This window comes from Diadema antillarum, unplaced genomic scaffold (genome assembly GCF_040938485.1).
Source record: "Diadema antillarum isolate AM-2024a unplaced genomic scaffold, OU_Dant_1.0 seq00000634_RagTag, whole genome shotgun sequence".
NCBI classification, from domain to species: domain Eukaryota; kingdom Metazoa; phylum Echinodermata; class Echinoidea; order Diadematoida; family Diadematidae; genus Diadema; species Diadema antillarum.
The window spans coordinates 848,649-919,071 of NW_027271551.1; the positions used below are offsets into that span (position 1 = coordinate 848,649).

The window sequence follows — 70,423 nt, forward strand, 5'->3', positions numbered from 1 at the left end:
CTTCAGAGAGCTGGTACTGCACGCAGCTGTGCAAAGATTGTGATTGCTACTTAATTACATGATAATGAATTCAGTGATCGATTGATTGGTGGATGGATGATGAACCCTGAAGTTGGTGAGAACTAACTAATAAGATCTTTAAAAAAATATCAGAGAGGATTTAACAGAAATAATTTCAACTTGCACTTAAAAGAATGCAAAGATGGGGAATTTTTTATTTCACAGCTTAATGAATTCCAAAATCTGGGACCGGTGTATATAAATGTATTCTGAGCTAATAAAGTTCTCAGGAAGGGTAAATGAAACTCATTAGATTGCCTAGTGGGACGGATGCTCAAGGATCTACACGGTGATCTGGGGAGATCCGGGGAGATCCGGGATAGTTTCGACCTCGATGGAGTGTCAACGAGTGTTAGTATGACAGTACACACGGAATCAACACGGCAGCTACACGGATAAGGTCGGAAGAGCGCGGCGTCTACACTGACAAACGCGGCATCTGCACAGATCAACACGGCAGCTACACGGCAGCCACAATGACCACCCGCATTGCTCTGCCAACACGACAATCCCCGGATGACGCGGATGTTTTTGACCTTCAAAAGTTGCCGTGTTGGCCTTCTGGATGTCCCCGGATCTACACGGACATACACGGATGTCCAAGGATGTCCAAGGCGTCTACACGGATCTCTCCCCGGATCGTCCGGGGTGATCCGGGATGTCTATGTGACTGGTTCATTAGGGACTAAGGCCCCAGTCACATAAATCATGGATCCTCAAGGATCTACAAGGTGATCCGGCGAGATCCGGGGAGATCCGGGATAGTTTCGTCCTCGATGAAATGTCGACGAGCGTTGATATGACTGTACACACGGTATCAACACGGCAGCTACACGGATAAGGCCGGAAGAGTGCGGCGTCCACACGGACAAACACGGCATCTACACGGATCAACACGACAGCTACACGGCAGCCACACGGACCATCACGGATTGCTCTGCCAACACGGCAATCCCTGGATGACGACGGATGTTTTTGACTTGATCTCACGAATGTCCCCGGATCTACACGGACATACACGGATGCCAAAGGATGTCCAAGGCGTCAACACGGATCTCTCCCCGGATCATCCCGGATCAGATCCGGGGTGGTCCGGGGTGATCCGGGATGTCTATGTGACTGGGGCATAACTGCAAAACTTTACGTCTGTCACTGGGTGTCAAGTTCAACCCACAAATTATGCAGCCAATGAGTTCGACACTATAAAGGGACCCTTGAGTCCGACACCGGGCAAACAGAGCCAGGAACTCGACACTAAGCAATCAAGGCCCACGAGACGGACACATTAAGCCCCGTGTTGAACGGGTGGGTCTCGTTTTGCTTATGGTCGGACTCGCTGGGCTTGTTTTGCCTAGTAGTGTTGGACTCGTGGGCTATGTTTGCCTAATGTCGAACTCACGGGCTGCATGACTTGTGGGTTGTATGACACATAGACCTTTTTTCAATGTCGAACCCGTGAGCCGTATGACTCATGGGTGTCGGTCTCGTGGGATGACCCAGGTCAGTCGATATTAAGGTTGTCCTTACACAAATCCCGTCGTCCTCATAGGCACGGCGTTTCACTGTATACTTCAGTATACCGCGTTGCTGCTGCTAGCCTCATTTAGTTTACGACTTACAATAGACGCTACGATGTAATTACACAAAAAAAAAAAACCAAAGTGGAAAACAAAATCATTTGTGACATTCAAAAAGTATGGGAGATGGTCAATTTCAGGCATGCCCACATCGATTTTAGTCCGACCAGAATATTATCCTCTCTTTCCTCGCCGTAATTAGCTTTCTCTGACCATCACAGGTAACGATGTGAAGGTCTCAAGTATAAGTGTACAAAAGAAAATCACGTTGGTCGTTTCATGTAAAGATCTCCAATTCTTAGCGGAATAAGGATACGTTTTTATTAGTCACATTGAAAAAAAAAAATCTATTTTATGAAGAGCCAGGACAACTTCTTTTCTTTTTAGCGAACGGGTATTTCAGAGGAACATAAGTTTCCTAGTGCATGTATAGACAGTGCAACACACATTTTATCGTTTCACTTTATTCATTTCATTTCATATTGGCACTGCAAAGTCATTATGCTTTGCGCTGTTTTTTTAAACTCGTTTGCTTATTTACATGTGAAATTCAAGACAATAGGCGTATTGGTTAAAGACTCTTCTGTAATTTGCTTGATGTTTCCTGACTATTCTTTTAAAGAACAAATCAGTATCTATGTTTTCAATTTTTATGTTCTCATTTTATCGGTTATCCAGGCTGCAACAATGAATTTCGGAGGGTGCAATTGCGGGGCATATCTCCTGTTGCTCTTGAGTAAGCGCCCGTTCAAAATTTCGTTCAATCTTTAATTTTTCAATTAGTATAGCAGTAAAAGAAGAAGATCTTGTTTAAAGCCCCGTTTTAACAGAACCTTTCAAACCAGAGTTACCGCGACAACTTAAGGGCAATCTTAGATTTCGTTTTGTTTTATTTGTTTTTCACCTGCCTGTTAAAACGGTCAAAAAATGTTGCTCGGACGTTGCCGCGGTAACTTTTGCCAAATTTTACCCTATAGGGCAATCACCTCGACATTATCCCGACAGTACTCCGACATTACCACTACATTACCCCGACAACCCTTCTGTTTAAACGTTCTCGCAGTAACATTTCTTTGATACACACAACACATGCGCAATAGTCCAAACAGAATGACACACCGCTTGCCGATGATATGAATGTATCGTTACCACACCCCCTTCGAGCATGAACGGGTAGGTTGCTATGGAAATCTTCCCGGAGGTTTTATAGGAGTGTGTCTGTCCATGTCTGTTAAAACGGTGACAATCACTGTCTCCTGAAGTTTCAATGCCCGAGGTGAGGAATTTTGTTCTCCGGACGTTGTCTCGATGTTTTTGTAACGTTGTCGCGGTAAGGTCTGTTAAAACAGGGCTTTAGTAATGCATGGTTAAAGCCGAGAACTGTTTAAACAACGCTGTGTATATCTTCATTATGACTTATTTACAATTAATCCCTGTCCTTCTTTTTCAAGCCTTGCCCCAATCCCATTTTGTTGATCCAATTTCGCTAAATTTCGACTGGAAACGACAAAACAGCCCACTTGCGTGCCTTGTCCAATAAGAAAAATCACGACATACAGCTAGAAATACTAATGGTACAGGCGTTTTCTATTTACCATTTACTATTTACTAAGTAACAAACCTTAAATCCATCTTGTCTTTGTTTCCCCATGGCCATCTTTAACGAGTTTGAATTGAAATCTACCTTGTTGCTGTCACGTGCAACTGCACTGAGTTACAGTTGCTGCCAGAGACATATTTTTGTTGCCGATGATGTTTTCGCTTTTCCTTTATCTTAAATGTTTCTCCTACATCTAGCATATAATTATTTAGCCTCGGATTTACTTTCGTCATTTCAGAGTTTCTTCTCTTTTCTTCATTGGATTTTTCTCCTCCAGCTTCCTCTCTTTTCCGTAAATACACACACACACATACAAACAAACACGCACACACATAAATAATATATATACGTATATACATCAATATATATATATATATATATATATATATATATATATATATATACTGTATATATATATATATAATATATTTGTTCCCTATGGCCTGAAGCTCAAAAAGGGTAATATTGATTATGCATGCTATTAAACGTTTGACCACGCCCCATCCAAAGCCTAGCATACATAAGATAACACATTTTTTGTCTTTCTTTCCCTTTATTCTCTCTCTCTCTCTCTTTCCACCTGAAAAACAAAAATCACTTCCCGGAGCATCCGGGGTACTTCGAGGTGGATCGTGCTCCGCCGTCAGCCTGCGGTGCAGCACGGCATGGGACCGGCACTTGGGACGCGAGGTTCACCTTGAACCCCGTATCGTCGATCCGTCCTCCTCGACCCTGGCCGCCTTGGTGGCGAAATACACCCATCCACGAGTCGCCGTCTGGACGTGCCTTTTACCCAGTGAGTAAAAGGTCAATGCTGAAAAAGGATCCATAAATTATTTCTTTTCCTTCGGCGAACCGTGTGCATCGTGAAAAATATGCCAATTTTCCATAACGGCCGTACATTGCCCTGATTACCGCTTGACCGCCCTCCAGACACCTTGATTACCAAACTATTCCAGTTACCAAGTCTAGAACCGACAACACTACAGTAAACCAATGCCCGTATGCACACAAAGACCTTTTCTGTTTGTTTATCTGAAATCTTTATTTGATTTTCTTCAAATCATAAAACAAATCAAACATAAAGCCAAATACACTACTTGCATTTTCTACAGGTTTTTTCATTTTCTACATTTTGTAAACAAACAGTAAATAGTTGGTATGTATTGGTCTATTTTCATGAATAAGTTCACCTTCATAGACATGTGGGTTGAGTGAATGCAGCAATATTAGTAGGACACATCAGTGAGAGTTTGAGCAAAATCGGACAATCCGTTAAAAGGTTATGAATTTTTGAAGTTTCTGCTCAGTCACGGCTGGATGAAAAGACTACTATAGCTTGTGATGTCAGATGAGTACAACGATATAAAGAAAGAATAAAGAAAATTCAACATATTTCCATGCTTCTCGCGTAACAAAAGAACACTCGACTTCTCTCTTTCAGAAGGCAGGGGAATAACATTACCCTTAACATACGTCAGTAGCAAGTCGAAGAAACGTGCATTTTATTCAAAAAGTAAAGTTTTGTGAAATTTTCTTTTTATTTTCCTTATATAGTTGTACGCATGTGACATCATACACTGTAGTAGTCTTGTCTTCCAGCAGTGACTGTGCAGATACTTAAAATATTCGTAACTTTTGAACGGATTGTCCAATTTTCCTCAAACTTTCACTGATGTGTTCTACTAATATTGCTGTATTCTCTCAATACTTATGTATATGAAGGTGGACTTGTCCTTTAACTTTCTTAAACAGCATTATGCAGATGTGAATCATGGATGATAATGCGATATTATACACGCACTAGTTGAATAAGTCACAATAAAACGAGGTATCTTAAAGGGAAATTCGCTCAAATGGGAAATTTATATTCCCCTTAAGGTTTTGACAATGTATTTCAATGCCTTATCAGTGATATTGGGCCTATGGGACTACTCCACTGTAGGAAACAGATGGCGTAGAGTGTGTAGACTGAGGACTGTACCATCAATACAATTTAGGGGAGATTGTGCGTAGAAAACGGGTCATTGGGGAAAATGTAGGCTTTTTCTAAAAAAAAGTTGTATTTTCTCATTAGCATGCAGAATTTAGTGGTATAGGATGCATTTTGTGCTCTTTTCAATTCAATGCTTCACTGAGACCATATTAAGGCATAATTCTTCAAAGAGGGAAATATTTGCACTTTTTCTGAATACTATTATGCTTTTAATCAAAATGCCCCCAAAATATCATTTATTCCGTATTTACCCTTATGGCTGGAAATAGCGTGTTGTATACATATATATATATATATATATATATATATATATATATATATATATATATATATAGATATATATACAATATTATATATATATATATATATATATATATATATATATATATATACAATATATATATATATATATATATATATATATATATATAAACTCAAAAAAAGTTCTGCAAGTCCAATTTGACGTATCATATTTCTCTCAAAACTATATCATTTCATTTAAATGTGACATCATAAGAAAGCCTGATTACTTATCTTTAAAATGACTCCTCCCTTGCTATGATTGGATATTCCTGGAATGCGCAGTATGATTGAGTATGAGGAAAGGCCAAATGTGAAATGTTGCAAAATAGAGCAAACAAGTTATGTCAAACAGTGTAATTCCCATTTGCTTTGTCGTGTCAGGGAAGGAACTTGGATGAAAAGAATGCACTGTGAGATTATCATTAGATTCCAGGCTTCATCCATGAATTAAAAAATGCAGTAGTATCTGCAGATTAGAATTAAACATAAAGATTGACCAAACAGTCATCTAATGTCTAGGAAATGGGAGTTTTTGAAAGTGCTGTCATTTCAGCATTGCTTATTCAAGTGGCCTTTTTTCATCAAAACTGTACATTATCAATAGCAGAATTGTTGCGATTTTTCACTTTTGATCTGTCCCCATACTCAGCTGTTTTGCACATTCCAAGAACACCCAATCATAGCAAGTGAGGTGTCATTTTAAAGATAAGTAATCAGGCTTTCTTATGATGTCACATTTGAATAAAATGATATAGTTTTGAGAGAAATATGATACGTCAAATTGGACTTGCAGAACTTTTTTGAGGAGTTTATATATGCATACACATACGCACTAATTTCATGAGAAGTCATATTCACGTGATCACAGTAAACTCCCTTTGTTGTTTCATATCTTTGTCAGATGTTGACGAATGCGAGAGCAATCCATGTCTACACGGTGGCACCTGTGTCGATCAGATTAATGGATACACCTGCATGTGCCAGTCAAACTTTATCGGCGACATCTGCGAACGTTGGGGTAAAGTATACATTGTCACTTTACATCATTCTACTGAATCCTGATTCCATCCCCATAATAATCGGTTCCGATTTCAATTCAATTAAGTTTAATTCAATTCAATTCAATTCAATTCAATTCAATTCAATTCATTTATTTACATTCTCTTTTTTTTCAACAAAATATGCAACACAGAGTAAATCAGGAATTATGTCATAGGCATATAAAAATTACACTGTGCGGAAGATAATATATGATGGTTAACAAATAGAATTATACATACTCGAAAATCAGAAAATCGAGAAGACGGAAAATCTGACGATCTGTGTTTTTCTACGATATATTGTTATATACTCTAAGTCATTCTTGTTCTCTTTCTTTTTTCCTGCATTTATGATTGCTTATATATACTACATTTAAATCATAATCAACAATAAGTAACAATAAGAAAAAAATACACTTACACTCAGACACATGCCCTGCAGTCTGTGCGCGTCTGTAATGTTGTGTGTGTCAAGCGTTGTGGCGGTTTATGGCGAGCAAATTACTTTTTTCTAGTTGGAACTAGTCTGGCTTCCAGACCCTCTGTTCGTACTATTTTGCTATACAGTATATTGACGCCCTCAACGTCGAAAATTGGGGCAGGTTTAGGTGAATAATACTGCGGAGGGCGCATTTTGTAAAAAAAAAAAAAAGAGAGTCCAGTTGGCAAAGGGTCTTGAAACCAGACTAAGTTTGAACAGAATGGGCCACATACTGCATGTACTATATGAGATTTGCAAAATCTAGAAAGACAGCACCAGATACAGAAGAGTTCAATTACATTCTGAAATGTCCAGGAGCAGAACGACACGTGTCTACAGTGCATGAGAACGAAATGATGAGTCTCGGCTGCCCATCGATGGCGATCCATGTCGTGTTCGCGCGATACGGACGACTCGCTCCAACCTGCACTGCGTCCACCTCCTCGTCCGTGGTGACCGAGTTATGTGAGGGACAAGCTGCCTGCTCCATTGGGGCCAACAGCGGCGTTTTCGGGGATCCATGCCCGGAGTTTTCAAAGCTTCTTGAAGTTCACTACGAATGCCGTAAGCGCGGAAAATTAAAGGAGACTTCCGGATGATTTTCAGACTTTTACAATTGAACAACTATAAATTAGTTACACTGAGTACAGAGTTTCAGAATTTATATTGATTGGGATGAGGAATAAAATATTTTAAAATTCATAATAACTTGCTATGAACAAAAATGATGACATGGCAGGATCATCGTAAGAATGCACAAAACTGTAATGATGATAATGATGGACCCAAATTTTTTATTTTGTCAGTGTTTATTGTAGCGAAATTTCGTTTGTTGTAACGTGAGTTCACTTTTCGCGCCTCCCATCAAAATGCAGAAGTTGACAACTTTTTTTTTTTTTTGGCTTTAGCACTTGGTTTTGTTTGGTTTCGTCATTTTTTTGTTTTGTTTACGTATATCTGTTTTGCCCCCTCTGATTTCCCCACAGTGTGTTATTACCACACAAGAGACAGAGGGAATTTTGCAGCACCCATTTTTGACTGGATCATTCCACTTGGGAAAGACGACATTAGAGTGGACTTCTTCGTTCGGGCAGAGAGAGATCCGCAAATTGCCTTTACAGATGGCCACTCGGGAGAAATCTTGTTTCGTATTGGTATACACTGGAAACTCCCCTCTTCTCATATTTTTGTGTTATTTGCTTATCTTTAATCTTTATTCTTTTTTCTATCCTATATTTGTTTGCTTTTTGGAGCTTTGCTTTGTAAATTATGCATTTCATTCGTTCATTGATTTTGATTATCTTTTGATTATTATCATACATTCTTTGTGAATTAGAATAAATTCGCCTTTGGTTTTTTTTTTCAATGATCTTTACATTTTACACAATATTAGTGATCCCTTTTATTATTTCGCGTTATCATCGTAGTCCTTGATACCTTAACGACCAGTTTCAGCTATATTACGTACAGCAAGTTTGAATGTTTGTATATCGAATCGAATCTGAAAACTGCAACCGATGACACAGAGAGCGAAAATTGGCAAATACAAAAAGATGAAACGCTGGAAAGTATTTCTTTTTCTTTTTCATTTACTCTGTCTATATGTTGTCACAATTACAAGTATAGTCACACTATTTGATCTATTCCGAGATCTATTCACATTATGTGATTTATTCAGAGATCTATTTACATTATGTGATCTATTCAGAGATCTATTCACATTATGTGATATATTCCCAGATCTATTCACTATTTGGTCTATTCAGAGATCTATTCACACTATATGTGATCTATTCAGAAATCTATTCACCCTCTGTGATCTATTCAGAGATCGATTTACACTGTGATCTATTCAAAGATCGATTCACACTATGCCTTACTGTTTTGCCTTACATAAATGAATCTGTATCATTCGTGCAATGTACACACATAAGATATCATTTTCATTAATGCCCTTGTTGCAGTACTGTGTGGCTGGTCCAATACAAGATCTGTGATGAGAGCCTGCGTAGTCAGCGGATGTTTTGAAGAAACATTGCCGTATCTCCACAATATCTGCGACCCCGACCGTTTCGTAGGTCTCTGGATCTCGCTGATCGACAGGAACTACCAGATAGGCTTAGCCAATGAATCAACGCCCTTCTTGCGCCTACCGAGTCATATTCCGTTCACTTTACGAACGATGGGCGTGTCATCTGTGCATGGCTCCGACGCGGATTGGATGTTCTACACAAACTGCAGTGCCATGACATAGACATTTTGCCTTTGCACATCAGAGCAGGCGATAAGTATACTTGAATGGGACATCAAGATTGAGAACTTTTAATTATCTATTTCGGCTTCAGAAAGAAAGTAAAAGAAATGTAAACTCAGACCAATAAACTACCTAAAGCATGACTAGGAATTCTGACAAGAAAAAAATGACCTCATTTGAAGTCATCTTGTACATCAATTCTGTGCACTCTTTTCTCCTGGTTATGCATGTTCATGATAAGCGTATAGGCACATGCGGTCGATGCGTATTGCTTCTTAATTAGTGGGTTCATACAGCAGTACAGAATCAACACTGTTTAAAGAGTTGCTAAACTAGTTGTGGAGCATCTATACATGAAATGTCTATTATGGGTTATGATTTCCCACTTATAAAAAAATTTTCAATTCCTTATGAAACTGTGTAATCCTCTTGATCATCCCAACCCAGTCTGCAAGAATCTTCAGTCTATTGAAGGAGGCAGACTTAATCAGAAGAAGAAGAAGAAGAACCTTCAGAACAACACTCGTATTATGACGTCACTCTCCTATCACAATCATGCATTGTGGAATGAGCCTCGTGTCAACAGCACTATTCCCATAAATACTGCTAAATAATTTGCTCTCGTTTTTAGACTTACCTTAATAATATTCTGTAGACATGGTAAATGTTTCCGATCTTTTCAGGATGATATAGTTAATCATCTACGAAGTGAGTAATGTGATCAGATATATAGACATGCTTTGAATTCGGATTTCCAAAATAATGGTGTTGACCTTCATGCTGTGCAGGGGATTTGGACAATAGTATTTGTTTAGTTATCATCGTTTTCGATACACAGATTTTGCAAAAGGTTTTTTTTTCCCTACTCAGACAATCTCAACCTTTGTTCCCTTCATCATAAGATGTAAAAGAAAATAAAAAATCGAATTCATGGAGTAGTGATTAAAAAAAAGCTACATCAATGTACATTTTAAAATGTATGTATGTACACGAATATATGTCTGAATATGAACATAATAATGTATGTATGCTGAGATGTATCATAATGTACACATGAATATGTAAATTAAGTTATAAACAGCATTTATCATTTGCGAACTTGTTTGTCTTCTTCTGTTGAAGCCCACCAAATTGAAAATACCGTTCACCCAACACACCACACCACACACCAACACACACAAACACAAAACACACTATACCATTTATCATTCAAGACCGGAATGTATTAGGTCACTCTCGCCTAGAAAATAGCGGTTACTTTTTTGACAACGGATTACACTATTATCATAACACGCATACGTATTATGTTTATTCTATGTTTGTGAATTTTACATAATCGTATCGTCATGACGACTACTCCGACTGGTATGTGCAGTGGAGTTGTTACTTCCGATATATAACCCTTAATGATCATAAATTTGTCATTAAATTTGTGCATTATCACAATCGCATCTGTTGTTGCTGTTATTGGTATTGTTTTGACTTCTTTGACTGGTGTATCTTCCAAGGTACCTATCATGTGAAATTCAGTGAATAGCGTCGGGTCACGTTTCAGTGAGCACGCCTTGAAAGCAAAATGGTCACTTTTTGAAGTTCACTAGCCGTATTTCGTAATTTTGATTCAATGATATCGGAACAAATTTCAATTTTCCAGCATAAGAAGACATGCAACGCACAATTTATGTGTCATCCGTTATACCATATAACTTGTGGGCAAAATTTCACAGTTGAGTGATCACGGGGTAAAAAATTGCCAAAATGGCAGTTTGGGCATGTTTCCCATGGTACTTGTTCCAACAGATGGAATTTATGTTTTGGAAAGCTAACAACGACTTTTGCACACAATGTTGGTCAATTCACGGTTGAATGAACACATTATAAAACAAACAAAAAATCATATTATTGAAATTATGCGGTAGGTAGTACTTTGATTTTGTACACTTGAATCAACTGAATTACCTTTTTTTTTTCATTGTGCTTAAGACCGATGTGCATGTACAGTGATCCTGTGGCATTTTCCTTGAAGGTGCCACGCTTCAATGAGCACGTGTGTGGCTGGAAAACCTCTTTACCCTATAAATGAACTAAATTCAGTTCCTGTGTTGTGTAGACTTCAAAATTGTTTGTGGGGAATTAGCGTAATTTTATTTTGATAAATATTCCACTATGTTACGCTTCAGTGAGCACAAGAAATATGCTTATCAAAAGAATTTGTAAGGATTTGAAACTGCTCCTAGGAACGGTTTTGGTGATAAATTCTTGCTTCTTGGTGGCCTCAATTCATGTAGGCCTACCCAGCAACTTACTGTAGCATGGACACAGGCTGACAAGCGTCACCCCACGATATACGACTGCACACTGAATCCCTGATTCAGACATTACAGCGATTTGTTTTAGGGTGAACTTATTTTTTTGTTTTAGTGTATGATTATTCTAGCGAATTGCTTCAGTCAAATAAGTTTCAGGGAAGACCATTTTCATGTATTGCAAGAAAATTCCAAATGGCGAACGATGAACTTTGAGCCCTTCTGAGAATTATACGATTTGGCTTAACACACAAAAAAAGGGAAGAAGAATAAGAAGAATGAAATAAAAAACGGAAGTTTCAAACAGTCTAGCTGTGGTATAGAAGCGCTATACACTATGACCTTACAGGAAGGATATTCTGCTATCAAACACAACTTCTTTTTTTTTTAGCTGTAATCCTTTTCCATTACACTCGAATTTATTTTTAGTGGAAATAACGTCAAATTAACGGGGACATTCATGACAGTTCTTCTTGTACTGCATGGTAGTTGGTCTGATACTATTGATGTTGAATCCCATTCGGCTTTCATGATTAATTATATACGCTGTAATTGGCAGCTCGGTGTACATGATGTGTGCTGTAAACAAGGAGATACCATCGTCAACGATGATCGTACAGTTATTGTGACGAAGCATAATAATCATAATATGTGGATAGACATGGTACAATGTGCTCTCAGAACGTTTTTTTTTTTTTCGTACAATCCATTTTCAGTGCCGGATTACCTTGCACCCTAAAGTTAATGTAAAATTGATTGCTTCGTGTAAGTTGATGCACTCACACTATAATCGCGACTCAATGGACACGGCATTACATCACCAGACAATGCTCGAATGAGGACACTGATCATGGGCTCATCGGGTCCGGGCTTCTAAATCAGAGGTAAGTAACGTCTGGCAAAAAAAGCAATTATCCTGAACGGAACCAGGCCATACACGAGAAGCGTGATAGAAGGAGAGAAAGAAAGAAAGAATGAAAGAAAAAAAAAGAAATGAACCATATTGATCCTATCAACTAATGTTCCTCTGATAAAGCCACACAAAGACTCTGTAATGAGTATTTTAAGATAAAATAAAACGCGCATATCCTAGTTTCGACAAAATGGGACCTAAAATAAAAAAGTTTTTTTTTTACTTGTTTCCATACACCAGTGACAGTAATTGCATCCAATTTCTAATATATTTGTTGGAAAGGTACCGATTCCAATTCTTCACATGGTCCCATCGATCTACACACACTCATCCCTACCAACTCAATTTTCTGTGATAATATACGGGCAGCAAACTTGAACAGACTTCAAGCAGTACTGAATGCAGTGGCACTGTTTGCTCACTGGACTGAGGAAGTATGATCACATCACCCCTGTCCTGGCAGAGCTGCATTGGCTTCCAGTCAAGAACAGAATTTATTTCAAGATCTTACTGCTCACTTTTAAGGCCATTCATGGTCTGGCCCCAGGATACCTGTCTTCCCTAATCGAGCGACGGCAGCCTCGCCCTGGCCTTCGTTCATCTGGGCTTACTCTCCAGGTGCCCATCACACATCTCAAGGGGTACGGAGACCGGGCACTTTTCCTCTATTGCTCCTCACCTATGGAACTCCCTCCCATCTTTCCTCCGTGAAATTGACAAACTGGATCACTTCAAAGTCTCACTCAAAACTCACATTTTTCACCCGGCATTCAGTTGCTAACTCTCTTGGAGGAGTCTGCGCCTTTGAATGTTTCTATAACAGATTTATGGCGCCATACAAATGCTGTGGATCATCATCATCATCATATGAAATTGAAAAATGTGTGTGTATAATATATACCTATATGTATAATTCATTTTTATCGTATGTCTCCCTAATGTGTAATCCATATATATATATATATATATATATATATATATACAATATATATATATATATATATATATATATATATATATATATATATATATAAAGGGCTCGAGAGCAACGGTGGCCCTCGGCCATGAAAAAAAAAGACGAAATTTCCAAAAAGATTATTTCTTGGTGGCCCGATACGGGCAGCAAAAATTTTTAATGAATGTATACATTTTCTTTCATTTCCGGCTACCAACATTTCAGAATCACAAATTTTAGTGTTCCAAATGGACTCGGAGAAAAAATGTTAGTGTCGATCCCTGATTATTATTATGATATGTTGCATCACGGCTGTATTACAATAACATTCGGCGTTAGCGGTGCCTCGGAAAATTAGCGCTAGCGGTTGCGACCAATATCACTTATTTGCTGAAGGTATCGATCAAGTCTGATTTTGCCAAAGCAATCCCGTTTGTCGGCTATTTTTCTCTTCATCAAAGTCAATCTAAAAATATTGTATACTGCTTTCGGCGGTCATGGTTTAACGTATATTGCCTTCAGCGGTCATATCGTTTGACGTACTACCACGAGATCTACGTAAACAATGTATCCAAACAAAAATCTCAGGCATCCAGGATCGCAGTTACAATCACCAATGGTCGTTGTCATGGTAGTACCTGGACTTTTTAATTGCTATGACAACAACATTCGACATGTTCGAAAAATTCGAGGAGCACTCCGAGAGCGCAGACCTCCACCAAGCGACCATGATTGAATATTTAAATGTCTGGTTGATGTGCTGGAAAGCACTATTTATGAGGATCACATGAGCAATCATCAATACACAAAGGCTTACTTCAGAGAATTTACAGACCTGCAAAGCCTGTCGGTACAAATAACCTTTTTCTTGGCAATGTGCAAAGTACAATTTCGGACTGATCTCTGGCAAATGTAGTATTTATATATTGTTTTGATATAGAAATGTTCGTATTCCTCCAACAGCAATTTTTGCAAAGTCGTTTTCTGGAGGAAAGGTGACTTTGGATGACTAAGATTATGGTACAAACGAAGTTTTAACTTAAAATAGACATTCTTAGACACTTCTGTTAACATTATTTAGCTATGAATATATATCATGTTAGTGTTTAGAATGTCAAGTTTTTTAACACTGAAATTGACATCTTCAAATCATTCCCATGACCCTGAACTAATGAGATTTCTATTTCATTTGATTGGGTAACTCTGAGTCTATTAGTTTATTCATTTTTTATTGTTTTATGTCACAGTAATGCTAGTGAACATGTGAATGTTGATACATAAATAATTCGTTAACATGCATCGGGAGAAGACGTCAGAGAATTACTAGGAATTTTAATTGCAATTTTATGAGTGATTCAAACATCTGTAAATCATTTTAGTCATTTTTAACATTTCGTTGTCATTAATAGGAAAATGTGCAATTTACAGAAAATAATTCGTTACCATGGCAACTGAAGAAGATGTCAAAATACAAGGACTTGAATTGAACGAGTAATTCAAAATCTATACATTTAGTCCCTTTCTTGCATTTTAGTGTGGTTTAATTTGAAATATGTCTTATATAGCAATATTTCGTTGCCATGGTAACGGGAAATGACCGTGATGGCACCAGAATTCCGAAGGGCACAATATCCAAACCTGCATAAAACTTATTAGTCTACGTGAGTGTCAGATATGGTGCTTATAGACAAATTTGAACAATGGTATGATATATTGGGTTCTGCCGCAGCCCTGGTCTGTACACTTTTTGAGACAGGATGAACGTCCGCATTGATACCCATTTTTAAACCGAATAAAGTATAAGCTGAATTGACAATCCTCATCATACAGATAGAAAGCTGAGATTTCATGTTTTGTTAGACACATGGAAAGGGGCACGATGGGGAAGAAAAGTTTGAATTTGTACATAGAGACGCACGATATTTTGAGTTCAAAAAGATGATTTTTGGACAAACAGAACATGTGTCAGTTTGTGTAGACAAAATTGAAATATTGAAATGAAATCTCAAACATAAGAAGTGATTGCAAAAACGTTGGCAGCTGTAGTATTCATTTATTCATGCGAAGCATTTGATAGCGAGTCAAATAAAAACCCTTTTGATAAAGCTGACGAAATCGAGAATGCAGGGAATTAAAATAATTATTGTATAGGCCTATGATGACAATGCATTACATTGTTAAATGCCGGTTTTTGAAAACGTGCGGGGGTTTTTTTCAGGAAAAAATTTGACGTTGAGGTGTCCTTTAACTCAAGTTGTTTATAATAATGGCCACTGACAGCATCAAGCATACGAACAACGCTATATCGAGGTCGGTTTTACGTTTCGCGTGATCGCATCGAAATGAAATTTTCATACAAAGTGACAGGCACTTTGCCAACGGGGCGCAAAAAAAAAATGCATAATTCGGGTTGTTCACTATCATGAAATGCATTAAAACTTGAATGATGTATACCACTGGTACAAGATACACACAAGGACAGGGCATTTTTGTGTTGTCCTAAAGCTGTTACGAATCACCATGACAACACATATGCAATTACTATTCATAATTATGTATTGATATGCATGTTAATTAATGTGTTATATAAGACCATACACTAAACGTTTTGTTGTCGTTGTTGTTGGCGGCGGCGGCCGTCCATTTGGGCCACCAAACTCATCACATTTCAGTATCTGGTGGCCAGAAAAAAAGTAAAGAAACGCGAAAATATCAACTAAAACATTGAAATAAAACAATGAACCTTGATGATTACGTGCAAATTGGGAGGTATGATCATTAGGTACTTTTGATACCATGTGCTACGACTAAGCACTAAGAAGGAAAATATTGAGAATGAAATAACTGACATAAATGCTGAAAAGAATAACCTTAAACCTTGATATTTATGCAAAACTTGGCTTATAAAAGGTTCCGAATATCAGGTGCTGTAACAAAGCTCCCAACGTCTAACATTATTATTAAATATTTTTGTTTGTTGAATTTTAAACATGATTTTTCCATGAAAGTACACTTCCATGAAATGATCATATCTAACATAGGGGTGTACCTACTACATGTATTTATTTTATCAAGCACCGAGGCGCAAGTTAGTCTCCCTTTTTCTAGAAGAGAAAAATGCATAAAACCCTGTACAAACTCACAAACTTTGGATGGCCCCGATCAGACCACAACTAATTCAATTCAATTTCATTCAATTGAAGAGCTTGCTTCCAAAAGGCGCTAAATCCACAATGTTTCAATGGATTTAGCGCCTTTTGGAAATAAGCTCTTCAATTCAATTCAATAGTTTATTTATTTCCATCATCAAAAACGAAAAAGAGGACATGATTCAAAGCGGTATAACTTATATTATCAATTCATGTATACCTACAGATGGATGTATTTTTGTATGTAAAATCTCTGTGCTTGTGTTTAGTTGAAGAGTGTTTACGCATATTAAAATCGAAATCTACAAAGAACACCAATGACCTGTAATATGACATGAAACTGAATTTGACGTACATGTGTCTTTTTCGAAATGAAGTAGGCCTATACTCTTTTATTCTATTTGCTGGCAAGAAAACTGACATTATGCTGCTGTAAAATCTTAACATTTTAAGGAAATCCTTGAGTTGCTTGATGCATGCACGAATCTATCGTATTAAACAGCCTGTCTCCTCTGATTTTCTGGGAATGGAATTCCCATATCTTTTATTTTTAATTTTGTCATCCTTTCTAGCTTGAATGCCCTGTATTTTCACATAATTTCAACTTGATGAGTTGCATGCTTAAAACAAACTTAACATTTTTACACACAAGACACAGCCAAACGGGAATGACTTTGCGGAATTTCAAGTTAAACATACAAACTAACGACAATTCCTTGTACGCTTTTCTTTCTCTCTTTTTTTCTTCTTGAAAAGGGGAAAAGGTTTATACCATTGTTTAAAAAATAATGAAAGAAATACTTTGTGTCATTATTTCCACTTACTTTAATGAGAGTGTTGTCGCACGATTTTCGCAGCTTCAAAGTCCGTCTAAAATCTTCTTCAGATTTTTCCCCGGGCTGTCCGGATGGTAAGAAAGAACGGTACCCAATGTTCTGTCCTCCTCCAATCGCAAGCAGCTCTTACTTTGAGCAATGATAACCGCAAAAAAAAATGTGCATCGCACGAAAGGCAGCGGCTGACGTATTGGCGATTAATTAGAGAGAGCAAACTCCCAAATTGACTCAGCATTGTTGATGCTCATACATTTGATCGACAGGTTGACAACACGAGTAATGAAATCGATCAAGATCGTCTGTATCGCTCGTCAACGAGCCAATTGTAGTACTACAGTCGGACCGTTGTCTTTGACATAGCCTAACGACAATGACGTCTCTTTTTGACAAGGACATCAAACTTCTCACCAAAAGCAGCTAGGTCTTAAAGAAGAATAGGTCAAATAGAACCCTGGCTTCAACCGAGAAGAAGTAAGAAAAAGAGAGGAGGAGGAGGTCTGGAAAGAAAAACCGTGTAGATCAAGCAGGATAACTACAATTGAGGCAGAGGATGAATTTGAAAGGGTTGGTGTATTTGTCCTCTTTTTAAAGTGTTTTCTTTTTTGCGACGAAATTATTCTTGAATTCCTGTCATTCACAGATTATGGAATTCTGCCCCCCCCCCCTTTTTGTCGCTTGTGAGAAAATCTGAAGTTACAATGTAAGTTCGAAAATTGTAAGTGAATACGAAAATCAAGTGAATGCAAAAATAACACAACGAAAGAGAGAAACAAACTTTGGCGCAAAGTTATGATGGTCCTCAAAAATAAATAATGCGAATATGCAGCTCTAAAAATGAACGAAAAATAAGATATATTTACTGATAGAATACAGCAAGAATAGAATGAAGCTAAGCATTGCTTTTGTTCATTGTCAAGTTTCCCTGTCTCAAGTCTTTGCCAAGGACATTGCGAACAACAATCTCTTCTGATTATGTGTAGCTTGCTGGATATCAAAGCGATAGAATTACATGTATCCGGATTTTTTCCCAACGACCCCTCCAGCACACATACGAACACACAGATATATACACACACAGACATACTCTGACGCATTTTGACAAGTCCCTATTAATGGTACACACACGGACAGAGATTTCTAACCACTACTACATGTAATTTTTTGTTCTGGTGGTAGTGCACATGAACCCAATTTTTTTTTTTTTGTCTCTTTTCAACTATATCATATCCCATTCAATCGCATGCTGATGTTTGCTGCCGACATTGTATAGCTACAAAATGTCTCCGTAAAACTGGGCCCAGAGTTTATATATATATATATATATATATATATATATATATATATATATATATATATATATATATATAGGCCTACATGGCATTATTTGGAAAAGGAGCATGAATTGAAAAATTGATCTCCGCCGGGAATCGAACCCTGGTCTTTGGCATGGCTTATAATAAAGCCAGAGATCGATCCTGTCCGAAACGTACGCGGTGTCTCATTGTAAAGCGTATTCTATAATTGTGGAAGAAATCAAGTACATGAGGCGGAAGTTGCTCTCTGCTTTTCTCTTAAACCCGTTGTGTGCTATATCTATTCATTGTCCATATGATAGGTTTGTGTGTAAAATTTATGCACATATTTTGACTCATCGGCATATAAAAGGTTAATCAAGCTTTTGGCCTGTCATGGCCTTCACCAGGATCTACCAATGAAACACACTACAATTATTATTACATTAATTGTCTAGATAGCATAATGTGCTTTGATGTAAAAGTGCAGTATCATACATTGCAATGATGTAGATATGAATCTTCTAAAATCAATCAATCTTCTCAAATCAATCATTTCATATTATGTTTCATGTTTTACTGTGTTTAGAATAGTAGCAAAGTATGATTAGTGGGGCAGAAGTATGGCAATAATTGGTCGAGATGCTCACATCGAACGGAAAGTCTAACATTTTTGGATATAGGGGTATTTTGGGGCGCCGATTTCAAAAATTGCCGGATCCAAGATGTCTAACTACCACCGGGTCGGCCGCCATCTTATATTCAAAATCTCTCTATCATCTATATTCAAAATTCATACTCTCCGCTGGATGTGAGCATCTTTTCACATATCTGCCCCACTAGATTTTGATATTTCGGAAGTATGATACAGGAATTGAACCTATGGTTGTTGCTTTTTTTATTTATACAAAATACATTTCTGCTGACATGGTTGTTGAGATGATTTTAGACAGTTAGATTCATTGCATTTTTTTTTTTTTTTTGCTGTTGCAGTAAATGATTGATTTGTGCAAAGGTAATAACTATTTCAAAAGATTCATATCTTCATTATTGCATTGTATAATACCGCACTTATCACATCAATGCACATTGTGCCATCTAGACAATCATTGTAATGTGTTTTTCTCTTGGTAGATCCTGATGAAGGCCATGACAGGCTGAAAGTTTGATTAAAGGGATATATATATATATATATATATATATATATATATATATATATATCCACCGTGAAGTTGTAAACAACTGAAGAGAGGAACTACAAATGAGAATGTGTGGTTGCCAAAACACAATTATTTTCCCCCAACACTTGCATTATATTTGGAAAGAATGAATTGAATCAGTATACAATATTTGTGCCAGCAAAGATACTAAGATAATATCTAATAATCTACAACCGGATGAGAGGACGGCTCTGCGACAACTTCGCACCAATGGGTATGCCTAATCATCAGACCTGCCGACAGAGGTTCTAATTACCCAATCTAGAAGACAATACCTTTTTGAATGAAGGCAATATATAGGCAGCTGTGCGTACCAGCGAACAAGAGATTACTGTTTATCATGAACAGATAATGGCAAACATGTGTCAATTATTCTGTACTCTTTAACGAACAATTATTCGTTTGAACCGCACTACATTTTGACACACTCACATGAACAAATAATCTATCTATCCCTGTAAACCGCCATCGGACCCCTTTACCCCATGACATCGCACAAATTTCACTAAATAATACATCCAATTTCCCAGTTCATAACTTTATCCCTCCTCATCGCCTCACTGCAGACAGCCACGCCGAAACGACACAAACAGTCATGTCTGTCTAGCATGTAATTACACATACCATAACTGTTGTGTATCTCTGCTTGTTATTACTTCTTCCACTGTATACTGTGAATTAGTATGCTGCGTTCTGTATTACTAAGTAGTAACAAAAGTAGTAGTGCAGTCATATATTAGTAGTAGTAGTAGTAGGAGTATTAGTAGTAGTAGTAGTAGTAATGATGATGATGATGATCATAATGATAATTAATAATTATCAATAACAATAATAGTAATAATAGTAACAATATAATAATAATAATAATAATAATAATAATAATAATAATAATAATAACAATAATAATAACAAAAATGATAACAATGATAACAATACTTACCTATATACATACATACATAAATACATACGTACATACATACATACATAGACCTATTGTATAGGAACATGCAAACGATTTATCGCACCATTTTCCATTCTGATTAAATGCTCAAGGCGCTTTACACCAAAATGAAATCCAGTATGCCAACCATATGAATGTCTACTGACTTGTCCTCCATCCGTTTATATTTCAATAATGTTATGTTCAAATCACGTCCATTCCATGCATTCCATAGCTTATCATTTGAATATAATCATTACGTTCCATTTTTCAATCCCAGACACCTCTGCTTATTTCTATCTCTTTAGTACTCCATCTGTTTGTTAGACAATTAAAGGACAAGTTTTATGACCTTCATAGACATGTGGGTTGAGTGAATGCAGCAATATTAATAGAAAACATCAGTGAGAGATTGAGGAAAGTTTGACAATCCGTTCAAAATTATGAATTTTTGAAATTTCTGCTGACTGAAGGCTGGATGAGACGACTACTAAAGCTTGTGATGTCACATGTGTACAACGATATAAAGAAAATATAAGGAAAATTCAACATATTTTCACTCTTCTCGCTTAACAAAAGGTCCCTTGACTTTCCTCTTGCAGAAGGGGGAATAGTATTACCCTTAACATACGTCCGTGACAAGTCGAGGAAATGTACACTTTTCAAAAAGTAAAATTTTGTAAATTTTCTTTTTCTTTTATTTTTATCGTTGTAAGCATATGATATCATAATGTAGTAGTCTTCTCATCCAGCAGTGACTGCGCAGACACTTTAAAAATTCATAACTTTTGAACGGATTATTCCATTTTTCCCAAAAAACATTCATTGATGTGTTCCACTAATATTGCTGCATTATCTCAATCCACATGTCTATGAGGGTGAACTTGTCCTTTAAGCTTGAGGGAGATATAGATGTCGAAAGCTTCGAGGACGTAAGATTCAAAACAGATTGCAAATGTTTCCGTTTATTTCGGGCCACCACATATATATATATATATATATATATATATATATATATATATATATATATACATATATATATATATATATATATACATATATATATATATATATATATATATATATATACATATATATATATAGGGACAGCCAAAAATATTATTACAAAGACATTACTAGCCTGAATGGGCAACCGGAGAAAAAAAAAGTTCAATACAATGTAGTTGCGAACCCTGTAATATATCACTAATATTATCATCGTTGTTAATGTTGTTGTTGTTGTTTCTATTGCTGTTGTTGTTATACATATTACATGTTATATGTTGTTTAAGTAATTACACTGTGTTTCCTGATAACCCGTCTTTGTGACTGAATGGGAGCATTAGCTTGGGATAGTCAAGGATAATGACAGCTTGTCCTGGATATTTTGAGCACGTCCAGACACAGGGCGTTATCAAACGATCAGCTGCATGGACGTAATGAGCCAATTCAGAGTTCCACTTTGCGCATGAGCAGAAAATAGTCATTCGTGCCATCAGGCATGTTGGTTTTTGTATTCACTGAGATAGGCAACTGTCATGCAATTATTATCCACGCAACCCTTATAATTGTTGCTTGCCGACCCATCCACCTGACAGCAAGCCTGATATTTGGCAATATCCATAATATTAATAATAATAATAATAATAATAATAATAATAATAATAATAATAATAATAACAATAATGATAATGATAATAATAATAATAATAATAACAATAATAATAATGATAATAATAATAATAATAATAATAATAATAATGATAATGATAATAATAATGATAATAATAATAATAATAATAATAATAATAATAATAATAATAATAATGATAATAATAATAATAATGATAATAATAATAATAATGATAATAATAATAATAATTAGTAATAATAATAATGTTTTTTATCCATTCAGGTACAAATCAATGAAATGGATGAATGCCGAAGTACTGACTGACGAACGATTCTGGTCACATGGTCTATGTGCATGTTCACTCTTTGTTTGAACATGAATTCCAAAACTGTTACCGTCGAGCAAGCTTATGCGTTATGCCGCTTTGAAAGCGGGTGGAGAGCCTAACCAACTGACGGAATGAGAACAAAAAAAAAAAAGGAATGTCATTTTCCGAAATGTGCACGTGAGCTAATCACGAAATGGCTTATTTTTAGCTCTGTCACACAGAAGGTATGATGGATAGATCAACGGGAAGAATAAGAATAGGAGTGTGTACACTCCGATAAGGATTTGGACAGTGAAAAAAAACAAAACAACTTTGGATTGACTCGTCAGTATGATATATCCAGCACTAATACTTATGAAGAGCTTGAGCGCAAACAACTAGATAAGTCCATTAGTGTTACTTTGAGATAATTGCAAGTGAAGCTGCTATTTAAAAAAGCAACAACAAAGAAATGTTTTATAATGAAATATTGGATACTTCTAATCAAGATGACTTCAAGAATATCCACTGTGATGTGACAAATGAGCTATCAGTGGAAAGTCCTTGCTTTGGTCTATACTGATGATGAACTTACATTACAATTTGAAAAAAAAATGGGGCTTATAACCCATTCCAGTGGCGGATCCAGAGCGGGCGCATCGGGCGCGCGCCCCCTCTTTATTTGTTGTTAAAACAAAAGAAATAAAAAGGAAAAAATAGATGAAACCCGGAAGTAGCACCAGAAATATTGTTTGTGCCTCCCTCAATGGAATTCTTGGATCCGCCCCTGCATTCTGCGATTAAACTCTTCATGACGTGTTCTTGGGTATGGAGATTTTAATCATAACCTCTTATGAAATGTGAGAGAGCATAATAGAACTCTAAGAGAAATTCAAAGTTTGATGAAAATTTGTTTTGAAATGGTGGACATAATTATCAAACACACTGGTCTTACATATAATGAAAGGTGGGACCCACCTTTTGGTAGGACCATTTCGTTTTACTCTGTTTTTCGATAAGAATCTCAACCATTCAAAAACCGATTGTCATTAAAAAAAAGACCTTTGGATTCCTCTTAGAATTGTATGCTCTTTCATACTTCATGAGAGGTTTCTCGTTATCTCATGAAAGGTAGAATCCCCCATCTCACAACCAAATCTATACATCCCTTTAAAGGACACCGAATCACTTTACAAGAGAGTGTGACAGACGCGTTGTATTTCCTTTTTGTCTCGTTGGTTTCTGTAGATTGATCACTCCTGTACTTTCTATTGGAAAAAAAATCCTGACCGACTCGCTCGCCGAGAGAGGCACGCAATTGTCTGCACGTATCTGGGACGCGCCAAAGTCACGACCTGCCAGCAGCCACGCACCCCTACAAACCACTCATCCGCGTAGCCATGGAAACGCGTTTTTTCATTATTGTTTTATATTCACTGGCAGCAATCTCTCCCCTTTTATCTCTTTCTCTCTTTCTCTCTGCAATGGAAAATATGCCCAGACCTTGGCAACAGTTAAAAAATAGAAACTATAGTCGGTTATAAGCAGTAAATCTCAAAATTTAATAGTATACACTAATCAAAGAGTGTGTGCGCGCGTGCGTGCGTGTGTGTGTGTGTGTGTGTGTGTGTGTGTGTGTGTGTGTGTGTGGTGGGGGTGGAGGGGGGAGTATGAGTTTGTTATAAATCTGACAAATGATATTCAAGGTGCTTGTATTATCAACTTACAATTTCTACTGCTGTGAAGAAAAAAAAGGTGTATACAGGAAGAATAGAATTACTTTCCTTACTTGTGTCCAAATAAAGTTACTTTGTACAGACATACCAGTTTACAATATTGCTTGAAATTTGTATTATTTGGATGGGAATGAATAAGTACATGTACATATACCATAAATATGTGTGTGTGTGTGTGTGTGTGTGTGTGTGCGTGTGTGTGTGCGCGTGTGTGTGTATGCATGAACCAGCGTGGAGTACAAACTAGTCATTCCCACACACACACACACACAAACAAAAGCTATATTGTTTTGTCAGTTTTCGACAATAATCTTATTTTACAGAATTTTATTGCGTTTTACATCCAAACTTTTCCGATCGCAAATGAGATCTAAGACAATATCGCCCCCTGGACAATTACCCCTGACCCTACCCCCTGATCCTAACCCTAACCCTAATCCTGAATGTTAACCTCATAAACTTAACCCTTATCCTGAACGTAACCCTAAACCTAAATCTAAAATTAACCCTAATCCTTACTCTAACCTCACACTACCAGTAATTTTAGCCCAGGGGGTAATTGTTACGATACACACAAATGTTTCTTTGACGAGTGAATCTCAGATACATGCATCCTTCACAATAACTTTCTTTCATTCACCTACTGCTGTTACAGTAATGCCATCAACATTACCACAACTACCCCTACAAGATAGAATGTCCCTAAAGTCACAAGTACAGGCATAGAAATGTGTTCCTTGCTTGCTTATTTCGTGATGGAGGTCTCTCCTATCTTGCTCCTTATTTAATGTTGGTTTTTTTTTTCCAATCACTACTGAATAATAGTACCAGCAGTAGCTTTTGTTTCCAAATCATTGAATAAAATGAGTTCTAGAAATGTATTGATCCGTTTTGTTATAAATATGCTGCCCTATGATTAGTATCATTTTTTTTCAAACAATATGTAGCAGAGTATATTGGTTAAGTTTGCTTGAACAAACATAATAAAGTATTGAAAATAGTATTTTTTATTTTCACCCACAACCTCAATGTGTGATCTACGCAGGTTGTATTAGGTGAATTGTATGCATAAAACAGACAAACAAACCAACAGCAAGATAACAAACATACACAGAGAAAAAATAAATCAAATCATCTCTTTACACTCACCACCTCCATGAATTACGAATGACAGAGAGATTATACTGCGTTCCATGTGTTTCACTTTATTTTACATTTCAGCCACAAATAGTGATGGGGCATTCGTTTCAAAGAAAAAGAGAAAATAAAGAAACTCATTTGTTTTGTGGTGTTCCTACAACATCAATCCCCACACACACTCGACTCTCTCTCATACATCCACGTCACTCGCTCGCGCCTCAAATACGTCACTGGGGACAACAAATGAATCGGGGGGTAAAAAGGAGGTGCTTCATCTTCGGTGAGACTGAAGCACAGGAGATGGGACAGAGCGACACACTGACCTAGCTCAATATTCCAGCTACGTAGACTTCACACCCAGCAGCTTACACAGTCGTGCTGATGAAAACACCCCAAGAAGCGGTGCACATGCTCTACGCAACGGCTTTGGGTGAGGCTATGCCCACAATAGATTACAGTGAAATATACATGATTTCCACAAAATGCTGAACAACACAAAAAGCTGATAAACATAGAAATATAACAATAAAATCTACAATCAACAATATATCACTTCCACATGACAAGAATATTTTGAGATTTTTTTTAAAGTCAAGGCCATTCCAATAGATTTTTTTTTTCTGTTTTGTTGTTTAAATCTCTCTATAAGTCATAAAATTCTTCTGGTTTTTATCAAAAATGCTGTTTCATTTCAACATCATACAAGCCAATAATGTACACAAGCGGCTGCTACATTTAGCAGCCACATTTACAATCAAGTACTATAACACCAACCAAATAGTTCCAGTTTTGTCAATTTTTTTTTCTCTCAATAAAAATTTCCTTACCACATCATCATAATCACTATTTTTTGTAGCATCTGTACAAATATACATATATTTCATAACATATGGACACTCACATCCTAAAACTTACTTTGAGATATTTCTTCACATATTTCCACACATTTAGCACTGACAAAGGGCTTTCGATACGGACAGGTGAAGATTACTCACGTTTTGCTCAGAAATGGCCTGGTGAATCAATGAGTCTAGATAACACATAATTACCAGAGTACTTTAAAAAAAAGAAGAAGAATAAGTCATATCTATAAATAGCTCGATCACAATGTCGACTGTGAAGACTTCAAGCGACAAAGGCGTCTTCGAACCGCATCATACCACAGCTGTTTTGCAAAACGCCGAGAAGTCTTACTTCTACACAGTAATCATTGACAGCTGATAACTTCTTGTGTGATCTCAACATTGTGTGAAATCAGAAAAACAAAAATAAACACATGTACATGCAAATGTCTCCAGTGCAGGTTTTCTAGAATCTGCAAATCAGAAATACTTTTCTCCATGTTCATTAATAACTAGCACCAAACATTTTTTTTTCTCTCTTACAAGATTCTAAAACATCTAGCCCATGTCAATTAAACACTTGAATTTCTTTCTTCCTCCCCTCCATACCTTCTTTTCCTTTTATCTTTTTTGCTCTTGTTTGTTTTTTTCTCTTTGCTGATGTGGAAACTAAATTCCACGGGACTACAAATGCTGGGTGTTCCTGCTCTATATTAGGCAATTGTCGCAGTGTCGGCTTTCAGAAAATGGGGCTAACGCAACCGACAGCTTTTACCCCCTAATCTTCTATCGGCCTGGATGGTGAGCATCTTACTCTCGTGGCGAAATTCACATGCAACGCTGCCCCGTAAGACTTTGTTGAGATCTGCTGCAGGGTACGCGAACGGCATTCTGGAATCAAGTGCCAAACGATGGCAAGTCATTCGTTTCCATGTCTAACGAATAAATATTACCAAAACAGCGGGAAGCTTCTCCTTGATTCCCCGTTCTCGTGCATCAAAGTGCACACCGCATACCCCCCGCCCTAACAAATTCAAATGTGAATAGACTGATCACAAATGACTACATCTTACGGGAATTTCTTCTATATCGCCCACCCCCCCCCCCTTCCATATTACACATCCACATGAACTAGTAATGCATGCCATTCAAGTAGACAACTTCATTTCAAACAAGTTTAGAGACATTCTGTAAATTCACATGGCACTCTTTTATCAGTTTAAAAAAAAAAGGCAAAGAAAATAAACACACCAGGTTTGATTCATACAATGGGGCTTACTCAGTAACACATGTACCTCACAACTGTCCATTAAAAAGAGAAGAAACCTTGAGATGTAAAAAAAAACAACAAACAAACAAACAAACAAACGTGTAGCAATACTGTCCAGAGTCAACATAAATATATTCACTGTACACCGATGTGGTCAATGAAATCACTGTACATGTGGTCAATGAAATCACTGTACATGATCTAGCACAGGAAATTGAACACTTGAGAAAACTACAGTGCCTAAAACCACAAGCATCAAATGCATTTCTCGGATTCTATTTAGCTACGTTTTCTACACTATTTAAATTGTATCATGTCTTATGTTCAAACTAAAGAGAGATTCATTGTTTCAAGAGAGTCTGACACATGATTATTTTCCAACAATTTCCCTTACTCCTCTCCACTTTCCTTGTCTGGTACACTAGCCAACTACAAATGTACGTGTTGACATATATTAATATATATTCATATCCATAATATGTATCTGTACAACATAACAGAAACTACTGTGCTTACGTTACAACATACTGGTCACATTCAAATATGCAGTGATGAAGTTCAATGAACAAGCACACTCCCTCACACACACAAACACACACACACACACACACACATCAGCATCTATTGAGTGTATTTCCATAGTCACTTTGTAGCGTGTTCTATTGTTGTGTGTTTGTTTTTAATGACATGGCTGTCCAGTATGACATATTCTATCTACAGAGACAAACAGACACGTTATGTGTATCTAGCACTGCAACCTGACTATGCTGTGGTCTGGTCTCTTTCTTCAGTGCTTTCCACTATCTTATCTTCAAGATCAGAATACTTTTCTTGCTTTTTAAGCGGCAGCAGCGACATGCCATGCCTCATGACTGCACAAATATGTGCACCTTCTCCCTGAAACAGCTCAAAACATGCCCACAAACAACAACAAAATATTAACGAAAAAAAGATATGAAAAAACGGGCAAACTCAAGTAGTAAAGTCGACCAAACCTACTGGCAGTGCGAGCTTCACTACTTGCAAAGGAATATTCTGGATTGTGTCGAAATCTGTCCGAGTTAAACAGTACAAATAGATTGATGCCAATGACATTCAATCTATCAAAGCCTAGCAGAGGTTATTTCTAATTATTGACATAACTTTATGCTCGATGGGACTTTACATTGAATGTGTTCAAGGAGGCTGACGATGTCACTTTGAGCCAGCCACAATCACTGGGTACAGCATTCAACTTTGACAAACAGTAACTCAGTGAGCGCATCACACTCACGCCAATCAAACAAACAAGCACTGTGCTTCGGGTCGCTACAATACGCGTAGCAGGTGAAGCGAAAACACAGCTGCATTGAAGTTTTTGATGTAAAGGTCATCTCACCATTCCCAACTGACTGTGAAAAATTGTGATAATAATTTGATTCTAACATCTGGGGTTTTATCAGACACGATACATAAAGATTGAGAGGTTGATCGCGTGGGTATCTACCTTTCTGGTGGCACAGACAAATACCTCGAGATATTTCTTTTTCTGATAGATATCTGCAGTTTCTATGACATTTGACTTGCTTAAAAAGAAAAAATGACTGTATGGACACAGCACTGATTGAACAGTTTAAACTTTTGTTTGACAAAAATAACATTTCCATGACTTTGTGTGGTCTTGCCTTGCATTTGGCTACATTTTGAACTTTGCACTCAAGACTTCCTCTATTTTCATCTTGAGGACTGTTGAGACATTCTACTGTTCAGTTTGAACACAACACAGATAATCAGTCAAATGCCACTAAATTGTCAAAATCAAAACATGCGTCTGAGAGCTGTGGATTGAAAACTCTGGTGAAAACATTTGCCGTGGGGTTCGATACATCTGTTGGCCTGCTCTAAGAGCCTACACGATCTTAATCTGTTTACGAAAGTGTTTCTTGGGCGTCCCAAAACAATGATGACTACAAATTTTGATTGCCACCGCGAACGGTGCGACTGCAGACTATGTAACTGCGAAGAACTTTGAGGAGTTCAACACGAACACGCACATCGGGAGGACAACAATCACGCAACGTCAAACCGACTCATAATTAAAAAATTGGAGGGTACTTCCGCAGTGGATTTCGTTTGCTTGGCATAAAACTGGACGGCTGGCTAACACCGACAGATCAAACAGGAAATCAACAGAGGAAAGTCATAAATGGTCACAGTGGTGCATCCAAACTTCGAAATTCTTCACATCTCAATATTTACGGGCGTTCTTTTCGACGAGAAGCTGCCGCACAGATTGGACGCTTTTTATAAAGCACTCTACGCGAACTTTTATCTCTTCATCTAACAATCTTTATCTCTCTCTATCTCTCCCTCTGTCTCTCTAATTCTCTCTCTCTCTCTTTCTCTTATAAAAGTAGACACAATAATGCCTCCGGCACCAATTCGTGGCGGAGGCATAAAAAACGACTGAGTGTCTAATTCGTGGAATGCCATATAACAGTCTCCTCCTAGTCCTACACTGCACTCATCAACCACTTTGCAGTCATTTCAACAGCAACGACAAAAATACTTCACAAATATCACAATCAATATTTTTTTTTTCCATCTTAGAAAAAAATCTACAAATTCATTGATTCAGCTGTATAAATTAGAAATCCACTTACAGTATCGGACAAAGACGAGAAATTCTCTGTGAATTCAAACATCGACTTGTTACTTTATCACGACAGCACATGCACCGAGTGGAGAGCCCCATGCCAACAATGCGGACAATGTTCAGTTCATACTCTACATTAATGCGGCGATACAAAATGCATACAGATTCTCTTTAAAGCTCATTGTGTTTCACAAACTGCAATCGTTTTGCCTACCTACTAAGAAACAAAAAAAATAAGAGAAGCTTGAAGAAAGTTTCAGTGTCTTTGTAAAACACAGTGAACATCAACTACTTGTATTTCTGTAATAAATAGAAACTGTATGTAACATCAATCAAAACATTTCTTTGTCTGTTTTTTCAAGAAAAGAATTGAAGAAGGCAGATTTAGCAAAATCAGAATTGCTCCAGTTGTTATCTACTTACTTAACCTTAAAAGATTCCAAAATAAAACATCTACAAAATAAAAAAAGGAAAAACAAGCTCTGGAATGAAGTTCATTGCTTCCTAAAGGGAAAAAAAGACAAACAAACAAACATAAAAATCCATAAGAGAAGGAAAAGTATTACACCAAGGTCTAACAATCCATTCCTAAGGAGCATAGCTCCTCCCCACACCCAAGGGAATTGGGGAGGGGGGGGGGGTATGGAGAAATATCTTGTCTCCATCTGTGCATGAGTAGCAGAAAGGTCTACCAATATTGGCTAATAAACAGCAAAGTCAATTCATTTATTTTTTAAGGCGAGTAGTATGTCCTGTCTCAGCTGGAGGACGGGGCCAGTTGGAAACATCAGATGGCTGGAGCTCGCTCTCTCTCTCTCTCCCCACCATGCCGGCTGGGTCGGCATAGCGACGACCCTCTAGATCTGCTGCTCACGGGGGGTCTCTCCATCCATCCCACACCGCTCCGCTTCCAGCTCCCATCCTTTCCCTTCCCCCTGAATTTCGAGATCCGGTGGTACCACTCCCACTGCCAGGGAGACGGCCAAATGCAAGGCACGACTCTGTTCTTGCATCGCCCGGAGACGTTGGCAGCGGGGGAGCAGAGGGGGAAACCCAGAACACCCCCCCAGGACTTCGGGGACTGCGGGATATCTCTGGACGGGTCATCGCCAAGGAAACAAGTGAGGGGCACGGAGGGATCCATCTCTCTATTACCCAATGGTCAAATGGTCTCCAAATTTAAAAGGAACAGAAAAGAAAAAAACTCATACGGAGATATGACACACAGATGTCTTGACCATCTACTGCTCCGGCCATCCTGGCTTCAGCTCCTTTTAAGATGGTGATGCTTCCTCAGCTTCCATTGCACTCTCTTCGATGATATTTGAACTGTTGGGGGAGGAGAACACACCAGGGAAGGATTTTAAAAATCATAAAAATACTACAGAAACCGACTCCTCTTCAATGAAAAGAGCATCTAGTCAGAACACACTTTACATCAGGAATTGTTCTTTGTGCTACTCACTGTTCTTCCAATAATAAAATTCTCTCCTTTTTTTTTCCAGTATAGACCTTTAACTCTACACATGCTCTACTTGTACATGCTTATATTTACATTTATGTCAGATAGATAGAAAGGCAGATAGATTGTGCTTCTGTTACTCTGTTTATTTGCAGCATTTGCTTGTGGAAATCTTGCGAAACACGACTGATCAAAATCACGAGTTAGATAGTATCGACGCAATCCCCAGTCAGTGACTACAGCGGAGAGAATAAATTGGGGCAATGTGACTTGAGGAAGCTTGGGGACGGTCATGGGTGGAGAACTAATGTCTGAACGAATGGATCCATGAACAGGTGGATGGAAGGAGAGATAAAATAATGATTGAATGTACGGAGGAAAAAAAATGAATGAGGTAAATGTAGCGATTGACTAGATTTAAAAATGTACAGCAAAAACACTTGACAACAGAATCAAGAGATTCTGTTGCAAAAGAAAACACCTCCAGCTATCAGCAGTAATCCATTGTAGGGATAATGAAGAAATAATGATTCTAAAATGAGGAAGGGGAAGGGTTAAAGAGTAAGGGGTATGGGGGGTGGGAGAGAGGGTTAGTAACTCACCTTGTGCCCTCCTGCTGCTGTACTGAAAGTGATGCCATCTCGTTCACAGGCACTTCGGACTCGCCCTCCCTCTTGAGGGCCTCCCGCAGCGAGATGCCCACCGCGTCGCCGCGGTTCCGCACCGACGACCAGTACTCCGCTGCATCAAAACACAGAACAGCACATATCGTTACTGAGATTCTAGAATCAACTCTCAAAGTGAGCATCTGCCGTTTCTCTTCTCCCCCCCCCCCCATTAAAATAAATAATAATAATGCTTCAAGAATCAGATCCAACAGACAATGAAATTTATCAGCACATTATGTGTACCCTCATTGCAAATGTTGTCTCCAACTACAAGAAAAGCCTTCACTAGGATTGTCAAAACGTAGCAACATTGGTACAGTTAATCTTCAACAGTGGCAGATGAATACACTTTCTTTATATGAACAGTTCATGTTTATAGACGAGGGGACTACCAATGAAAACATTAAAAGTATTTTTACATCACATTTCAATCACATAATTAACACCTTTTGAATTGTTTATATAAATTTTGCTTGATTTGATTTTCATGATGTTATGCTGTGCCTTCCATTCCTTTCATTCATTGGATATTTCTCTGTGATACCAATGTAATTCTACCATTGACTCACCACTTCAGGTGTCTTACATTTTGTACTCCGAAAAAGTGTGTCTCGTACATAACATCAAATTGTTTCATTAATTTGTAAACACTTGCATTCTAGTGGACAAGCTAAAAAACAGGTGAAAGCTGAGAGCAAGTGCTCTAACTTCCATGAACCAATAAATGAAATAAACCAAAACCTAACCAAACCATACATTCCCTGGTTAAAAAAAGACAGACCGAGAGACATAACTTACATTGGATGCCAATCGTCCTCTGCAAGCATTCGACTGCGTTGGCGTTGGGCACCCCGTCGATGGTCTCCTCCGACAGGGGGGCGGGGTCGTCTCCCAGGAGAGTCTGGGCGCACACCTCGGAGGCGTCGCAGATGGCGGTGAGGTCGTAACCCCCCTCCAGGGCTAGCACCACTCGCCCATTGGCCAGACCCATCAGCTTCCGGGTCATGTAGGCAAAACCTGCAGGACAGGGACGGGCAGAAGGAAAACATGAATAAATTGCTTTTTGTCTTGATTACTTTCCCCCTGCCAAATTCAGCATTTACATAACATTACATGCATTACTACACATTAAAAAAAATACAATAACAGTACCTCTACAAGAACACTAATCACTGGTAAAAAAGATATCATTGTAATTTACTGATGCACAGTTATTTGCCATGGTGCATACAGACACAAATCTAATAAAAGTGGTAATAACAAGGTATGTATTCTCGTAAGGATTGACATCAAAGTGGAAAAAAAACCCCACCCAAAAACATATTTGTTCTGATTTCTCATCATAAGCTCAGAAAGGAGTTTGATTACACAAAAGATACATTCAGGACTACTTCATTCCATCTTCCTCTGTCCACTGTCCACTGTCTTCAAAGTTACCATCATCACTATCATTATCATCATCATCATCATTATCTTTGCTATCATTCTTACACCAAGACCCCCATTTTGTCACACCCCTCTACTCACATGCTGGGGTAACCTTGTATCCGCCGAGAGGGTTGGGATGGCCGTTTGCTGCGTCGAAGCCAGCCGACACTAAGACCACATCAGGGGAGAACTCCTGGGCGATCGGTAGCACCACAGATCTGGACAGACGTGAGGGCAAGTTTGATTATACAAATTTATAAACTATGCCCATCTTTTCAATGTAACAACTAAGAGCATTGTACATGTATGTTGTATGTATGACTGTTAGATACGGAACAGCTTGATTGAAACAAAATTTGGAACACACACTCACATGAGCCGTTACTATGTACTAGTAAATGGAAAATACACAAAAGACACAGAAGAATGTGTATATACATCATCATAATGTTTATAAAACAAAATCATTGCAGTGTCAAACAACTCTTCATCTCTACCCAAAAATAAATGAAAAGATATTATGTGCAACAATGCATAAGGTAGAGAAATCTTTGCCTATGTACTAAAAAAAAAAAAAAAAAAAGAAATTCTACATATTCTGCAGGGACAAGTCAAAAAAAAAAAATGCACATTCAGGCCTCATTCAAACACATACAGATGTACAAAGAAGAAGAAAAAAAAGTTACGCAAACATTACCAACTCTGACAAGCCAATCAAATTGCAGTATAATCAAGATTTCCATTAAAAACTATACCATATATGAAGGCGCTTTTCCAAGAAAAAAAAAAGAGAAAAATCTGAGATTTCGTTAAGTGTTGTAGCAAGGGCCAAGGCCATTGCATATCATGTCGATTTGTAAGGCAACGTGAGGGCGCTCTCACCTGAATGCCGCAATGTACTCCACGTCCCCCATGGGTGGATTCAGTCCGCCGTGGAAGGCGATGTTCACGTTGCTACCAAGGCCAGCTCCACACCCGCACTGTCGTCAAACGTGGGAAGAAAACAGTGAGGTAATAGAGATAAGGCAAGTGGTGGGTGGCTGCCATAATGATCTTAATGCGCTGCTGCGATGAAGAATAGCATTAACTTGCTAACTACATCACATCTTCTATCAGCTAGTACACTGTTATGGACGTATACAGATACAAGTAAAATGTTACAGGCATTAATTTCTCTCTCTGTTTAAGTGGAAACTTGCCTCACGGAAATCCTCCAATGAAGGAACCATTATCTCTCTTGTTTGATTGGAAATCACGTTGCCCAAAATCATGATAAAGTCTGGTGATGAAGGAACAATTTCATCTCTCTCTCTTTTTGTAACAGGAAACTTCCTTCGCCAAAGTCAAATGACAATGCACACTAAAAGTACTACATTCTCTGATATTAATCGATCTCTCGATTTTTTTTTTGGTTTAATTTTACTTTTTATACTTCAACTCTTGAATACGACATCACATTATCAGAGCTATTAACATACGTTCTTGCATAGAGCAAATTCTTTCTGTCTACGAGAATTATGTTAACACAATTTGGTAAGACATATCCTCTTTCCAATGAAAAAAGAAAGAAATAATGATGTCTTTTTTTTAACCCCCCCCCCCCCCTAAAAAAACACCCCACAAAACAAAACAAAAACCTGTGGCAGCAAAATGTGCTCCTACCTCATCTGGGGCTCCCGTTCCTGGAAAGAAGTTGCCATTGTCATGACGATGCAATGAGATGTACAGTACATGGGGGTCCTCATAGAAAATCTTCTGCGTTGAGTTACCGTGGTGAACATCCTGGTTAGAGACAGAGACAAAGATATATTATTAAAGTGTGATTTGAGATCAGCTTATCTATCAAACACCAATCTGATATCTTTTTTTTTTAAGGTAAGTGATGAGAACAACAGTCAAAACCTTGAATTTTGATGAAACTCTCCATTTTCTATTTGGCCACTGATTTGGAAAAATTGCATACATCCGTTCAAGAGAGCACCATGATCACAAAAAAGTCTTACCCAGTCCACGATGAGGATCTTGTTGAGTTTGAGCTTGAGCCGGAGCTGCTTGGCGGCGATGGCCACTGAGTTGAAGAAGCAGAAGCCCATGGCCTGGGCCACCTCGGCGTGGTGGCCCGGGGGCCGCACGATGGCGAAGCCATTCTTGAGCTCGCCCGTCGCCACGAGGAAAGCCAGCTGTATGACGGCTCCGGCCGCCTGGAGATGGTGACGCGGGCAAGGGGAGAAAAAAGAGGGAGAGTGTCACATTTGCATCGTACTCAATTTCTTTCCATACCAGAGTAGATTTAGGGCACAGAGTATAGCGTACCTCATGTGTTTCCCTGTCTGGCTACAGTTATTTGAATCCCCACTATCATTTCTTTGCCCGTTGCCACACACACTGGAGTCAATTGTTTATAGATACACATAGGCATGATACGAATTAGTCTTCAAAACAAAGAAACGTCTTTGAGTATCACAAGCTACAGCATCAAACACTCATAGAGCAATTGATTATTTATACATAGAGTTCACAATAATGGGCTGCTTTTGATCATGGGAAGATGAATGGGGAGAGGGTCGATATGCAATTGGGCGGGGATATTCCCCAACTAGTGCAGTATGAACAAATCCTATGAAAGTGCAAGCAAAGACTGGAATCCCTTCTCACCATTCTGACTGCTCCCGGTGACTGGATGTCATGCCAAACTGTGTCTGTATCCACTCCGAGGCCTCCACACTGCAGCCAGGTGAAATTCAACTTTGGTATGCACGCTGGAAGACAGAGAACATGCCAAAGATATCAGAAAAGTCATGGGTCTTCTTTACAGACCTGTTTTGGTTTGGTTGCTATGTTAGTGTATATTTCAGCAATAACAGGGGGGGGGGGGGCTTCAGTACCTATAAACAATCATTGATTTATGCACCGATACATAACATTGTACCTGACTCATTTAATAACCCACTGAATCATATTTTTTTCTTTTTTATTGGAACCCCTCCACGTATGGCTGGCATCAATTACAGTGTTTTAAAACCTCATAAGTCTCTAGGGAACAGCTGAGGCATTCACATCCTGTTAATCCACAAGCTTCGTATCCAACATGTGCGGGATAAACTTCAAAACTGCCTGTTTGCCTAATAGGGAGAACAGAAACTAGTGAATATGGACAAACTGCCTCTGACTGGTAAATACACTGACCTAAACAAAAGATACATCCAGCCTCAGAAATCTCACAAAACTCTTATACTCATGTAATACTCGTGTATGGCAAGTCTCAAATAGGTCCAATCCCGCTGTAAGTTGAGAATTAAGTGCAACAAAGTAAATGAAAATGAAACTGGCAGTGAAGGCAGAATGGACCATAACCTTTTGCCATCCTTACTTTAAGTTTTGCTATCAGAAGAGGATGCAGAATGATTTGAAAGTGTCCCAGACATCCATGGATGCATCACAGCATGTACAACGTGAAAACGGTTAAAAATGGGCACAGCGGACTCACCCAGTTTGCGACTGTCTAACTTGGACTTGTGAGTGTGGCTCGTACCAAAGAACAACGAGTAACCTTCACTGTTTGGGGAGGATGAGGGTCAAAATGGAAAGAATACATATGATTATTCAAGTGTGTATTATGTACAACAAAAATGTAAATGCTGTGATTCAGACAGGGCTTACTTGAACTCGAAATGACTATATTTAGTCACTTAGCGACTGTAGCAACATCATTCTGGTACAGACACGATTCTATGAAATGTCCTTTGAAAATAAGTCTTGGTCAATCATTCTACTTTTTTGGGGTGACATTTTTCTTAATTGTTGGCAGTTCATACATTTACCTTTGCATGCACAATATCTTTAAAGCAACGCACTTTTAATTTGATATAAAAACACCACTTTCTGTTTCTAATCCTATATACGTCATAGGAACACCAATCCATACATTTGCTAAATAGTACATACGACCATTCTCAAGTGTAATGATATTGTCCTAATGAGTTCGTAGGTTGCAGGAACAATCTGTACTTACCTATGGCAAGATTGAAGCTCATCTAACGTTGCTTTCCTTGTCCGAATACGCTAAAGTGGATGGGAGAAAGGAGTTGGATATCTTGTGTAAGAAACATCTTAAGCAATTTCAATAATTCAATATCATCATCAGGCACACAAGCAGAATATGGCTGCTGGGAATTCATGCCCAAAAAGGTTGGATGAGTAGATGCAAGAGGCTGTTCGGAGGTTCAATGACATTACTGCTGTCATCATCACCATTACCACCAATATAACCATTTGCCATCATCACCACTGACATCATCATCAATATAATCATCACTACATCACCATTTTCCAAATGTCATTACTGCAGTCATCTTTCCTCTTCCATCATCAACTTCAACAGAAACAACCCTAGTTACCACGGCAACCTCAATACTGGGATTTTGCCACACCCGCCTCACATTTTTCCTTCCTCTTTCTTATCATCATAATTGTTACTGTTGATATCATCACCATCATCATTATCAACATCAATATGAATTGCATCAACCTTTTCCAAATGGCAAAGATGCAATGACCTGCCCACTTCATCCATCAACTACTACAGACACAAAATTGGTTGCCACAGCAACCTCAATACCATGTCTTGACCCCACCCATCTCTCTTTCTCCTTCCTCCTCCTCCTCCCTTCTTCCTCTCCACCTGCTCCTTCTCATCCTCCTCCTCCTCTTCCTCTTCTTTCTCATCTTCCTCATAATCCTCCTACTTTTCTTATTTCTCCTCCTCCTTCTCATCATCCTCCTACTTTTCTTCTTCTTCCTCCTCCTCCTCCTCCCCTGTCCACCCCGCCCTCTCACCTCGCATCTATTGACAATGCCCCGTTCGTGCAGCCTGGCCCATATGCTCTGGAGGCGGCCGGGATGCTCTGGATGGTTCTGGTTATTACCGCACAGGCACTGGTGTTTCAACATCAGAGTGTCGTAGGCGAGACCTTTATGAATTTGGAGAAAGGCACAATATACATTAATATTGACCTCACAAATTTGAATTGCAAGCACTGAGTCAAAAGGCGTTTCATACATATACTTGTACAAAATAGTATAAAGGAGCTCACAGCTCGGACATGCGCACATGCAAAACAAAGGTCAAATGAGAATGTTTGTGTATTTGCCACTGACTTTAAAACAACAACAAAAAAAGAATCCTCACGCAAATGAGGATCTGGAATGTTAAGTTATGTGTTTCACACTGGTTTAATAGATAGCACATAGAGGTGACAGTCATTAATCAATAATGTTCAAAAAAAGCTCTCTATGCATTTCATTTTTACATTGATTACAAAGATGCTTCAACAAAGAATGCTTCATCACAAATCCTTTCCATGCTATTTGAAACTCTATGGCGTGGGGGGTCAAATGAAACATGCCCTATTAACTATGAACTCCCAATATTCAAATGCAACTCAATACATATATATTCACAAGCATCGTTCATCGAGAGCGATTCATTCACAAGCATTAAAATGTTTGGGTTCAGAGCGATGACCTCATTCCATTGTCGGCTCATTCGTCACATGCAGTTAAGTGGAAAATGAAACGGCCGAGTTTTGAAATGGTATCAAGAGGGAAATTGCCATCAATTAATCACATCGGAGTTGGCAATTAATTCCAGGTACTCCTAAACCAAAAATCTCCCGGCGATTGTTTTGTTTTTTTCTTTCTTTCCTTCCTCCTCTGTTTCCAGGTACTCCTCTACTTTACCTTCCACCACTCACACTATCCCGTATGCGTCTAGATGTGAAAGTTGACGTACTCAAATCGATGCGCATGATAATTGTGTGTGTTGTGGGTGTACATTGTGTTTGAGTTTTCATTTAATTTTGTTTGAAAACAATGCATCGCAATGTCTGTGTAGTCAAACCTCATCTGACTGGAGTAGATGGCATATTTAGCATACATGTACTCATGCACTAAACATCTCACATTAGCAGGACAAGGAAGCTAAAGGAAGAGGCCTTTTACATCTTATATGTTTTACATGTACCTATTTCTTTCTTCTGTACCACCTCAGATGTTAGTATATGCAGAGAAAACAGAAACTTCAAAGTTATGATGTTGGCATTTCATGCAGCTAATTTTAGCTTACAAAGAAAGGGGGAGAAACCTACATAGCACAAAAAATATTCCAGATTCTAATTCTCAGAAGTTCCCTGGTAAATGGATGTGGATTTTTACAGAGAGAAGTGGACAACCATTTCCTCAATTTTCACTTTTGATTGCTCTTCGCTCCTTAATGACATCACTCTTTCTATCAGCTTTGGCAGGGGTCCATGGCAAATGACCCTGAACTGCATTATGGCATAAGAATGCTGTGAGAGAGTTTATGATTACATTATACTTTGATTAGCCAAGTACAAATGGATCCCTTTTCACTTAATGACACAAGACATGCTTTCAGCATTTGTCACTTGACCTTAGCTACTCCCTCCAAAACTGTACGAGTAACAGTGAATCCTTCCAATTGCGTCAACGACTTTGATACACTGTAAACGTGACACAACAAATCCGTACTTGGTTTGATGACGGACTTTACTATTTACGACATTGCATTTGGGATGTACACAATCTGCTTTAAAATTTCCAACACTCATATTTTAAAACAACACAGATGGCACTGTATGAAAATGGTGATAGATAACTTGCAATTACATAATAGTTACATATTCAAATTGGAAATCAAATTGAGTTGGAAATGAAATGGTTAATATTACATCATTACTACAATGTGTGACTGATTACTTCATTCAGCTGAATATTTGATTAGATTCATCCGAATATTTGATTAGATACCAACGGAATGCGTAAGTTCAAGCGCATGCAGACTCACGGCTTGGTGATATCAAGGAGCATGAAAATATTGCTCCACACATCTCCATTCATATGCACACTTACGGCATGCAGGGGGCGTGGCACTCGTACACACACTTACGGCATGCAGGGGGCGTGGCACTTGTACACACACTTCAATACGGCATGCAGGAGGGAGGAATCTACAAACAAATGAACACTACATGCTGGGCACCACTGCATCACGGACTTCACGACCGAGCTGCTTTTTGCACAGGCAACGATCCGCCTGTCTGGTTTTATATTGACGGCAAATAATGATGGTGAATGAATTGCAAGCATATTGGGACGCAGTGTGTGGGATGTGTTTGATAGATGAAAGAGAAAAATAGAAGGCACGATGGGCAAAGGAATTGTTCATGGAAATGAAGAGAGGGGGACATATGATTTGAACTTCATCAGCAACGTTCTAGAAACCACAAAATAAATTGAAGGGAAATATAAGTGCACAGGATGATCTGTTAAAAGACAGGTCACACATACTTGAAAGAAGAGGTGAGTGGTTGGAAAAAAACCCACATTTTGTCTCGAAGGACAGTGGTAGTATTTGAAATCACTGCTTAAAGTTTTGTTGTTGTTTTATGTGGGGGGATGAAGAGATATCAGTGGACAATTTACTAATAGAAAGGAAACAGAAAAACACTCATCATTTTAGAATTTTCACAGGAGCTGTCTAAAGGGATATCTCGCTTCTAGATGCAGCAAATCAGCATCGGAGAACAAAGAGAGGGAGAAAGAGAAAAAAGCCACTTGAACATGATCAAAGAAAAGTCTGTTACGAGTAGTGGCCAACCAAATCTGTAAGCATTTTTAAAATTGTTGTACATGCATGCCCTCACGGCTTCAGATGGTCAAGCGATTTGATCTGGGTTTGAAGGTGTGAGTGTCTCATTCGCCCATGAGATGGGAGGAGGGGGGGGGGGCACAAAATATCCCCCTCCCCCTGCAACCCTACTCCTCCTTTAGAGTCGTACAGGCATAGGACAATAATTATTGCACCTTAAGGCAAGGCCATGTGTTACATGCAGCAGCTGTCTAATGCAGATGAATAGGAAGCATATGAAAAAAAAAATAATAAAGACAACCGACAGAAAAAAAAAAAAAAAAATCACCAGAGTGTCAATGCACTTTAGAGCTCTGCATGAGACTGGTAACAATGTCCAGTGAGTGTCCAACTTTACAAGGAATCTGGGTTTTATGAGGTCCAGTCAAACATAGAAAGGGAAACCCCCTGATGTCCAGATAACAACCACATAACCATAATTACATTTCACTTTCATTTCACGGGCTCAAGACCAAACTTTATAATGCAATTCAATATTTTATTGACTGCCCAATCCCCAACACTGGCTCATGATTGTGCATGGATATCTTCACCAAAGTAATGGTCAGCTTTTACAACATGTTTCTATTCCTAATGGACTGCAAACTTCCCCACTTCGACAAATGACTGGATGTCTATGACAAAGTACTTGTGGCAATAAACGCAAAACACTGCGCCAGGTCTTTTAAAAGTTTGTCCAAGTATTAAAGAGAGACCTTGAAGATCACAATAACACACTACCTTTGTTAATGTGATGCCCTGCCTACCCTCCCCCAATGTTTTCTATTCAGCAGATATCGGTGGCATGGCAAAGGAAGAGTGTGTGGCTGTTAACCGAAGCATGCAACAACAGCAACGATGAAACATTTGGTATACATTCTCAAGAGAGCAAGTCATGCAAGGGCTGGCAGACAAAATAGGAAATGCTGAAGCGGGGTAAGGAGTGCATGGAGGGGGGTGCATGGGGTGTGGGGAGGGGGGAAAGAGTGCGTATGTATACCGGTGGTGAACTTGTATTTCGTGAGGGTGTGGTCGTTGAGCGCCAAGGAGGGAATGCTGGACGCAGCGGGCGAGCTGCGCACTCGCATCAGTGGACGGTGACCCCCAATGAGCCCTGGAAGAAACACACATGGTGGTCACAATGCAGACAGGTAGGCAAGGTGATGCAGGGAGTATCAAAGGAGGAGGGGGGGGGGGTGGGGAGAAGAACGAGGAGGAAGTGGACAAGAGATAGAAAACATGGGTGAATGCAACCACACAGATAGTAATGTGTTTGTGTGTAAGTGTGTGTGTGTGTGTATGCATGTGAGAGAGAGATAGAGAGAAATATATATGTGTGGAGACAGAGAGTTAGGTGGGGGGGGGGGGGGGGGAGGGGAGAGAAAGAGATGTACAGATGGAGACACAGATAGAGGAATAGATATATAGATTGAGAGATAGAGATACCAAAGGAGAGAGATAGAGATTTTCAAGAATATAATTACAGACAGACAGCCAAACAGATTAATAAGGGAGATAGCCACAAAAAGAACCCACTACACATCAAAATCCAACACTTCTGCACGAGCGTGCCATCTTAACAGCTACACAATCAACGGATAATCAGTTACAATGACTGTGCGGAAACAATGCCGAGACTGCTTGTCAAAGAATATATGCTATAATACAGGGTTCCATTCACACCACCCACAGACACATCGATACAGACAACAACACACACAGTGGTGTATGACTGACTACACACACAAGCTCTCTGATCACAACAAAGAGAGAATGCCATGCACACATCAACAGACAAGTAGTACACATCTGATCCCATACACTACTGTATATGCAGTCACAGAGATGAAAAGCAAATATGAGTACACACTGATAACACATTTTTCACACAAACAGGGATAATATGCATGATAAAGGATGAAAAATTTGTGGCATTTACACACATATTACACACAATGCTTGAAGAAAAGAAAAGAGGCAAAGGTTCAGCAAATGGCATTTGTATCCCTCTTTAGGGCTGATCTTTCAATAAGAAAGATATAAATATTTGGGCGCTGCAAATTCATGCAGACTTATGCTCTTTTCACCATTCAAATGCAATGCAAAACTGGCTTGACAAACTAGATATCTCACCACATTGTCACATGCCATTGCATTTTGTCAAACATTTGAAGTCCTTGCATATATTACATCTAACTTGTGCTTCGTCATACAGTCACACATGTACCTCCATCAGCCATCTTACATGGTTACCTATAAGCTAGTGTCTGATGATAAAGGACTCCCAAGGACTATCCAGGTTTATAGCCTCTTCAGTGTTGTTACTGTTATACCAGAGGGCCCTGTCATTATCATCACCCCAGTGTTGCCAGGTACACTTTTTATACACCTTGGTTGAGAAGAAGTGGTGGGTAAAAACATCTTGTCCAAGGACATAAGCACTGAGTGGGAATTAAACTCGGGTCCTTCGATTGGGAGTTGGGAGTGTTATGCACTAAGCAACAGCGCCCCCTCTAAAATAAGACGGGGTTTTGTTAACACTGGCTAGTTCAGTCTTCTACGCTCTGTGTGGAGACATCTTTACTATCCCACCCTCATTTTTAGAATTTGGAATTGACACATGGTTATAGGGACAGGGTAATTCTGATGTGCCTTTGCCTTATCAATGTAAAAAAGATGCACAGACAGACAGACAGACAGACACACACACACACACACACACACAAGCACACACAGAGGATGGATACGACAAGACTATGTCATCAAAAATGGCTGCCAAATGCAACATATAAAACCAACAAAGAAATATCATATACTACAGCACAGTCCCACAGTTTAAAAAGCGTATTGAAGGAACAAATAATATTTTGGATAATGGTGAAATTGCATACAAATAAGCGTGCTAAATTACATTCAGAAAAAAAAAACCCAGTATAGTTTTTAATTGGAAACTTTTTGCTTTTGATGTATACTTTAATGGAGAAAATACAAAAGTTAATATCCAACAGATACACCATTCGGCAGCACTGATAAAGGCACATGAAGGACAGCATGCCTGAAGTACACATTACCACAATGAACATTTAAAAACAGCACACACTAACAGTAGGTGACTAAATACAGTGTACATGTGTGCTTAAAATGCACAAGCTTAAAGGAAATAGAATTTTTTCAGGTTTTTTTTTAAGCATCTCTCACCTGTTTTTGACATTGTTGATGACCTCATGACATCTAAATGGTCCTGCATTTGACAAAAGAGAAATATGTTCAAGGAGAAATTCAATAAAAAAAGAGATCAACATCTGTTGAAAAGGAGATATGAAGAAAGTATAATGCATAGATACACAAACTGAATTAAACAGACAAAGAGAGGGAGAGAATTACAATAGAAGAGTTCATCGACATATCTTGTTCTCTCACAGTCCAGCTACAGTGTATGGCTTTCCTGTGTGACAAAGCAAGTTGTATATTTAGTTATCACCAACTACTGACTACTTGAAATTAGGGTCAAGATGGCACTGTCTCCAAATTGCTGGGGGCTCTTGACATGAATCTAGTGGCAACTGAAAGAATGAATGTATGAATGATGAACAAACGAAAAAACAAACGAGCGAATGAACGTACGGATGGATGAATGAACAGATGAATGAATGGATGGATAGATGGATGAATGGATGAATGGATGAATGGATGAATGAATGAATGAATGAATGGATGGATGAATGAATGTATGGATGAATGAATGGATGGATAAATGAATGAATGAATGAATGAATGAATCGATGAATGAATGAATGAATGGATGGATGGATGAATGAATGGATGAATGAATGAGTGGATGGATGAATGAATGGATGAATGAATGGATGGATGGATGGATGAATGAATGGATGAATGAATGGATGGATGGATGAATGAATGGATGAATGAATGAATGAATGAATGAATGGATGAATGAATGGATGAATGGATGGATGGATGGATGGATGGATGGATGGATGGATGAATGAATGGATGGATGGATGGATGAATGGATGCATGAATGGATGAATGGATGGATGGATGAATGAATGGATGGATGGATGGATGAATGGATGCATGAATGGATGAATGGATGAATGAATGAGTGGATGGATGAATGAATGGATGAATGAATGGATGGATGGATGGATGAATGAATGGATGAATGAATGGATGGATGGATGAATGAATGGATGAATGAATGAATGAATGAATGAATGGATGAATGAATGGATGAATGAATGAATGAGTGAGTGAGTGGTTAAGTGAATGAATGAATGAATGAATGAATGAATGAATGAATGGATGGATGGATGGATGAATGAATGGATGAATAGATGAATGGATGAATGAATGGATGAATGAGTGAGTGGTTAAGTGAATGAATGAATGAATGGATGAATGAATGAATGAATGAATGAGTTTGTGAATGAATGAATGAATGAATGAATGAGTTTGTGAATGAATGAATAAATGAATGAATGAATGAATGAACGGATGAATGGATGAATGAATGAATGAATGAGTGAGTGAGTGGTTAAGTGAATGAATGAATGAATGAATGAATGAATGAATGAATGAATGAATGAATGAATAAATGAATACTTGGACCACTTCCCACATTAGACACAGGTTGCGACAGAACTTTAACTGACATCAACAACACATATCTCCTGTCAGTTTAAGATTACACTCAATCTACTCCAAATTGCACTAGTGCAGGTATTGTCTGGCATTGGAAGGTTATGTGTGTGTGTGGGGGGGGGGGGGGGAGGAATAGGTGAAACAATATACAGATATTACAAAACTTTCACGCACAAGCATGATTAAGCAGGGCTGTCAACATTCCCAAATCCAATTCAGGGCCTGTGTATAATAATAATATGCCATCCAGAATTCAGAGTGGGGATTTCCCCCTTTTTTCCCCCTCTTTGGGATCAGTTACATCACATCTCTTTTGGTTTTCTTCATACAACAAAAAGAATGAAAGGACCAGCAACAAATATCTGTCTGGCATCAAGAAGTTGCTTGTTCATTCCATGAACTGGGAGAAAAGCTGGGGCAATTTCTATGAGGGTACTGACTCAATAGGCAGCCAATGGCTCACAGGTATGTATCAAACACTGGAAGACAAAAAGAAGAATGAAAATTGTCTCTCTTCTGCTATCACAATCTTTTCTATCTTATGTGTCCGTGTTTGTGTGTAACAAATCAACATTTCCCTTGTTTATACCAGCGCACATACAGGAAACACTGACAGGTCACTGAATAATGCATAATATGAAAAAAAAAAAATGAGGTTAATATCCAAACATGTGATAAAAATTCAATTCTACGTGATATTACGTTTTTATACATATGGGATTGCCAGTTCATAAACACGCAATACACAGAAATCCTGGTACATTGTGTTTTGAAAACTGGATTATTTCATGCTCTCTTTATAATACACACATGGTGCATCGAGTATCTCTTTAGCACTTTCACTTCTCACCACTATACTCAGAAATTAGATATATCAAACACTGTAAATCAAATATCACTAGTTTTTTTGTGTGTGTGGGTTTTTTTTTTTTTTTCATTGGTTCGGGTTTTTTCTAATATTCCCTTTGTAACAATATGAGCTGGCGTCCCCACATAAATCAGATATGATTAGATGCCACGCACAGCGTAAGAAGAATGGCTAATGAAAAAAAAAAAAGCCTGGTAAGTTAAAACCTGTGCCTGGGCATTAAAGACGTTGACTTCACCTGAAAGACATGTAAGTGGCTTCAATCAATGTAGAAATACAATGTATTAAGGAAGAGCTCATCAGTGGAGACTGAGGAAAATCAATGTCATAAAGTTTATGAATATTCATAACCTTAGTCAAATCCATATGTCATCACTACCTGATAAGACTGTGACCATTTGTGATGTCACAATAGAGGAATATCAAAGAGGAGGTACACACAGTATTCAGCACATATTCAGTTTTCTAGCAAGATCAAAGAGCACTTGACTTATTTCTTGCAGAAGATTGTGATAATAATATTGCCTTTAACATACATGCAGAACATGGCAAAGGAATGTGTAACCCTTTTCATTCCAAAAAAAAAAAGAAGGAAATTTTGTGGAATTCCATCTACTCTCTATCTATTTGGGGTTACTTCCCCTTTAAAGGGGAATTCCGGACATAATGAAAGTTAGTCTGGAAAGGAAGAGTGACTTTTTCAAAGCAGAAATGATAATTTTATGAAAATTGAGGAAGATATGAATTTTGGCTTATTTCAAAGAAACAGTTCTTGAACAGTCAATATGAATATGCAAATGGTGAATGGATAGTGTCATTCCTTCACAACTTGTCACGCAATCAGTAAAATACAATTTTTTTAATTTCTTGCTTTTGTTCAAGGCAATAATGCCCCAGTCTCAAATCCTGTGATCTTCCTGATCCTATTCTGAAGTTATTCAACCAGGAATAACATTATATTTACACTTTTATTGCAGAAAAACTGAATTTTTGTCTTTTTTGGGGGGGTACATGATCGATGGAAACTTGTGAGGTGATGACGTCATCAGCTTACTCGTTTACACATTCGTGTCAACTGTTCAAGAACTGTTATGCCAAAATCAGTGAATCTTTGACATTTCATAACTTTCTTAGTTTTAATCGCATTCTGACCAAATTGTCACCGTTTTTCAGGTCATATTTTACTCTTTCTTCTCAGACTAACTTGGAACCGGGGTATGGAATTCCCCTTTCAAGCTCTGCCAAGAGAGAGCTGCTGCTGTATTTCTGCCCTGCCCATACCTCCCGACACCTGCCGGTCTCCACCGCCTCCTCCTCTTCCTCCTCCTCCGTGATGTCGATGGGTTCCTGCTTGATCTGGATGGAGGTCTTCAGGGCCTCCTTGGCCTTGGACGGAGAGGGCCTGCCGGGGGAACCAGCCAACCCCGCCGCCGCTGTGGCTCCCACCTCTGACTCCGACTCCTCCGCCTCCCGCTCCTCCTGGACCCGATCCTCTCTCCTCTCTTCCACCAGCTGAGGACCAAAGGATGCACAAAAGAGGTTGGTATAAATGGCACAATTTGGTATAAATGCATGCTTGGATTAAAAAAAAAATGCTCTAATCTACACAAAGTCGATCTATGGATGATGATTCCTCCACATGTTGTGAAACTTGAGGAAGGAAATTATGTAAGATTTTATATCGTATGATACCACTTCTCCAGGGGTGGAGGTAAGAGGGAGGATACAAATTCAAGCAGAGATGAACCTATCCTTCATTCTCCTACTACTGCATCAGCAGAGGACAGGGATGCGATGAGATCGGTAGAAATGGATGCTTTCATGGCAAGGAGGACAGTATGACATAAAATCGGTGACTCCCATCGCTTTTCTTAGGGCTTGGGTAGATTTACTCGAGTCAGGGGCTCAACTTCGACTTTCAAGATCACAAAATATGACTAGCAAAGAACGTTGACACACTTTGTTTCAAACGGAGAAGAGATGATAGGCACATATGATCTGATAGAGATGTAAAATTAAAATCTGCGGCCATCTCACTGGATAATGAGGCACGTAAGAGGTTTGAGCTCTGCTCTCATATTACAAGGGCGATGGTCCAAGTCCCAGCTGGCACATCGGTGGTGCTTCCAGGCGAACACTTACTGTTGCTAATGTTACTCTCCAACCCACGCATGGAGAAATGAAGAGATGCCAGGTTGTCACAGTGCCAACGAAATAACAACCTGCCCAGAAATGCTCTTAAAGAGGGCTTAATTGGGGCATACTCTGTCAAAGGGTGTTAAAGACCCAGTAACGTGGGAAGGTTGGCCCAGCTTGGATATATTCAAGAATGCCCGTCATGAATTATGTACAGCTTAATCATTGATCTCTTGGGTAGGCACACACACAGAGCCAAAGAATCTCCACTGGAGTTGACGGTTACCATTGAATGTACACTTCAGTGTGCACATTCGCCGACCAATGCTTTTCTTGGTTTTTCGAACGTGCCTCGGTGGGCAGCAAAATGACTAGGGCTATTAATCCCTACGCTGCCAAGTCTTTAACCCATTGAGGATGGGCTGATTTCGCATTTCCAATAGACACTTGCCTGAATATACTTGGGACTGGTCTTCAACGGGTCAACTATACTCAATACACTTCAGAGCACAAACTACATAGAGAGAGGGGGATGAGGGGAATCTCTTGCATCATTCATGGTAGAGAGATCTAGGGATAACGGTCTCACCTTCTGATGAGCAAGGTTGTTGATGAGCTGGTGTTGCTGTAGTAACTGCGAGTGGTGGTGTGAGAGGAGCATGGAGTGGGGGCGCTGCGTCGTCGGCGCCTGCTGGTTGTTTGGCAGCGGGGCTGAGTGGGTCCGCACCAGCGGTCTGTGTGTTATCGGTCTGGCGGGACCAAGCGTCATGGAGGAGGAACGAAAGCCAAATCACCATACACACGATATTGAGAAGTGATTAACTTTTGACAGTTTTAGCTGCCACAGCACATAATGCAACACAAGCTGTCCCCTTCTGACACATTTTGAAGATAAAGTGCATTCTTCCTAAGACAACCAATTTCCATCCCACCCTCCAAACAAAAAAAGGAACTAATAAGCACATAGACACAACTGCATCAGTGAAAGTAATGAGAAATCTACCCCAAATATACATGTGGATTCAGTGAATGCAAAAATCTTATTAGTACTCATCAGTGAAGTTTGAGGAAAATCAGACACTACATCTAAATGTAATCAAATTTTAAAATTTCAGCGAAATCCATGAGTCCTCATTGCTTCAGAAGATGACTATGATTCACACTGTCACAGTACAGCATCGGTATAAAGAAAATAGAGAATTCAACATAGTTTCCTACTTGTACGTAGAGAGAGTGAAAACATTACCTCTCGCAAAAGGGAGGGGTAATAATATTACCCTTAAGATATGTCAGTAACAAGTTTGGGGAAGGTGTACTTTCCATTTCAAAAGAAATATGAAAGTGTAAGTTACTGTGCCCCGTTTCTACAAGTAAGAAGTTCAGTGCCATGCTTCATCTGCCAATAGACTTACAAGAATCCACTATGTTAAATGTACAGCATTATCAATGAGGTACAGTAGGATTTTAGTATGGGGAGCATCAAAAAAGAAAAAGAAGAAGAAGAAGAAGAACAAAAAAAAAAAAGAGGATAAGATGATCCGTGGCCAGCGTCGCCAAGGAAACAGACCTGATTGGCTTGGGATGGATTCCGACGGATGCAGCTGAGATGGCAGCGGTCTGGGCCTGCTGGTAGTCCTGGAACGTCATGCCAGGCAGTAGGGCTGGGTTGATGCCGGCTAGGGACAGTGAGGCACCTGCTGTGAGATTGACAGAAAGAGGCATTGTGTCCTTTAATAATATTGTATCTCATTACAGTCTGTCATCATTGTCATTTTATATCCCCCCCCCCCCCCCCTCTGCATTCTTATGCTTTTAATACCGATTCTCACGCTTGACTTGTTCTCAAACTCTCCTCTAATCCATTCTGCATGCACCAGACATATCATGTATACTGGATGTAAAGAATGTAAATGTAATGTGTATATATGAGATACAAGCGTATGTGAGTTGTTGTGAGGGAATATATCAAGTCACTTGCCGTCTGATCCTACATGGATGCAATCATGAATCTTGCTCTTTGTAACAGCAGAACGCAAAAGAGGAAGGGGAAGGGAAAGATAGATAGATAGACAGACAGACAGCTAGATAGATAGATAGATAGATAGATAGATAGATAGATATAGATAGATAGATAGATAGATAGATAGATAGATAGATAGATAGATAGATAGATAGGGAGATAGATAGGTAGATAGATAGATAGATAGATAGATAGATAGATAGAGATAGATAGATAGATAGATAGATAGATAGATAGATAGATAGATAGATAGATAGATAGAGATAGATAGATAGATAGATAGATAGATAGATAGATAGATAGATAGATAGATAGATATAGATAGATAGATAGATAGATAGATAGATAGATAGATAGATAGATAGATATAGATAGATAGATAGATAGATAGATAGATAGATAGATAGATAGATAGATAGATGGATAGATAGATAGATAGACAGATAGCGAGAAAGAGATCGATAGACAGACACAAAGAGATAAAGTAATATGTGTGCTTATTTGTATACGCTATTGTGTGTGTGCATACATACATGTACGTATGTGCAGTAGCAAGACTGAAGAAATGTGCGCACATGCTTTTATATATATAAACTCTTACAAGCTATAAGGATGTACCATCATTGTGAACAGTTTTCTTCTTGAGAAACCTGATAGCTTTACTCTCCTTTTTTTTTTACCTTGCCCTTTTTTCATTGCTGTATTGCTCTAATGTAGGGGTCCTTCAATCCACTTTGATGAAAATATCATGTCCAGGGCCCCATTTCATAAAAGATATTAGGATGGCAACTCTTTGTGGAATGACAACTTCCAATAGCAACAGCCAATCAGGAAACTGGATTCTTGTCATTACTATGACAATTGTCATTCCAGCAAGAGTTGCTATCATATCAATTTTTTATGAAATGAGGCCCAGTTTGTCCCATTCCTCTTTGGAAGTACAGCATAGAATGCAAATGACGGCCATGCACAGATATCTACAGTACGTACGTACAATTGCAGCTACCAAGGTGGATAGATACTGGATGCATGAAAATGGGAGTGTTGCCAATTTGAAGAGTGGAGAGGTGGGGAATACATGTACTTACCAGGCACTGTAGGAAGGTATGCATTGAGAGGTGCAGCTCCGATCATAGTAGCAGTCGGCAAACAGGGCTTCACCGGACCCTGCATCATGAGGAAGTAAAGGAAGAAAGGAGAGATGATTTCAGGTTTTAGGATGGTGTGCCCGTTCCCCCATCTTCCAGAGTCCTTCGAATGTCCACACAACTTTAAGTTAAGCACACGGCCCTTAATGCCTTAATTGCACTTAACCCTAAACAGGCCGAGCTTTTTTGGCTATGCTAAATTCGGGGGGGGGGGGGGGGGGGGGGGGTGCTGTACGAAATAAAAATAAAGCTTGCTCTTGCAATGTGCAAGAACGTTCTTTTTTATGAGTTTCATGACAGAGCACTGTTTTCCATAGGAAATGTAAAAAAATCCCAAAATTGTGTACATTTTGAGGAGACATGCCGTTATAAAAATGGGTGTGGCTTTATAATGGTAGTGCAGATGTTGCAAATTTGGTCTCAAAAGTTATGCGAGACTTGAAAGAAAAAAGTCAAGACGCCTCATGACAACGTCTTCTCGCGTTGCAGAATTATTGTGCGAAATGCCCCGGCCTGATTAGGGTTAATGCTGAACTATAGATCAAGGGATTCAAAGGTGTTGCTTTTAACTCCCTTTCCCCTGTATTTAAATGCTTAGAATATCTACCAATGTGCCTGATAAAGCAACTGTCACTACTAGACGTCTTTTGAATTGACGTCCCTTTTTGGATGTTGAGAGGAATGTGGAGGCAAAATTTCACGCTGCATCCTATCGATCTCTCATCCTCCCCGGGATGGGAGTGTGGGAGGACTGGTACTGAGATCATGACAATCTTGTGAGAACATTATTATGAGGCAGGAAACACCTGCAGAAATGATACGTATCACACCATCCACTCCCGGGATGATTTCGTCGCTGCAGAAGTTTATCGTCTTGTCCCGCATCAAATTGGCAACACTAATGTTCATTGCACATTTCACACTGGAGAGGGATTGAATGGAGCCTGCTATGTTCAGTCACTGCATATTACACATCAAGCAGTCATCACATCAAGTGATATGCGACACAAATCTATAGACGGTAAAATACATGATCAATACACAAAGAAGAAAGAGATGAGAAAAACAGCATATCCGGTACTAAAACGAAGGACGCACTTCGCAACACATTATATGAGATGACATCCTCCTCGTTAACCATACATTATTTCCATCATCATACTTTTTTACGGGTATTCTTGAATGTTCAAAAACAGCCACGATTAGCTTCTACTGGTACAACTACGGAATATATGTATGTATGGGTATGAATATGCACGAATATATTTTTGCATGTATATATACATATACGTATATCTCTGTATACCTGTGGACTGAAACTGCAATATAGGAGAGAGGCAGAGATAGGAGAGATATAGATATATGAGACAGAGAGATATAGAGGAGAGAAAGAGATGGGGAATGGGAAGATATATATAAGAGAGAGAGAGAGACAGGATATACAAACTAGAAGAGAGATAGATGTACATATGGGAGAGAGATTGATAGATATAGAAATATATTGTAGAATGACAGATATAGGAGAGAGATAGAGAGGAGAGATAGAGAAGGGAGAGAGTAAGAGAAAGAAGAGAGAGACAGAGATAGGAGAGAAAGAGATATAGGAGATAGATAGATGCAAATATAGGATAGAAACAGATATTGGACAGAGATACAAGAGAGAGATAGAGAGAGATAGGAGAGAAATAGATACAGGAGAATGATAGATATAGGACAGAGATAGACATACAATATATAGGTGAGAGAGATATATCTGAGAGAGATATAGGAGAGAGATATAGGGCAGAGATAGATATAGGAAAGAGTAAAATATACAGTGTACATGAGAGAGATAGATTTAGGAGAGAGAGAGAGAGAGAGAGAGAGAGATCAATCTAGGGGACAGATAGAGATAGGAGACAAACGGGGGGGGGGGGGGGGGGGGTAGAGGGAGGTAGGGAATTATATCAAAATGTCATCTTCAGGACAACAAAAGACAGAAAAAAGGGCAATATATCAAATTTTCAGTCTTTCATTTTTTCTATGTTATTTATAGTAAACATTTTATTGTTTTACAACACAAAAAATGGTATGAGAGATTCATGGTCAAAATCTCGTTTGATACATTCAGCCTGCATACGAATACCCTTACATTCGTAATCATAAACATATTGTAATAAAAAGAAAATTGCCTGAAGCTATACGTACGAGACAAGACGGGATGTTTTAAAGCATGGAAAACTATCTGTTTCCGCCCAAAGTCAACATCTAGTCACTGAGAGATTTTTTTCCCCTTTCTTCTAAAGCTCAAATGCATAGTTGACATTATACTACGTGCTCCCTTTTACGGCTGTGAAATATGAGAGACTATTTCCAGCCATATTTCCTTGTGGCAATAAAAAGAAAAAGAAAAAGAAATGCACATACTTTGGCCTCCAAAGCATGCTCCCTTTGACAGTATGATGCCAAGTTCCTATAATTGGGAAGTTTACTTTCATTCTCTGTAGGTTTGAAGGTCAGCGCATTAAAAACAAGAAAACGTGACCAGCACATGCACTAGCAATCTAATACGGTGCACTAGCAATCTAATACGGGTATACTTTGCAATGTTCATATTTGACAATGTTTATATTTTTGTGAGTTTCACAAGTCAACTCACCACTATCCAATTGACAACTTGCATAATAATATATATTGCCTTCTGAAACACAAATGCATTGTGTATCCTATATAAGATGGGAGACTGCCAAATCTTTTGAAAGTGTATAAACACACTTCTCTCTTTTTCTTTCAATATGATTCCAGATCGCAAATCCAATCATTCACAAAACTGTCTTTCATGTCCAAACTTGCGAAATATTATGCTCGTAATATTCATGGTATTAAAAAACTTAGTTACTAAGACAATATTTATGGTAAGACTCCACTGGTTCCAGGAGATACGTCAATGAATTCTATGGCGAACACGCTAAAATGAAAATGAGCCCATATCTTCTAATAGAGAGTAAGGAGCCAAGATCTATTTGTGAGCCATTAAAACACCCTGGCTCCGAGTGCTACTTCTCTTGATAGGGGGGTGACGCGACATTTCGATGCGATGTGACCCCACCACACGACCAGTATGATTTGCCTTTGATGCTTTAGCTCAACCCATTGTTACCAATGAATTCACTCATTCTCATACAATCACAAATCTAAATTTTCCATACCTTGATGAGAAAAGGTTGCATACAGAAACCAGAAAGCTCCACTGAGCAACAATGTTTAATGCATGCAAACTGATTTTAGGGCATTAGTACTCATTTCCCTACTTAAGATTTGGGAGGGGGATGGGGGAAAGGGGGAGGGAGGGGGAACTGGCTTTTCTATACTGAGTTTTGAGTGGCAGAATCAACTTTAGAAGTGTTCTCATTATCATGACCATTTAGCATATATGTTGCCAAGTCACAAATCTCTTTATGGTCAAAAAAGTTTGGCAACTAACGCTCCACTCCATTCCGCCCCACCCCATTTTTCCCCTGTATGTCCATCCCCAAATTATCCATATCTAACCCCACCCCCACACACCAAAAAGAGAAATTCAACACACCATGCACTCTGTGTTTATCTTTTTTTTTTGTGTGTGTGTCTTTTCTTCCTTCCTTCCTTTTTTTTCCACTGTTTATTTTCTGGAGGGGAAAGAATTTCGTGAATTACTGGGAAAGTTTTGGAGGGCAGCATGCCAAGGCAATCTATTCTGACATACACAGCTGTGCAGTGCCAATATTTCAGATTAAATACAAACATTGTTCATATTCGACAACACTCAAGAGAATATCTGCCTAGAATTCTCACCACAGATTGCCAAATGCAATCGAGTGAAGACAGGGCATTCCTATTCAAAGAAGGATGAATATTGTTCTGCTCAACACGAAACATATGATTTGGATGTCACGAATTGCTAGCAGCGCAACATATCAGGCACGCGACAGTGTATAATGTGTATGATCCAAGGTTGTACATCAAACAGAGCTGTTCAACAGCTTTACAAATAGTACTCTGTCATACTTGCATTTAATGTCAATCAAACCTTGCATTGTAACTGTCATGCGACTTGTCTCATTTTTACAAATGAGTGTGTCCCTGATCACAAGTAAAAGATGTTCTCTTCATCTAGCTCTAGTTACTCTGTGAATCTGGTGTGAAAGTAGCCAGATATTGCATTAAGGTTAGAAATCCAAAATTCTGAGTACACTTCACAGCACAAGACAAAAATCACTGAACTGAATGATGGCTCATATGATAAGATAAAAATATGAAAATAAAGATCTCTACAAACAAAAACAAAATGAAATGAAATAAAACCTAGAAAAGTCTCTGTAGAATGCATATCTTATTTACTTCCTTTGTTTGTTTGTTTTTTACCCACTTGAACATTATGAAATGAGGCAGAAATAACAGTAAAGTCACGACATCAGCCAGGTGAAAAAGGACTTTGAACATCTTTGAACAAACTTCAGGCAACAGATGGAGAGGAGCACTTAGCTTAATAGCGCAAAAGTTAGAGATCAATTACCGAGATCCGCTGTTATTTCGCGCATTTCTCCCCCTCCTTCAAAACTGAGAGCGAATCTGATAAATGAAACCAAATTCTTGGCGAGAGAGGCCTCTGCTTGCACGCCATACCACACTTGGCTGTGCGGGCAGGGGGGTGGCTCTCTCAAAATTTGGCAGCACATCCATGGGGTGAAAACGTGTTGAGACTATCCATGAATGAAGCAATCAGACAACAGGACGTCCCCAAACTGGCGTAGGCCAATTTTGAGGAGGCGAGAAATTGGGGGAGGGCCCAAGGGGGGAAGTATGGAGGAAGAGGGAGGGGGAGGGGTAAGGGGTAGGAGTGTCGTGAAATGACACACTGCAGCGTTCTCTGCATCGACGCAGAGCTCTCTGCAGTGATGTCCTATGCCCTCAGTAATCAGTACATATGACCTTTGAACCTACAGTATTTGTGGATATCAAATAAGAGTTCAAAGGGGAGAGCCTTCAGAGTTGAAAGCTGAAGGGGTCTGCCTGTAGCAAAATTTGTGAGATTCGATTCAACATCTCATTTGAACGTTAGGACTACGAGAAGATGCTCTGCTAATGTGAGTTGAACTGTGATTCAAAAGCAAGTTTTGAGAGAAAGAGAGAGAAAAAAAAAAAAGAAGAGAGAGAGACAGAAATGTGTAAATGAAGATCTTACCAAAGGAGGGGAGTGTTGAGGGTTGTTTGCAGCTGGAATTCCAATGGAAATGTTCGGTAGGGAGGGTGAGGTGTAGAGGTCGCTGGCAGGTCCACTGAAGAGGCGTTGCTTCAGTAGCATCTTAGGGGCACTGCTTGCTTCCTGGAATAGAGGGACAAGTTGATATCAGCACAATTCTCAACAGCTCTAAATTTAGGACCACCACCAGAATAAATAGATGAAACAAGGTTACCATCACAACCAAATGAAGTTTCGACACAATTGTGGCCTAAGTAGTCATTTGCACTCCTTCTAAACCGACATGAAATTTCCTCTGGGTCCGCTATCATGAAGAGGGGGAATCAAATCCCATGTTTGTTCCACGTGGGGTGGAAAGCCACGGAGTTGGATACAAACTCCATGAAACAATCAAAGACATCCCAATCTTTCCATGCAGAATTCCTGTCCTGGCTTTTTCAATCTGAACAGTATGATTTGAACCGTACCCTAAAGATGCTTGTAGGTGCTGGACAAGCAATGACTGATTAGAGATTTCGATGTCAATCTCAAATTCGTCCACAGCCAACCAACACTTCTCAGTCATGTCAGCTATCGGTTAGAAAATCACATAATTTCAATGAATAATGCTTGAACTAAATCCCTACAAAAGACTGAGCAATAGCACTCACATGCATGAGCTCAATGAAAACTACTGAAAACCTGTACATGCTGTTCTTCTTTCACAGAATGGAACAGAAAGGGCATTCATGATCAACTCAGTCCTTTATAAGAGATTTTCAGACTAAGCTGATTAAAACCATCTACACAAACACTCGCACACACACAAATCATTTACAGTAGCTGATAAATGTGCATCAATGGTGATTTGAAGAATTCCGAAAAGTTGATTGCGAGTGCTATAATGTACCTCTGGAAGTGCAGCAACCGGTACACCATTGGGACTGTCGGCACCAGCGGCGCCTCCGCTCAGTGGGGAGCTGGGTCCTGATCCAGGAGCGCTATTCGATGATGTGTCTACTGCCAAGAAGAAAAATACCAACAACAACAACAAATGCAGACACATTAACGTGATCCTTCCGTAACTATGTAGTAAAGTGTGTGTGCTTCTCATTCAGTTTCATTTAAATTCTACCTGTATGAGCTGGATGCGTAATCTTCGTCAGAGCCGTAACCTCTCAACTCAATTCATAATGGGTGAAATGAGCACTTGTGCCCAATGATTCTAACACGCTTTGAGAATGTGCTCAAAGACCCCCTAAGTTGCTCCTGATGACCTACATCTGATGACCCTTACACAGCTGTCACTACAAGACTGACGCAGCTTCCTCTATGACAAACAATACAAACAGTTCATCTCTTGTTATAATATTCCCTCACTACTTAAACATATATCAGTTTAGCACCTCCCTCATTCTCTTTTATTAACAACCTCTCACCCCCTCTAACCCCTCCCATCCTCCCCCCTTCCAATTCCCTTCTTGTTCTCTCTGTTTAAAAGAAAAGGGGGAGCTTGCCAGAATACTCTAGGATGTAGTGGATTACAGGAGGCTGCAGTTGATTGTAGATCACAAGTGAATTGCTGCCGTGATACTTGGCATGCACAGCCATGAGAGCGAGCATGACACTTATTTCGTGAACTCTGGGGGTGGGGCATGGGGCTGGTAGAGTTATCTGCCATCACTGAGAGCAAATCGATTCCAAACAGTCAACTCAAATGGGCTCAATTCAACCCACTATTCTTGGTATCAAAATATCATGGCTCGAGCTGTACAGGCACAAACATTTCAACAGTCAACAAGAGCAGATCGCCACGCTTCTATCGTACCAAATGCTAGCATTTTTGGTTGGTGTCAAAGAGTGTTACAACAGCAATAGCAGTGTGGGAGAGTTGTGAAATTCCTCTTAAGACTTGTTGACTAGCAAAAGAAGAATCAAAACTAGGGGGCTATGTTGTTTCTTTCGAATGGAATCAAGCATCCTGACACTATGCATCCTTTTAGGTATAGAGGATGATTGCACAGTCGCATGCCAGTGGCAAGTAAATACTTAACGCAGCACATTGGGGGTTAAACTACGGTGTAGACACCCCTCTGGCATTATGGACAAAATGTCAACAACCTTTTCTGATTCGACAACTGAAATCTTTTTTTAAAAAAATAAATAAATTAAAAAAAACAATATATATATATATATATATAGTGAGCTGTCTGCGGCTACTTTTTGAAACAAGATTTGCATGCAACCGTGGAAGAACTCGACCATGTCGGTGGACTTACAGTTCAGCTCCCCGCTGAGCGGTTTGCGTTTGAGGGCGTTGGGTCCGTCCCTCCGCCTTAGCAGTGGGCTCCCGTGGGTCCGCCGCTCCGTCACTTTCTCCTTCAGCCGCGATCTCACCTTCAGGTTGGAGTCAGATGCTGCATTGAGAAATATGAGACAGAAAGGGAAGGAGAAAAAGTAGCATAAGGTGAGGGAGGCGAGTTCAAATATGGAGCTTTTCATTTGATTCTTACAACTGCAGTCAAAATAATGGGGCAATCTCAGTACGTTACCCGTATTTAATCCACCTTTGTCACATAAAAGCTAGTGAATATTTCACAATGACTAAAAAGTCTGAACAATAGTTCACACTTTCTGAGACAATTACCCTGGGCACAGGAAATTACACTAGTACCACATACTTAAGATGAAAATACATCATTCCCAAGAAGCTCTCATTTCCAATCTAAAAGGACAAAAATATATGTAAAAATGTTACTCAATAGTACCACTTGAAAGTCATATGGATGGATTCCCATGAGCTAAGGAGCCCTTCCATTCACGCTAAAAAGCACTTTGTGTGTGCATTTTTTCATGCAAATATCAGGAACAAATACTCTTTTGGGGAACAATGGCAAGAAGAATTATAAGAATATGAAGAAGCAGATGATGATGACGATGATGACGATGATGATGACGATGATGACGACGATGACAATGACGATGATGATGATGAAAATGAACACATTTTGTGTGTTCATTTTCATGTGGAAATCATGAACGCGACTATACTCCTTTGGGGAAAAATGCCAAGAGGAAGAATAAGCAGAACATATAGAAGCAGATGATGATGATGATGATGATGATGATGATGATGATGATGATGTTGAAGAAGAAGAAGAAGAAGAAGAAGAAGAAGAAGAAGAAGAAGAAGAAGAAGAAGAAGAAGAAGAAGAAGTGCAACAACAACAATACCAACTACAAGAATGACAAGAAGAAGAAGAAGAAAGCAGAAGAGAAAGAACGAGAGAAGCACTGCCACTGATGTGTTATATGTCTTTTCTGGAAAGATTCAGAAGGCAAATCTGACGTAGTCGCCCTGGGCATGGCAACAATTCTATGACACTCATCCACAGACTTTACTACGTCGCTATGGTAACAAGCAATCTCTTTCCATCCTCCTTACACGCAGAAAGAGGCTGTTGAAAGTGATTACACCTGTCCAAGGGAAATCCCCAGGTTTTCCCTCACTGCTGAATTGAGCGGGAACAAACGATTACAATCTCACTCAGTTTCTTTGTGAAATGTAAAGTTGATATAACCTACATAATATATATATATTCTATATATATCTGTTTAAAATTGTCAAGTATTCAGTCATTTCAGCATCACACCCTGATCTCATCTCCTCAAAAATTCCCTATGAATCTTAAAATAGGCTTACGGAAATTAACAGGACAGGTCGAATGACCACTAAACAAAAGGAGGAAACAGTTTTTTGCTGTTGTTCTTTTGCAGAGTCAGAATTAGATCACCAAATCCAATGAAGCCAAAACTACTACATGATGAACTAATTACATTAACCATTTGCAAAGTCCATGATAAAGGCCTCTATTTTTTTCGGACATTCTAAGTAACATATGAAGGAATATATACATGCTTAAGATAAGCAAACAGAAGAAATATAAAAGAAACTGGCAACTTGCAACTGAAGTGAACACTTAACCCCTTTAAAAAAAAAAATAAAAAATAAAAAATATATATATATATATATATATATATAAAAGGCTACAACAAAACACAAAACCATGCACATTCAGCATGCAATTTCAGATCTTCGCTCAACTTAATTCTTATCATCATGACTTTGTATTCCACTGATGACATCACAAAAGTTTTGGTCGATACAACTGATATAGTGAAAGCGAAAATGGTTGCAAAGCTCTAAAACATTGGATGAAATTTGAGTTTGTTTGTTTTTTTCCCTGGAAAACAGTTACCAAATCTTGACCCCATTATGCATATTTTTCTACAGATGCATTGACAAATATCAGGGAAATGCATTGCATTCTGACTCATTAATGTTAATCTTGCTACATCAATTCCATCCCCCATCCTCTAAATCATTCACTGCAGGTCCTTGTGGGCACAAACAATTTGCCCAGCAAATCACAGAGTCACTGCAAATTTCAGATTTTTTAAGGACAGAAGAAAAAGCTAACCCTGCGTCAAGGTATGACATATATATACATCATCTGAATTTGGAGGTTGGCTGGAGCTGCAGAATGCGGGGACCCAGTTTTTCTCTCTTCTTTCAAGTTCCTTTTGACAATAAGAGGCGAGGGCTGGCTGTAATTTCCTCAGCGCGGAAATTCGTTTGCCACCAACCTTGATTAATTGCCAGACTGCTGAACGCACTTCAGACTCAGAAGGAAGAGAAACTGGAGCGTGCAAGCAGGGAAAAGGTCAGCGTGGGCAAAGGCAGCGCACGGCAACAACAAGAACAACCGGGGCGAGGAAAAGTTGTGTATCGATCAATAATTCAGATCCCGCTCCAGCGGGGCAGCTAAAAATAGCTGAACCCATCAATACATTAAAAAAAAGGGAAAAAAGGTAGGAGAAGAGACTAAGTGAGTGAGAGAGATGGGGTGAGAGGGGGGATATGGATATAATATCCTAGAGCAAGGAGTGCAGAAAAATTGACGGGGCAGGAGAGTCCTTTACACTCTTGATATGCACCAGGCATGATAGCCTGGTATCATAGCTGATTGTGTATGCATGACATGAGGACGTGCAGTTGAGTCTCATCAGATATACTCAGTGGATTGACATTACACACACACACACAACATCCTAGTAACCAAACCCTCCTCCACCCCCACATGTAAGATGCTCCCTTATGTAACAAGACAACTTGAATCGAATGCAGCACAATAATGTCACATTTTACAAAAAGTTACAGCTTAATGACAATAGTATTGATAATAACAATAACAACTATCATGACAACAATGACAATAGTATTAAACAATGGGAATAGTAATAAAGAAAGAAAGTTAAATTGTTATGGCCTTTAACAGAAAAGAAGCAAAAGTTTGCTCAAATGGAAATCATCCCTCATGATTGCATTCATATCATATTTCATCTGATGGAGTGACTCCCTAAGTGGGGGAGAAGGAGGTACACATGACGTATTTCAACCTCTTTGGACACCATGTAATATGACCCGGAGCATTGTGTTCCAGGATTTGGGGACAGCCCCTCCTTTTTATGACACTTTAATACTCAAGTGGTATCCCTCCATGTCCAGAGGCAGATCTTGTAGATTTTTCATGCAGTATTCCTTTTTCTGAGCCTGGACAGAAAGTTTGCTTTTGATAACTCTCAATGAAGGACATGCACATTGTTCTGTTGTGTGTGTATTTTTCATCTTTCCCCAAAACAAGTAGCATTGTATGCTAGTAAGCACGCACCTGACTTTAATATGCAAAACCCTATCAAGTGTACGAAGGAGAAAGGGAGAGCTACATTCACTCAAAGAAGTGATGCAAGTCAAGATTTTACACAACCTATCAGCCACCATCTTTCTACTGTGGATCTATCCCACCAAAAAAAGAAAGAAAGAAAGAAAAAAACAGAAGGGAGGTTTGCTACAGACAGTCACTAAGTTCTTGTTTAACATCTGTACATTCTTTATATTGGTTGATTGTGGATACAGTTAGCATGGAAGTTTTGAAAGATGGGTAGGAGGTCCACTTACAAAACTTGTGCAAAGATGAACAGTTCTAATTCTACAGCACTGTTTTTACATGTACATTGTCACAAATCCTCTTAACTGTAAATTCAGGCATTGGGGCTCTCTAATGGAGGTTTAAAGGGATGATATAGCTAAAGCTGAGATGGGGCACAAGGTTCCCAACTTTTTGTGAGATAATTGAAACCTCTTATGAAATATGACAGGGCATACAATTCTAAGAGGAATTCAAAGTGTATTTGATGAAAATCGGTTAGAAATGGTTGAGATATCCAAAAACAAAGAGGGCCTAATAAAAGGCGGGACCCATCTTTTCATAGGACCACTTTGTTTTACTTTGTTTTTGGATATCACAGCCATTTCAAAACCGATTTTCATCAAAAAAACTTTGAATTCGTAAATAAGCACTGAATTGATCAGTGTTTTAGTAGTAGCCATGATAAAAAAAAAATCATGGGCATACGTCGATGTAGGGCAATTTGTCAATTAGTTGCATAAAAACCTCTCGACGGAAGAATTTCATGAATGAGAATGACTTTGAATTCCTCTTAGAATTGTATGCTCTTTCATATTTCTTGGGTGGTTTGTAATTATTATACAAAAAGTTCGAATTTGAATCCCCCATCTCAACCAAAATTATGCCATCCTCTAAAGACATTTGCTCACTTTCTGCAGATACTGCTGCTATACCGAGAGACGGGAATTAAGAATGCAATGCCATGCACGCATTCATGCTCGCAGCTGCAGTTTGTCTTCTCTCCAAGCTTTTGATATCGATTCAAACGTCGTCTTCGAGACTTCCCCGAAAGAGGAAGCTGCCCTGGGACGGCGCGCGCAATTCACTTCACAAGAACAGGAAACGGGAACACAAAAGCAAAATATCTGGGGAAGTTTGAACGCAATCTATCGCGGAACTATTGTATAAGCTGCGACGAGTACACAGGTTGTAATAATGCTGCAAACACATACTCCAACTTTTATAGTAGCCTGCAGGAATCGTAATGTGGAATTCTCAAAGCAATTCTCAAAGCAAATCTCACAGGCCTGAATCTTGTTTTGTTGCATCTTTACAAGGGTTTTTGACTTTTGGCTTCTTCTGTCTTTAGATTATGCTCATGAATATATAAATAGCACATGTGTGTCTGTGTGTGTTTGTATGTGTGTGTGTGAAAAGATTGTACATTTAATGAATGCAAATATGGAGGGTTTGGGTCACTTTCGACAGTTAAGGTACACGGCTAATTTGAAGGATGGCTCTTCAGTGGTAGAATTGCTTGGGGAAACGGGTTTGATAGTTTCAGGCAAAGCCTGCTACTATTCCTTTGTAATTTTGCAGAATAATTTCAATTTTATTTGCTTGTTATAGATGAAAAATGAAATGTGTGTTTAGATTTTAAACTTTTTTAGAGTTTTATTTCCACAGCGCATAAATATCACGTACAAGAGGAACTTCTTTTGTTTTCTGTGACCAGTGATATCTTTCTCTTACATTGTACAGTAATACAAAATTGAATTGCTGTCTTCAGTAATATTTGAATGAGAGGGAATAAATGTCACTGAAAAAAGTGAACATTTTATATATATGCTGGTAGTCATGGAACAGGCATGCTACAAGGATATCATCTTCAAGAGTTCACTCAAAATGCTATTTCAACATGTTCATTTTACAGGTATAACCTTGACACTCCAGAGCAGACTAATATTTGTGTAACCCCACTATAAAAGCTATTGATTGCACTTGTTTCAGTACCTATCAAAAGCTTCTCTATGTAGGATACATCTTCCTATGATTGTTGCACTTATTATATATCAAAAATTCTCCTGTAGCCTTCAAGGGCAGCATTGCTTTTGAATATCCCCCCAAAAAGAGAGAGAGACAAAGATAAGCCATGAATAAAACAAAGGATTCCTATTTGACTTTTTGATACTGCCAGGTATTTGAGCTGCCTTCAACACAAAATGCTGAGTTCATTCCAAATGCTCAATGAACTGTGCATACGTGCATCAACACTGCATATTTGAAAATACATGAGTCATTCCCTGAAATACTAAACCTTGAGCCCAGGCCAAGCATTAAAAAAGAAGACACAAAAGCTCAAAAGCCACAGTATTGAAGTATTCTATTATGTGACTTAAAAAGCATTCTGTCCACGTTCCCAGGCCATGCGTCTTCATGGGCATTCGGAATACGGAAACCGAAACAGTAAGAGCACTATTGGCTGTCTAAAGATAGCACATCAAGTATGGACACTTTACTAATGAGTTGATTTAGCAGCAGCATATGGCGGTGAGGTCACAACACGGGATGGGCAACCATCTCTATACCCGCCATAAAACCCCTGCATTCGGGAACCTGGGGTGTCCTCGAGAAAGTCTATGGGAATTTGAGCAATTTGCACTAAACGGGTTAAACTTGACTAGCAAATAGAGAACCCTACTAAACAAATTCCAGCAGTAATGCTATGTTTTGCTTTCACATGATGGGATAATATACATCAAAGGCTATGATAAATGTGCATTTCCCCCATATGGAATTGAAGAAAGATATTATACCCAGGCCCCTATATATCACCAAAACTCAAGAGGCATCATTAAAATTTACCTACAAATCATTGTGGCATGCATCACTGCATAAACATGACGAGGTTTCTTCTTCGTCTTTTTGAGGATAGAGTACAGTCCATTATCTTGTGTACTATTGTACCCGTCATGATTGACTGGTGCATGTATGTGTGGATTTGGGGAGGACCACCTCACCAGCCTTTACACCCTGCTCGTTTTGATGAATGAATGAATGAATGAAGCGGGATCTGGTAAGTCAAAGTAAGTGCACGGGTTGTGATTCTCTCACACGCTGGAACCTCTATCTTTAATATGTCCCATCCAAGGCACAGAGTGTTTTGCCTCTCACTGGAGAAGAGAACATGATAACACACAACACTGCTTTATAGCAAGACTCACGAGGCTTTTAAAAACCCTAGCCAACTGATTGCAAGGCAGACATGCTACCGCCTAAGCCACCTTGCCACCCTGGCTTACATTTCAGAGAGCGAAAAGAGGCACGAACATACCATCTAATGCTTTCCAATTGTCAATTAAAACTGTTCAAGAATGCAATATGCTGATTTTTTTTTCAAAGAGACAAAAGGGGATCACTGATTTGTAAAAACTTCCCGAGACTACCACCTCAAAATGCTATTGAACCGTTGAAGATGACATTTTCCCCATTAACTTATAGACACCTGCTAGACTGTACTTATGGGACCAGTCTTCAACAGGTTGACATGCCGTGCAAATAAACTGTCAGTGGTGGTGACAGGCTTTAATACCTGCATTGTGCCACCTTTTAAACTAACAGTGCACAGTAGGTTTTAGACTAACCAACAATAACAACAACAAAACAAAGAAAAAAAGTAGCCAGTGCTGGTAAACTGAATCATGGCAAAAGTAAAGGTCAAATATAACTTCAGCACTGCTTTCAAATGACAATGAAAATGCATGAGGAAGCGCTAAACAATTAGGCATCAAATGCAGCGAAATATACTAAAAATATGCAATGACAGGCCACCTTATTCCTTTTCCTTTTTTTCTCAATTGTTTGTCTCTTCCTGCTCGGGTTTACACTGGCCGCAGCGCTGCAAACCGCACTGTTTGCTCAAGCAGGGCTAAAAATAGTCACGGCTGATCCAGGCACCAAGGATTCTACTGCTGCGCCAAACGATGTATGCTGTTTGCATACCTGACTACGCCATGTTTGATTGGACTCGCTATTATTAGAAAGGGGAAGAGGAAGATTACAAATGCGCAGGAAATGTGTGCAGTGGCGCACTGGACACCTCGATTCCGCTGCAAGGACTCGATTCCACTCATCATTTACGTGCATAAAAAAAAAATCCAACACTTCAAGTAATACAATTTACATAATTTGGTTGCCTTCTTATTATATACACGAAAAGCAGAAGAGTGGGTTTACATACCTAGAGTTTGCTATTTACCTTTGCATGCAAGGCACTTCAATAAACCTACATGTGTTCCTAGTGCCTTCTAAATTCTTATCCATAATCATAGTGCATGTCAATATCATACTTAGAGTACCCCCTTTAAGGGTTATGAGACCTTATTGCCAATGGAATTTTTATTTTCACACTCAATTTGGCACAATGAATTTTGTGTGTTTTTAATCTCGCTGACTGTCAACACATTTCACCAGCAAAATGCATGAATGAATTTGCATGGAAAAGAATTAAGCAAGCAAACAAAGCATCATGGCGTGAATGCGTGGGACAAAGTGTGCCAAAAAAACAAAAAATAAAATTTCAGCAATTAACCCTAATGGTACTTATCCAGCTTGTGTCCTCAGATCACAAACAAGTAGCAAGCTCAGTCATTCATGACCTCTAACATACCGCATCATCTTTTTAGCAATCAACCACTCGAAATTTGCAGATAGACTACCCTGATAGGGTAAAGACAATTTCAATTGATTTTGTTTGGCATGAAACACAAGGTGTTTCGTGTAATAGCACTCAATTAATGCAGGAGGCAGTTCACTGTACTTGAACGAGAGGGAGAGAGAAAAAAAATTGAGCGATGCTGGGGGGGGGGGGGGGCAGTGACATACTGCTGTAAAGTGTCCATCAACAAGTGTGATTATTTCATGTATTGTGTCAAGAACTCTATAAGATAAATTCCTTTCAACGTACAAGCTGGCAAACACAATCTAGAGATTGCATTAGGCGTTTTCACATCAGCCCGATAAAAATCCAAGCTCGAGATATTTTTCGTGATCGCAAATTAGCGCGCTATTTCCATTTCATATTCACATCAGCCCGAAGAGAATTTGCCCAAAATTTTTTCGAGAAAATTCGACAGCTGAGCATGCGCAAACAGTGTCGGGTATACCAGTATGAGCACGTGCTTTAGCCGGTCACCCATGCTAGGCATGATGGGATGCATCGTGCTAATTTCTTGAGGCGTTCTCACATTACCAAATAGCGCGCTAGTTTGCAAATTATCCCACTATTTCAGAAATTTCCCCGAGTTTGACTCAAGAAGTGTTCTCGATCAGAGCGATACAATTAGCGCGCTTATTTGTGTTCACATTATCAAATAGCGCGCTATTTCGTGATCGGGTTAATTTCCCAAGTCGGAAAATAGCGTGCTATTTCGAAACATCGGGCTGATGTGAAAACACCTGTTGTATGGCTGGACTAGAGGTTGACTACTGATTGGGTTCAAAGTTTTTGTGCAATAGTACCCCTCCCCCCCCCCCCCCCCCCCCCCAAACCCCCCAACCCCCAATGCTCTGCAATTCAAATGAGGTCAGCGATAAACTAAAAACAGAAACCTCCCACAAAAACAAAACAATACAATACAAAAAAAAAATACTTTGACCGATTTGAACTTTAGCACGTTTACTATTTTGGGAGCATTATCGCTGCTAGGACAGCTGCCAAAAATGTTACCCATGCGGAGAAGAGGACAAGTATGAAGGCCTACTGGTTCGCTGAGCTAACCACAGTCAAATCTCTTTCATTTTTGCTATCTCCCTTTTCTCCTTCACCTAGTATATCATCCTCTTTCATCCAATACTGCTTCTCTGTCTCCCATCTCATCTTCCCCCTTCCCCAAACTCTTCCCGCTTCTTTTTCTCCCTACTTTCAAGCTCCTGCTTTTATAACCTTCCATTAAAGTAAGATGAACGCTGAGCAAAATGTCTGCACATTATTCATGTTATATGGGGTTCAGCAAAATATGTACATACCTTTTCAGTAGTGGTGGTGGTGGGGGGGGGGGGGGGACCTAGCACTACAATTGTACTTGCTGTTGTTGTTGGGTTCTTTTTTCTGCAGAGGGATTATGGGTCAAAATACCTTTTCTATTTCTTTCTTTGTCATCGTACGTGTCCCGCCGAGAAATATATTAGCTGTCATGTTCGCACTCGATCTTTCACCCACACTCGAGCAGCAACATAAATGTCGGAAGCCTTGATTTGCTGAAGCCCTTAAGAGTCCCTGTAAGATTGATATTGATGCCTTCCTCCAGATGTGCAAAGGTCAAGAAGAGAGAAATGGCCCTGGAGTTTACAGACTAGAGAACTCAACTTGATAGAGCATCACTATTATCACTTATGTCTGCTCCATACCCTACCTCTCCCCCCTTAGTCTCACTTGAATTTCTTTTATCTTTATAATTTCAATTATCAAACATTAGTTCAAGTTCACCAAAGAATTGAAGTACAATACCATATAGACTTTGGTGTCTAATTTTTCTCTTGAATACTTGTTTACCCAGCCTACTTCTCAATCTGGATCATGATAAATTTCAGATGGAGGAACTTGACTAAATCTATACAAACTTTACAGGCATGAATGTTTGATAAATAAAAGGATCACTAAAAATGAATACATCCCTTCAGAGGCCACAACATAATAGAGTGAACATAAGGACTGTTTATAAATATGGCCTCATATCACAGATGTTTAATCATACTGCGTTTGGTTCTATGCCTGTGTACATTGAATGTCATCGTTATTACGGACTGTAAAGTAAAAATCACATCTATGTATGATCTCATACCCTTATTTTCATTTGTTTTTTCCTGCACAATTTGTATCAATGG

At 39.0% G+C, this 70,423-nt stretch overlaps 1 protein-coding gene across 1 annotated transcript; it reads right to left on the reverse strand.

Moving 5' to 3' along the window:
* Window positions 1-28,028: 28,028 nt before the first annotated feature.
* Window positions 28,029-60,205, reverse strand: LOC139736256 (histone deacetylase 4-like; the record flags this gene model as incomplete). The annotated part of the gene is made up of 20 exons (XM_071646988.1): window positions 28,029-31,814; window positions 32,550-32,688; window positions 33,414-33,632; window positions 34,143-34,261; window positions 34,926-35,023; window positions 35,706-35,825; window positions 36,047-36,244; window positions 36,699-36,802; window positions 37,531-37,598; window positions 38,056-38,105; window positions 38,880-39,013; window positions 42,752-42,865; window positions 44,950-44,992; window positions 48,566-48,796; window positions 50,010-50,169; window positions 50,988-51,114; window positions 52,529-52,607; window positions 57,792-57,932; window positions 58,699-58,808; window positions 60,068-60,205. Coding segments are annotated over 20 exons (2,447 nt in total), but the record flags the coding sequence as incomplete, so codon positions are not given.
* Between the last annotated feature and the right edge of the window lie 10,218 nt (window positions 60,206-70,423).